The sequence below is a fragment of the Pleurodeles waltl genome, chromosome 4_2 (genome assembly GCF_031143425.1).
Source record: "Pleurodeles waltl isolate 20211129_DDA chromosome 4_2, aPleWal1.hap1.20221129, whole genome shotgun sequence".
NCBI lineage: Eukaryota > Metazoa > Chordata > Amphibia > Caudata > Salamandridae > Pleurodeles > Pleurodeles waltl.
In genome coordinates, this window is record NC_090443.1 from 68,980,994 (window position 1) to 69,053,082 (window position 72,089).

Here is a 72,089-nt window from a genome sequence, read left to right on the forward strand (position 1 = left end):
TGTCCAGTATCAAAGTAATGCTAGACATCAGACACACACCTGTGCATTTTGGTGCAAGAGTGCATGCGTAGCGCACGGCAGTCTGAAGTGTGCCAGTGCAGGGGACAGAACAGCAGTGCCATATCTTACTAAATAGTGCGTTGCCTGCTCTCATACTTTCACACAATGCAGCGCCTCAACTTTGGTTGCTGTGCTACTTTGCGTGAGTTTTTTTTTTTTTATAAGTATGCCCCACAATATTATGGTTTATATAACGTTTCATGAGGAACGCACCGTCTCCCCATCTTGCTGCATTTGATGTCACCAGCATGTAAAAGCATCGAGGTAGAAAATACACTTTCAATAGAGAATAAACTTTTTACACCACACAAAGGTCATGAATACACTAGAAACAGGTGTGAGTTCAGGGAAATGATAATACAATGTTAAAATACGTTTCTGCGACGTGGCACGTTGAACGTTTAGCCTAAAGGCCTCACTTCCTTTGTGACTGCACGGTCCAATCACATTCAACTGATGCCCATTGTTCAGCGCTCAGCTGCTCTCCTGCACTATGTAGACGCCACCACATACTTTCTCACTAAGAAGTCGCTTTTACTGCAGTGATTTTACATCGGGAGCCGCCCTCACCGCGGTTACTGCAGTATTCTCTCCAAGGGGACCACCGGTAATGCAGTGATACTAAAGCAGGAGAGGCATGATAACTGGCGGGCAACAAAAACTTTAGTCACCTCTTAACTCACTGTCTTTTGAATGGTGTCGCCCTCCTTTGACTGATATTCACCCGCCAAACAAGCAACATGTCACCCATCGACTTAAATGGAAGCACCTAGCCGCGCAAAAAAGTGATATTCATTGACTGCAAAGGCGACCCTTTCATAACCGCTCTATTTCACCCTCCACGAAGGCTTAAAAAGACGGAATGTTATGGCCTTATTGCAATTGCTGCTTCATGAGTGCCACTTTCAATGCAGCGATATTATATTAGAATGAGAAGAAGAGCCGTCAATTACTGTAGTGACATCTCAATAAGAGAAGCCCCAACTCAGCAACTGACAATGAAAGTCAATGATTACTGTACTGATATCAAAACGGGAGCAGCCTCGGTGCAGAGGGTGACACTGAGCCTCGGAGTACTCAGGTAGGGTGACCACCCGCCCGTAAATTTCACGGACTGTCCGTAATTTCGCCCTGCTGTCCGTTGTCCGTGATGAAAGCTTTAACAGACGACAAAAATCCGTAATTTTAGCCTTTCACCTAAAGGGCAAAGGAGGCAGGGCGAAATTACAGGCAGAGGAGTTTCCCCAGCTGGGCTGGAAGGCAGGGGGTCTCCTGTGCTCTGAGGGAGGGAGGGGCAGACAGATAAGAATCAGACCTTATTGCCAGGGAGTCTCCTTCCCTAAAGACATGCAAATGTGCCCAACTGGTAAATCTGCAAATACAAAAGGGCTTGAAAAAACTGCATTGACTTTACTAAAAGGAGTCCCTTGAAGTTTTCTGATGGCAAAGACATTACTTTTAGAGAGGTGTTGTAATGGTGTTCCAAGGTGAGCTGTGGAGTGTGTGGTTTTAATGGAGTGTTATAATATTTTTTAGTATTAGGTATAAACTGTATATTATTCAAATCTGTATTTCAGAAGCACTTTTTTTTAATTCAACCAAAATGTATTTGCGCATTTTGTAGCAGCCTTTATTATGATGTAATTGTATTTTTCACAGTTCTTTCAGGTACTTCGGTACCTCATAGTACTAACAAACATTGGCAAAGCAATAGGTCTAATCTATGAAAGAGTTATTGGCTTTGTTAATGTGTTTTAGCCATTAGACAGTAGCTGCTGTTCAGCATGGCTTAAAGTTAGTGGCATAGTGGTGTGGAGTGAAATAGAGTAGCATAGGAGCAGTGGCATAAAGCCCAGTGGTGCAAAGTACAGTGCAGTGGGGTACAGTGCAGTTGTTTAGAGTGTGTTAGCGTAGAGAGCAGTGGTTTAGAGTGCAGTGGCATGGAGTAGCGTGGGACAGAGTAGAGTGGCATAGAGTGCAGAGTAGAGTTGCATACATTAGTGTCGCAGAGAGAGCAGTAGCGTAAAGTGGTGCAGTGGCATAGATTGTAGAGTAGACTCACGTTGCAGGGAGTGCAGTGGCGTAGTGTAGAGTGGTGCGGAGTAGAGCAAAGTGCTGTAGAGTGGAGTGATGCAGAGTAGAGTGGCATAGAGTGCAGTGGCATAGAATGCAGTAGTACATAGTACATCGGTGGAGAGTGCAACGCTGCAGAGTAGAGTGTCAGTGCAGTGATGTGGAGTAGAGTGGCACAGAGAGCAGTGGCGTAGAGTACAGTGGTACAGAGTAGAGGGCAGTGGCATACAGTGCAGTTGTTTAGAGTGCATTGGCGCAGAGTGCAGTGGCATAGAGTGGCATGGGGTAGAGTTACATAGAGTGCAGTGGAGTAGAGTGGCATACAATAGAGTAGCAGAGTGCAGTAATGCAGAGTGGTGCAGTGTCATAGAGTGCAGAGTAGACTCATGTGGCACAGAGTGCAGTGGTGTAGAGTGGTGCAGAGTGGAGTATTGTAGAGTGGTGTAGAGTAGAGTATAGTGCCTAGAGTGCAGTGGCCAGAAGACCTAATCCACCCGCAGTCACAGTTAGCTTTAGGGTGGAAAGAGCTCCTGATGGCGCCGCAGTGACCAAATCAGATGTGTGGCCTATCTGAAGAAGGAATGAAGGACGAGCGGGGAAGGTTTGCAAAATAATACTATCATTGGGGTAGCACACCATCTTCACTAGTGCCACGTGGCCTTTACAGAAAGCAGAAGAGAAGACCAGAAAGGCAAACTGGGCTTGGAGGGACCGTTCGCTCTGCTGAGATTTTCATCCTGGAAATCAGTGTAAGAATGGTAGATATTAATCACTAGGTATCAAAAGGTAACTGGTTCCCAGTTTAATCTGAGATCTAATTGTACATGAAGGCGAAAACCGTGCCATATGTTAAAGAAACACTAATTACATTTTAAAATTTCTAAATTTTGTTTGTGTAATTTACATCCCAAATATTTTGAAGATTCTATGTGTACTTGACACTTAGGGATAACCCAGATCTCTAGTTTGGCTTTTGCTCAATTTCAAAACCATATAAAGACATGGACAAAGTGGGCAATTGCCTTGCACAACCTTGCAAGGGGTCTGGCCCCTGCTCACCCTTCAAAACCACTAACAGCGGACCATTGCACCAGAAGAGTTTGCCAAGGTGGATGGGTGTTGCTTGTTCAACCACTTGACAGTGCCCCTTCTGTTTCGCTCCTGTGTGCAGAGACAACTCCCCAGGTACCCAATACCTTCAAATAGTCTTGGTGGACCCATCTTGTCTGATTTTAGGAATTGTCCCACCTTGTTCTTCTCTTCTTTATTTATCCAGTTCTTAGCAACAACCCTTTGAATTACTTGCAGTGGATCTCCCATTTGATCTCAGTTTCATCCTCCTCTTTGATTATCTTTGATTGGTAGTCCGGGCTCCCATTTCTGAGATAAATGTAGAGTTCCATTCATACACTCTAGTGCAGTGAGACTACAGACAAGTTATGGGTACATCACATCCTGACATTAGGTGTGAGACGGTCGCCCACACCATCTGCCCTGCCTCTTTAAAAAAAAATTAGGTTGAAAGTCCATGGGCGCTTGGGGTAAGCCAGATGTTTTTGTTCAATGTGTTTAAACTAGCATAAGGTTAATTATCTTAATGTGTCCCAAACTGTTTGCCAGGGGTTTTAAAATGTTCGGAAACATAATCAAAATTTTGCTGTTACTTTCTCTTCAGGAAAGATCGGGTAGATTTGGGTAGGGGTGATGGCCTTGCCGCAGTACTGAAGGGCATTAATTTACTACTGAACAAGGACGTAATGTGACACCTGAATGGAGCATACCAGGAGGCAATCACAAAAGGTCCACAGTGAATAAATAGTGCTATGTTAAAAAAGAGTAAATAAATGCACTGACAACATAGTGAGGCAGGCCTCTCTTGCGCGTGTCTGTAAAATTGACGTTTGTTCTTGAATTTTTGTCCTGAATTTTGACCCTTTGTCCTGAATTTTTAACAGTCCTGTCCAGAATTTGCCTCAATGCCAGGTGGTCACCCTAGAGTACTGTAGTGACATCAAATGACAATACGAGCCGCCGATTACTGTAGTGACATCACAATGGGGGCAGCCTCAATGCGGTGCTTTGACAGTGAGCTAAAGATTACTGTAGTGGCATCGCATGACAAGGAGAGCCGTTAATTGCTGTAGTGACATCAGAATGGGAGCAGCCTCAATGCGGTGGCGTGACAATGAGAGCCGTTGAATACTGTAGTGATATCACAATGGGAGCAGCCTTAATGAAGTGGGATGACAATGAGAGCCACTGATTACTGTAGTAACATCACATGACAATACGATCCACCAGTTTGTGTAGTGACATCACAATGGGAGCAGCCTCAGTGGAGTGGTATGATACTAAAATGCACCCATTGTTGTAGTGACATCACAACGTGAGCAGCCTCATTCTAGTGGCATGACAATAAGAGGCACCCAGTACTGTAATGACATCACAATGGGAGCTAACGATCACTGTGGTGACATCACAGTGAACGCCAATGGTTACTGTAGTGACATCACAATGGAAGCTAACGATTACTCTAGTGACATCACAATGGGAGCCAATGATTACTGTAGTGACCTCACAATGGGAGCTGCCTCAGTCCAGTGGCATGACAATGAGAGCCACCAGTTACTGTAGTGACAACACAGTGGGAGCCACTGATAACTGCAGGGAATTCACCCTGTGAACCATGCTTATGATATTCATAATATGCAGGGAGCTCCCCTTACTGCCATTTTGACATTCAGTTCCTCAGACATACTATAATGGAAAATACAAACACCACAAAATGATAAAACCAGTCACAGCGAGGAACACTCGTTTCACGAAAAGGAAGTAAACGAGGTGGGTGAGTCCACACTTTGTGTTCAAAGACTGGGTAAAAGCAGTGGCCAGCCTACTGATGGGTGGCCAGAGGCAAGGCCTGCCATGCCAGCCCGAGTATCTTTAACTGTACTCCTACCTTTGCCTCTTAAGTGCAAGACCTGTTGCAGTGGCTTTGAAAATGCCTTGACCTCGCCTGCTTAAGACATATCACATTGGACACATAGCAGGCATAGTGCCAGGGTCAGTGCTCTCTGCTCGACAGCTATAAAGAGTGTGTGACCTCGCCTGCCATCTCTACTCTACTCTCCTTAACCATGCCCACAGAGCAAAAACACTTGGTGCAGTCTGTATGAAAGGGCTTCGCCCACTCTCGGAACCATAACACTAAATAGTATAAAGCATGTCATGGCTTTACATAGACCTAGAAGGCACAGGGGCCTGTATAAGTAGAACATATTTAAGTATTTATGTCAACACTGCCATAGCTGACACAGGGTGGGTGGAGGGCAATACAATTCAACCCCTTGCACCTCCCCACTGAGCACTCAACACGCAAACATCACTACGTACGGGGTAGATTGTAGGGTCGGAAGCAGAGTTTAATTTGTGCTTGTTTCCGGTGCTGAGCACCGGCACTTATTTTTCAGGGCCGGCGCTTATTCTTCTGCCTCAAGAATTTACTGCGAGCAAAAGACACATATGGGGAAAGACGGAGGAAGACAAAAACGAAAAAGCGTAGCAAGTGGGCAGGGGATGGCTGTAAATGAATTAAAGAGACACGAGATGGCTTCAGGATTACGCTGCCTCGGTAATCCGTGCTAGCACATTTAAATGCAGCATCCGCGTGTTTAAGAGGAGAGCTCTGGGCACCGGCACGTTTTAATTTACAAATTAAGAACTGGTTGGAAGTGCCACCGCTTTCACGCCAATAACACATCAGTGATAAACGTCATTCAACAAACAACAGCCTCCACAATTGGTGCTGAAGGAAAGTTGCATTACTGTCCCTCCCCAACGCCCGCCCAGCACACACAGGTGCCACCGGGTAATTCGCTAGCTTGATTATGCCAGCAAGAATGTCAAGTGCCAAGAGGACAAGTGTTTGACAAACGCTGGTTTTGGGGCAGATCGCCCCCTTCCTGACCATAGAGAGAATGTTCCCGTCACCTATGTCGTTTTCCCACATTCACCCAGTGAAGGACTGAGAGCCCATTGTAGTGCTATGAGGCCGAGGTGGGAACCCAGAATGACTGCTGTCCTCGGAGCAGGTGCGGTGTGGCTGACGGGGGCGGCAGCATCACTAACAGCGAAGGGTAGTTTTTTTAGTTTTTTTTTTTTTTACCTGGCTTCTTCGGAGGGTGCCTGGTAGGCCGAATGCCCTTCCCTGTGTACAAGATTCCGCCGGCCTCCCTGTGGGTCTTCCACTTACATATGATAGAGAGATCGGTCAGAGGTGCAGCCACAAACTGCATCTAATTCTATCGCAGGGCCCATGGGCCACCCGGGACCGTGTAACACCTCTCCGACGACTAGCAGTTTCAGAGCTTTCCTGCTGGAATGGGAAAGTACATTCCACCCAGGGTGGGGCTCCTACTGAACAGGCACCATTTTTCTGCTGTCCCACGGACTCCTTCCTCAGACTCATGGGCTCCCCTAACCGGGGGCACAAGTGGACACTCCCCTCCAGTCCCACTCGCTGCCAGTATTTTGGATGGACACTTGCATGTCTGGTAAGGGAGCGGTGTTAGCAGAAAATAAAAATTACGGAACAGGCAGTTTTTAGGTCGAACGTAAAGCGCTTTGAACTGTTGTGAGTATTGTGGGCAAACCTCGCACACCCATCACTTTCGCTCGTTCGGGCCTTTCAAAAATCCTTAGCTATCCATTGGTAAATGCTTTACGTTTGTGCCTCCTTGGGACGGTTTTGTTACCGCCTTGCAGACTGCCCCCGTTACATGGATAATTGCACGATTACCAATAGGTTTGAATGAGAGCGAACTTCTTTCTCTGTCTCTCCTTCGCGCTCATGGTGCTTTGAATCGGCTCACTTATGTCAACTGTTTTACTTCTAACTTTCAAATTAAGTAGCAAGAAACGTCCAGTTAGGACTGTTATGAGATTTCTGCGAATATAGCCTTCTCCCCTTCCCGGGAAAGCTTTGGACTTTGTGTTTTGCTACCCCAAGAGAGTGAAGTGATAGAGGGTAGTCCAATGTAACTCATTTTTGGGTCCATTAGAACGGATGGCCTTGGATACCGGTGGTAAACTATTCAAATTGTTACAACTGTTGCTCAGCAGCCTTTGACTGCATGGGATCACCTGAACTAGGTCTCATAGTTGCAATATTAAAAAAGCATTGGCAAAGCCAATAGGTTTCGCCTTTGTTCTTTCTTTCTAACTGGATTCTAAAATAATCGAGAAAACTTATAATAATATTTGTTTTCAATTTGATAAACCGTTAATGGTTTATCAAATGTTAAACAAACATTATTATAACATTTTTCTAAAACCTGTAATCCAGTTAAATAGAAAGAAGAAACAAAGGCAAAACCTATTTGCATGACGGCATGTGGCGTAGAAGACGGCAGTGAACGAAGAAGACAGGAAGGAAGAAGACGACAAAGAAGATAGAAGACGACATGCGATAAAGAAGACGGCAGTGAGGAAAGAAGACAGCAGTGACGAAAGAAGACGGCAGTGACGAAAGAAGACGGCAGCAAATAAAGAGGAAGGGCAGCGAATTAATAAGACACAGAAGATGGTGTACAGTGAAGAAGAAGGAAGACAGCAGTGAAAAAAGAAGACAGAAGATGGCATGTGGTAAAGAAGAAAGAAGACAGCAGAAAAGAAAGAAGATGGCAGCAAAGAAAGACAGCATGCAGAAAGAAAAGAGAAGTACCTTCTGCGTCATAGCTAGAGAGGAAGGACACTGGTCAACATCCAATAGGAAGTGACTGGAAGGAGTACTTGGTCCAGAGGCAACCCGACGGCAAGAACGGTGAAGAAGACAACAGGAAGTGAAGCAGGATGATGTGCAGGGCAATCAGAAGCACGTAAATCAGTGACACTGAACTAAGCTGAACGTAAGTAAGGGGCTGGTGCTAAGCCCTTTTAAAGTTTTTTTTATTTTTATTAACAATAGATTTCGCAAGCATAACACAAGTGCAGGTGAAATGTAAAAAGAAGTGGGTACAGGGGTTTGCAAATGCCAGTATTTTTTAAATAAAACACACACACACACACACTGAAAATGTATATGAAGACACAGATGCAATTAAAGAGAGTAAAGCTCCTTTATTCTATTGCGTTTGTTTCAGTCAATGTCTCTCGTAGTGCACAGCCAGGTGCTGTTGCAGTTCATCCATTGTGTGATGGTCATTGTAATTCCAGCTTGAAATGTGATATCCCTCAATTTTAGTCCTACTCTGCATACAGACAGGGTCACTAGAATGATAGGATTGTGTGGCTGCAGCATATTTAGCTTAGTTATGAATTTGCCACATATTAAATCATCTTCCACACAATTTGCATATTTTAACAAAAAAAAATTGATAGGTGACTTTTCAGTTTCTTATTGCTGTATCTGCTATTAATAAGGTTAAACTTTGCCCGGTGTTAACATGTGTACAACTGACAAAATAATGAAGTAATACTAAGATAAAAGTACCAACCTACACCGCATAACTTTCCTTTTCTTTGCACATAATTTAGTTACGTCTGCCACATAATTTGGTCCTCCCTCGTCGCATAATTCCAGTAGCCCTGCATTTAGAGCAATTATGAAAAGTACAGAATCCTATAGATTTATTGAAGGAAGCATTAGTCCTTTAGTCAACAAATTCCAACTGGCATAGTATTTGCTTGACATTTTTGGCTCTTTGGAAACCTATTTGTGGAGTTGGTGCCAATGTCTTAATAATAGGTGGATTATTAGTTACTAATTGCCAGTGAATTGTTCTGATGTGGTAGTGGCCTTATGTGGTATGGAAAAGACAAAACTCGAAACTACCTTATGCAAAAAAATGTCGAACCTTGTCCCTGTCGCTGTTATATAAGGATCTAGAAATGACGGTGTTTATAAAATTGGCTTCTTGGGCTTCCACCCAAGAATTACTTCCCGATGTGCCGTATTGTGAACGGGATCTCTACTAGGCACAGATTTCATGGGATAATCTACTCTTCTTCCAATTAAGAACTAGGTAGCTACTTCACTCAGGGACACGGATTTCTCCCATTAGGAACCACCCTGGGACAATTACTGTAGGGTAGGAGCAGCAGAAACCGAACGGGGGAAACCAGCACCAGGGCAGGAATTACAAATCCTCTGGAGCAGATTCAAACATACGTGCACAGAAGTAGGTTAAGGGAGATCAATTTTGCTTGGCTACTTTCACAGACATCCTAAATGAAGCACACAAAGAATATGGAAGACTGGAAAATCGCCTGAACACGAACAAATTAACAGAGTGGGATTTCAGTTGTGACGGTAGGACAGCAATAAAGCAACGAATGAAAATGTGTCCATTACTATCAACCATTTCTACTTACTCTGGGAATATTGAATTTCTTTTTTTTATCTTCTGTGTGGTATTACTGAGACTACTAGTCCGACTTGAAGTGCTAAGCCATATCCCCTTTGAACAGGTACACAAGCAACACCAGACCAGATCCAACCAGAACAGATCTTCTCTCATCGCTACCCACTTTTTTCCTGTGCGTGCATCGGAGATCTGCAAGTTATAAGTGCGACACTCATGAGGATCAGAGATAAAGCGTCACTGGTGGATATTCTCCTACAAAAACGACCTTTTTTGGAGTTCTCTATTACTCATGTGTTACACTAGACAGCCCCAACATCCGGTATCTGTTTTTTTCTATTATTACATTTTAGTTTGATCACCAGCATCTACCCTTTTCCCTTATATTAGTTCTTCAATTAAGCACACTATCTGCCTAGTGGGCCCAATTACCAGCTCGGGTTCTGGCACTGTTTTTTCTCTCTCATTCTCACCTCTAAAATCGGTCTCGATATCTTCACCATAATTTGTAGCAGAAAAACCCAAGAATGGAAACATGGTTCATGGTGACATGAAGTAAGGTGGCAATCATACGAACGTAGTCCAGGCCAAAATCCCTAAAGGATCATGAGAAGGAAATCATTTATACATTAAGATTACTCGAAAGATGGCCAACACCATGTCAGAAAACACCAGTTTGGGCCAACCATGTGCTTGCATCAGCAGTTCAGAACTGATCCTGAACGTCGGGCCTTCAGTGAAATAGTCTCAGGATTACACTCTACCCAAGGACTTGCCATTTTGTTCAATACAGCTGCCTTAAGTGTCTGCAACATATTTGCATGGAAGTGACACAGATTCTTTGCTATGTGTTTTAATTAAGCCTCAAATTAATACGTTTTCTACAGTGCCCACGTCAATTTGCTTAAGAATGTAAAGTTGTATATCATACAGGTGCTCAGCTATGTTGCTTTCAGCGTACAATGCAAAAAACTGTATCTACACCAACGATGGCCAGAAAGAACTTCATAAGAGACATTAAAAAAACATACCCTGGCTGTACAGTCACGTGGGGCCTGTTCACTTACTACACAATGTGTAAAGCTTCTCTCTTTGAACATGGGTACTATTTTTAAGTAAAAGACAAGTTAATTCCAGCTCAATAAAATCATCAGTGCAAATAAGCTCCCTTTATTTTTAATACGACTACTCTGTGCACATTTAATCACCATAACAACATTTTCTCAGAAGAGAGTTTATCAGTAGGAAGAAGGCTGCCAGTGTCCCAGAGAGGCCTTCCACTGCTGAGGGCCAAGAGACCATCAGGCAGCATGAGACATGAGGGCCGATGGCAGGTGGCTCCGTCAGGTCTGGGAGTTTGGGCTAAGGTGACATCCGGTACGATGGTATGAGCCGGGCCACATCAGAGTTTGATGGTCCTTCAAGAGGGATGGTAGGTGCCACAGCCACATCTAATCCTTCAGGATCTCACTGGTCTGGGTCTCAGCAGCCTCTTTGAGCGTTTCTCTGCGCTGGAAATAGCGGTATGCACGCACACTGCACAAGTACCCGCCGTACAGTGTAAGTAGCATCATTGAGCCGGAGAAGGCCTTGTACCCAAGGTCTGCCAGGCGCTTCGTAGACGGCATCGCTGCTCCCTGAAAACCAAAAGACATCTAGATAATAAGCACAGCACTGAACCTTCCCACTGAATGTTCCTTAATCCCTTCTGCACACACCTCTCGTCTTGTAACCCCACCCAAGTCACAGTATAACAGGCATCCTCCTAATAAATTGATTCACAACATCCATCTTCGCCCCAACTGTGTATCCACGAAGCAGGCCGAGTACAATACATTTACTTGTTAAACCCTTCTCTGACTGGATAGTGATATGAAGGGTCACTGAAGGGTGAGAGTGTGGTTGCAGATGGTTATCCCACCCTCAAGATCACTGCAGTTCCCACTTTCACTCCAAACACGCCATCATTCCCCTCCGGCATTTAAATGCACATACTTAGAGTAGCTATGGTGATAACTCATGCAGTCATCACCATGGTGACCTTCCTTTCCATTACTGATTAGTACGAGATTACCAGGCCACATTTCCAATATTAAGGGTGTTCCCTCATTACTAATTGTAATTTTTCTTCTTTTCCTTACCCTCCACTCAAATTCTTTTCCAATCCTCTCTACTTATGAGGCTTCACAAATCAAACAAATACATGTTTGACGATAGGACATGGTTCACCCAAAGGGTAGCACAATAATATGGTCACTTTTGTACACCTTGTTGAAGAATGCAGGGTGTACCTATATTGTATCAGTATCCAAGCCGAAACAAAGTCTACAATGCCCACAAATTTATTTTCCGCAATTTTGAGGAGTGTTCCACCACTTCACTGGCCTGAGATCAGTGACACACAATCAGCTGTAGTTATTACCGAGAGTCCTGAGATACCCATGGAACTTCCTTCAATGGAAAGGTGGGCTATTGTCCATTTTTATAACTCATGAGGGAACACTTTTGTGGCCAACATCTATTCCATTTTGCCAGAGAGGAGGCTGCTGTTTAGTCCCAAATACTTGGAGAATTCATCTACTACGACGGCTGCTACCTCAATACTCTTTCTCTCACTGCCTCGTGCTACATTATTTGTAAGAATGGGTATTGTTGTTTCTCTTTAACTGGTTCCTTATTGCTTGGAAATCAAATGTTCCAACATGGCAACCACTTCTGCAAGCAGACCAACCCTCACATTCTTCTTTTAATTTTCACTACTGCTTGGTGGCTTACATCAAATCGCTGGAAAGCATTCTAATAGTGTGATCTTGACATTACAATATAGACACTCCGAGCAGCAGCCCTTTAATAGGTACAGAGAGAACCTTTAGGAAGTTCATTAAAATTACATGTCTTTCATGGATTCCATCACTCTATGCTGGTTGTTCTCTAGGAGAATTATCCTCTTTTTTCTCTTTGGAGGTAACCATCTCTACTTGTAAACACTCACAATGAATTGTGCAAATATCATTGTTGATCCGCCTAGAGTCTCTTGATTGTTGCAACCTCAACTGCTAGTCTCACAAACTTGTTAGCCACCTCAGATTTACTGCATTCTTTCAATGTTACTAGCCTTAGCTGCAATGACAGCTACCCAGCAGGATTGTCCGCTTCTGGCCTTCTGCACTAATACCCCTGCAGCTGGAGCATTCATCTTACAATGCAGGATGAGTCCCAGGCCCTCAGGATAAGCAGTATGAATGGCGTGTAATGGAGAATAACACCGATATTCATAAACATACAAATGGACATGCTGACTCCTAAAAATAATTCAATATATTTCATTCTCGATTAGTAAGTACTGCTGCTCTGCAGGTGTGGGAACTTGATTGACACATGCAATGTCCCTACCCAAGTTCCTGAATCAATGCTAACCGAACTAGTATTCACCAAAGGCTTCACTGTCTGCGGGCAAAATATGTCATGATAGAGTCACCGAAGAGAGCATCACGGATTGCCTGAAATGCTCTTTAGTATATCTCAGCTCACGCCCACTCAGACTTGTCTTGTGGATATCCTTAAAGGCGATTGCAAGAGTGATAAGCTTGAGCATTCATTTCCTCACATTAGCAGGTCAGGTTTAGGAACCTTCTCACTTTAGAGACATTCTGAGGTACTAACACCACATTCATATTATTCACTTTCTGCGAGCCTCCCAGAACCAAGTATTTGTGAATTTGTGTCTGGAGAATTCTAGTCAGGGCTTTAAGAATTCACTTGTCTCAGTGGAACACAAGTCCATTTTCCTGGAGCCTTCTTAACACTACGTCAGACATGGTTATATATCAAAATGTCCTCACTGAACTGGCCTCATGGATTGCATTTTGATAACGTCTGTGCCAGAACATAACCCACACCCTTTGGTCTCAGAATCATAGAGAACATAATGATCTGCCTTCAATCCAGCGTAGTTTCAGCTGATTTGTCAATTGTTCTTCTATGCAGTTTTCTGAACTTCTGCACTATACCTACCCTTTCCACACCCAGCTGCTAAGACTTCTTGCTTTTCAATGCTACACACAGATTGGGGCTCTGAACTTTTCAATGGAACCGAACATTCTAACTTTCTTTAATTTTTTTTCTTTAAGTACATGAGAAGAGGAATAATCAAACAATGGTTCAACAAGGGCATTAGGTACCTCTTTCTTAATATGCAATTTATCCTCCTTGCTTTGATGCCACTTTAATGCCTAAAAGTAATAGAAATGTTACTAGAGCTGCAGGTCAAGTAACTTGAAACATCCACCAGACCTAACTGAAATGTACTTGACCCGTAAACTGGTCTAAAATTGCGTGATCCTAGGCAAATATTTTATTTTACAGAGCAGCCTTTTTCTTCATTCTCGCATGAGTGCACCTTCAAATATGGGAGTTAAGCATTTCCGCTGTACAAACAAAATACTCCTCTGTTTGAATAAGTAGACTAAACTTTTGCTCCACGTATAATAAGAATCTAGCCCACATATAGGGTACACATGATCCTTGACCTGCCTCTTAGTTTACTGAGAGCATTGCCATCAGGACAGGGGAAGGAGTGTTTCTTAGTTCATGTTTAAACACTCAATTTTGATAAATATATTACTAAATCATGATGTGGTAGCACACTGTCATTTACAGACAGTATATTTCCCATTGAAATGGCTAAAAACATTCATACTAATTTGCAGATTTACAGATAAAACTAAATAGTGTATTAACAATCATCTGTGAAAATTAGGTTTCAGGAAACATATTTATCATTTGCACATCACCTAGATAAGTGTTTTGGTTTGCTTTCACCCTATCAAAATCTTTTTTTTTTTCCAATCACACAGAGGAAAAAAAGCTACTGAAGTATATTTTGACATTTTTGTACAGTTGACTTAATAGCTATTTAAATGTGTATTTGGAAAAATCTGACACCCTACAGCCTTTAATTTCACACTCTTTGTACAGCAGGTCGGACAGTTCTCTTTACAAAATCCTAGAACTCTGCCGCTAGAGAAGTAAACTGTCCTCTGACCTCTATATCTGAACACAGAGCAAATGTGAAAGGATAAAAAACAAGATTTAAATGCATCTTTAGTGCTCCTTCACTTTCTCAGTGAATAGAACTCCTGTTCTTTATCAACTCGCCAGAATGTGCGAGTAGGTCCAAAATACAGCTCAACCTCATAAAATCTGAATCCACCATAGCGAGTAGATTTCTCGAGGCCTGCCTATGAAGAATGCCCATTCATTATTATAGATTGCCCTTGAGTTAACATGGGGACACAAACTGATAAGTGTAACATACTGGAACACAGCAGTGTGTTTATGTCCATTACAAACATTTCCACCATCATTCCTCTATGTGCACAAGACCACATTACTGTAGACTACAGGGATGCCAATTTTAAGCAGCTCAGTTGCTCCACTGATGTGATGCTGAAAGATGCTGACTCGGTGACTGAGTTCACACAGTTCTAGTCCTAAATGATCACCTTGCACCTGAGAACAGACCAGTATTATGTAAATTCCTTCTCTACTACAGAAACCAAAAAATGACACCTCCTGGTTCCCTGTCACTTGCATGTGGGATGGCAGCATGAAGAAAGTCTATACATATATATTACTTCTGCCTCCTGCTCCACATGGCTGCTCTGGAGATTTTAGCTTAGTAAGTCATCTTGTAGCATGGTGAACTTTTTCATAATTTCACCAGGCAGGCCCTGGTGTGAGACAACAGCCTACGTCAGTAATAACTCCATCCCTGTGTAAGCATATTCAAGTCCTAGCGCTCCTGCTCTTACAATCTCTGCACCACGTCAAGTGGCTCTTTTTTGACAGGTTTCAGCAAAAGCATTTTCAATGCTGATTGTCTTTGCATGCTTGAGTTCCTGACACCACCACATCCAACAAAGGAACCTCTGCTTAGGATTGGACCTTGCCTCAAAACCCCACCATACAAGAAAAAGACAATAGGTGGCACAACTTTCTCTGTTTAAGCAGCCAAACTATGGAATTCATTACACCAAATATAAGATCCTTGAATAACTATCTTATCTTCAGAAGACTACTCAAGAATTTGCTCTTTCCTTCATACTCAAACAAGTACAGCATATTCCTGTGCATGTAAACATTTTTATTTGATTAAATGTATACATCTAGATATGTGTAATCTTTCTACAAATATGTATGACTATGGTTTTTGAAATATGTAGAAACTCTTTAGGTTTGATCAAAGCAAATGTATATATTACTTACGGTTAAATATATATTTATATTAGTTCTGCCTAACATGTTTATATGTCATTGCATAGCTTTTTTGTTATACAAGTTGGTTGATTAGATGCTTATGGGTCTCTGTTTTATGAACTCATATTTCCATATACTAATCCTTTTGGGTTCCGGAGTAACGTAACACTTGCCGAAAAGTGCTCTGACGTATCATCAGGGGTAGTAAGCACTACATAAGTAAAATTACAATTACATCTTGAGCATGGATTTCTGAAACATTCCAAGATCTTGTGTGTGGGACAGTCTGACTTGGCAGACTGGAAACCCTAGATGAGCCTCACCCCACCTTTACGTTCCAATAGGGTGCAGGTGATATCTGGTTCCCTGAAACATTTATGGAACTCATGAGTAGACCCTCCCTTGTCCCTGCTTGGTTCTGTGTAGAAAAAATGTTTCATAGTTGGCGCTTATCTCAGGCCCAAATTATGTATGCAAATCACCACTGATAAGTCATTGTTGGCACCAAATTCACCATCCTTACTGTCTCCCGGGTCTCCATAAAACAACTAATAGCCACACCATCCACAAATTCCATCTTGGTGCCAAGGAAAAAAGTTGAGTGAGATTGGAGGCAGGTAATGGTATATTTGGTGCATGCAGACATATCTGAGATACCAGAACTCTTTTCTCCACAATATTTCCTAAATAGCTATACCCACCCATATCCAGCCCAGGCATATCTGGGATCCTCTTAGACAGTACCTGGTGAAGAAAGATTCTGACGTTTTGCACATTCAATCAAGGGGGAAAGGAGGGAAATTTAAGAATACTTTTGATGCTGCGGAGGTGGGAATGAACTATAGACAATGCAGGTATGTGACATGTTAATGAGAATCCCATGATAAATGTTGATGTCCCTGGAAATAAGCTGATTGTAACAAATATTTTGCTTTACTGAAATGTTTTAAAAAATAGTGTTTACAAAATCAGCACAGTACTGTGATGCTACAAAATGAGAACCTGATTTTTCCCACCTAACAATGAAATCAGCAGACAACTTCGCAAATACCCCCTCACAGAAAATTGGGACTTCCTACTTGAGCAATTGAAAGGGCCTATGTATGCTCGTTCGGCAAGCCAGCCTCACCTCTTAACCAACAGACATAACATTAGAACCCAGACATTAATTCCATTAATTTGAGTGTTAGACATGCCACCTTCACTAAGAGCTCTACTTCTTATATTGCTATGCTTCCTTCTCACTCTCAAGTTACTCGAGTCCCTGCTCGGTTCATCAAAGGTTGCTGCACATGTGCTTCCTTCCAAACCTCCCCTCACCCATCCACCTGTTGCCTTACTTAGCAGTTCAAATAGTTTACTTGATTTTGACCATGAACACATTACTAAACCTGCTGGGTCCAAGAAATGACCGACTTATGCATAAGAGTTTGTATAGACAGAGAACAAATTATGTAGCGTTATTTATTAATAGTAGTTTCCCTTGGACTTTGCTCTTTTTATATTAACATAATTATCCACAACTGTACAACTAATGGGAACTGTAATATGATATTAAATGTTCTGTAATGTTCAAAACATATATAAGCAAATTTCACTAAAAAAATAAAATAAAAAAAAACAACAATCTTCACTGCTAATTACCCAGCCTGCTCGCAGGTAATAACAGGTATGTTAATTAAAGGGCGTTCTTCAGTCACCACTGTCACAATATCCACAATTTTATCATCCGACATAATTTGTACATTTTGTGTCTAGCTAAGACATGGTTCACGAGTAACTGGATCGATCCTAAAAGACTTTGGGACTGATTACGACCTTGGTGGAGGGGATTACTCCATCCCAAATGTAACGGATATCCCCCCGCTGTATTACAAGTTACATTATATCTTATGGAACTTGCAATACGGCAGACGGGATATCAGTCACATTTGGGACGGAGTAATCCCCTCCGCCAAGGTCGTAATCAGGCCCCTTGTGTTCAGGAACAACTTAGGCGTTTTTTCTAATCACATTCATAAACGGGGTTTTAACTGTAGCACACTAAAATGAATCCCAATTGGCAATCCAGGTCCGGTTCCATGACTGCTTGTATATTTTTTCTGACTTCACACCCAACCCAAATCCCACTGTGAATTCAACTGGCAGTAAATAACCTACTTGCTGAACATCTGTTGCAAACTGCCAATAACACAACTGACATGGCTAGATTATCTAAATGTCCATTTCTCAAGTACTCTCTTATCTACTACACTGAGTTGTTTCCTATCAATAAGCTGTAAAACCTACTCACCTACCAACAAGGTCACTCTGGATATTGTCTGGATTAATTTTCCACACTATGTCACAGAAATCCCAATTGCTCTGCCCTATACTGACCACTTCGCTATTTACTTGACATGGCTGTATAAATGGGAGATGACCCAATTATGCAATTCCAGTAAAGTTCATAACTAGCGAAAATGAAAGGCAGTTTCTGTTGGAAGCTTACCCACCTTTAGCCAATTGTACAAGGGTCCCAGGACTGTCGACACTCAAATACATTTTCTGTCTATACCAACCCCTTCAATACTATTGATGATAAAGTAGTCTTAATAAAGCCCAATTATACCTGAAAATTTGGTTAAAAAACAGGGTACAAATCGGAGCTTAAAGAGATGAAAACATGGTTGGTGGAGGGATTATTTTCCCTCTGCTTGTTACAATGTCAACAATTCATGGCTACTATTAATACATTAACAACATGCCAGCGGCTATGTTCTCTATAATTAGTTAAGACAAATCCCCAGTTTGTAAAGCAGACACGATGTCAGATGATAGATGCAAAACATTTGCCGGCTCATTTATGCTAAAAATGCTGTCACTATACATCAGTGGGAAGGGGCCACGGTTATCTCAGTTTTCATTGTGTGTCTTCTCTTCCTACAACTCAAGTGCATCATTTCTCCTCGTTAGCCGGTAATTGCTGCCAGTAGGCCATCAGAGAATATTTTATCAGCAGGCTTGCCTACAAGCAGGTTCCTTATGCAGCGCACCAGAGTCAAAAAGATGATCATGCATCACTGGCCTATGGCAAAATATCGACCCTGGCATCAAGTCTCAAAAAAACCACACAGGACTGAGGCATATTGACCAACTATTGGTCTATCTCTCAGCAGCCCTATCCCTCTAAATTACTGAAGAAGAGAGTTTATCTTCAACTACACAATAATGTTGAAAATCATTTTAAAGTACACCCAATGTAGCCAGGATTTCATCCTAGCTGCAGTACTGAGACTGTGTTCGTGGCTACACTGGTTGTATTAAGGATGGCCCTCGATAACAGACATAGTTGTGAAGTTCAACAACATGCGCCACCATGTCCTGAAGCCCAAAGACTGGAAGACATCGGCATTCATGGTGTGCCATTTACTTGTTTTACTTATTTTGTGTCCAACCGAACACAACATGTTTTACAGGCAAGTTACTCACTGTCTAATTTATCCACTAACCTGTCGTTTAGTCCAAGGATCAGTTTTATCCCTGGTACTTTTCAATCTCTATGTGACCCTGCTGGTGCACCTGATTCAGTCCCTTGAGTTTTTTGTTTTTGATGTACAGTGGTGATGCATGTTTTTTGCTAAATGACTAAAAATATAAAGTCTTGCCATATACATATTCATACTTGTATCATGCTGTAGAAAACTGGATGACTATCAACGAATTCCACCGTAACAAATCGTGTTTCTCTTTTGTCTACAATCTTGTTTCTATTTGGTCTACAATCCCCTTAGATAGCACATAGTTCTGGTCTTTCTCCCTTGGTGAATGACCGAGCTTCATAACAAGAATGAAAAACCTGGAAGTTAAGTTAGATTCACGCCTGGTCATGGCTACACAAATCAATGAGATTGTCTTCTCTTTGCTTTTTTCAACTGTATATACTGATGAGGATTTTAATCTGTTCTTTCCCTCACAATGTTTTCATTATCTGTGCATTCATACCAGGCAGAATCGATTAGTGTAATGCGTCATATTTAAATCTTCCAGAAGCTTCTGACCTTCATCTCCAACTCACCCAAAATGTGATTTAAAGCCAATCTGCTTCGATCACAAAACCATTCATAATCCCAGACATACTCTAGTATGTAACTGTATATGAAGAGGGGACAGAACACGACTTGTGTTCCTTGGGTAACCGAGAAGCATTATCCCACTTCCTCCTGCTGTGTCACCTTATGCTATAACTCCATAAGCAATATCTACGCCCACTCTTCATAAAATGTATCAATCAGTGCAACGAGGCTGAGGCTCTTTGTATGAGATCTGACGAAATAAATATTGTTCTGGTTGCTTCATCTTACATCGATGCAGCTTAGAAACTAAGAGCAGAAAAACAATGCAACTAGATAGACAATGCTCACAAAGCTGTTGCTGGGCCAACTGCTTGTTTGATGCTTATTAAATCTCTCCAGCCGAGGCTTGGCACCCACTAAATGTTACAAGAAACTTTGGAACTGTGCTTCTTTTTTGGTTGTCAGAATAATGACCCTTGGTACACCTTTTAACAAATACCTTAGCTTGGGTTTAGCATAAAGTAATTTGCACTTAAGCACTTTTTAAAAGTTTACTTAAATACACAAAGAAACAGTCCAACTGGGGGCTGAAGCATTCTTGGCATCTATGCCTTTAAAGATATAAGCCTGTCGCCTCAAATGTGTCGTACGGCCCTTTTTAAATGCATCACCACTGTATGTGGGGCGTACCAATAAGTAGACTTTGATTTTTGAAAGCACCTCTTCCTCTTGTTGTTCTTCCAATGTAAAGGTGGGTGGACACCTTGCATTTTGGTAGCTAAAGAGGTTTTCTTAATGACTGTTGATAGTACTCTATTGTTTTTAATGTGAAGTGACTAAGAATTATCTGTGAACTTTTATTAAAACTATTGTGTTTTAAATCGCATTATGTAATAATGTTATGGCCGGTTTGGCTGAAAATAATAAAGTTCAAAGTATACGGGCTGCTGTCCTTGCCACATTCTGCACTTCGTGCATCAGAGCCGTTTGTCAATCCAGAAGTTTAAACATGCAAAACTGGGAGCTAGTGGCCACTGTTGTACCCTGGAATCGCCTTCCTTTGGCCTTCCTACTTGTTAAAATTCAGGAAAGCTTTTCAGTAATGGTGGTGGACTATTGGTTTAAAAAGGCTGTATAAATAACCAACACAATATACTTATACGGACCTGATGGTGTGCTTAGGTTACTTGGAGCCCTTCACATCACCAGTAGCATATACAAACTTGGCTTGTGAGATAATGAAACAAACAGCACTAGGGTTCCCACTTAAGTTGGAATGATCCCATGTTTCCAGTCCTGGGCATTTCTGGAAAATTCATAGTTATAGGCACTTATGGTTCAACTGACTGAATTAAAGCAAATTAAGATGACAACTCCTAGAAGGGATTAAGTTCCGTAATGAAGACCCAGGTGTAGTACATGGCAGTCTAATTATAAGAAGTGCTTCTCAAGGCACAGATACACACACCAATCATTGGCAAAGCCAATAGGTCTCCCTTTTCAAAGCCATTAGTTGACCTTTTGGCTTTGCCAAAGATTAATGTTGATGCTAAATTGCATATCAAAAACAATTAATTATCAACAAAGCTAGTAGATCTTGCCTTTGGGAGCTACTATGGACTTTCAATTATATTTGGTAATGGTGTACAGCATTGCAATGCTGTGCAGCGTGGCTAAAGACAAAAGAAAACACGAGAAGCATCACTCATGCACCTACAAAACAATGCGGACACATTTTTCTCTTTTTAATTTAACAATCTGAGGTATTTTTTTAATGTTTCAATTGAGTGGTGAGCAGAGGGAAGCAGAGAAGAACACAGATGAGAGATAGCAACACAAGCATGGGTTGGTGGAGAGAATAAACATGGGCGAAAGAAAGCGAAACTTTAGGAGCGGGGGCAGAGAAGCACACAGGTAACAGAGAGGAACACAGTGCAGGGAGAGAAGCACACAAGGGATATAGCTGGGACACACATACTCTTATGAGTGCTTACGCTAAAAAGAAAAAAGCTTCACTAAAAGTCAGCAGTAGACTGTATAGAAAACAGCCAGTAAGGGAGATGGTTATGAAGCTATATTCCAGGGGCGGGCCAAACACAAGATTGAAAAGCTGCGAAATGGAAACCCACCAAATAAGATAGCAAGCAAATGAGTGACCATTAATCGAAACAATGGTAAGCAGTAAGTGAGCTACAAGTTCAGATAAGCTCTCACCAAGACAATAAAAAAATGTTTTGCAACCAGACAGCTTTCCTGCCTGGTAAGCTCGACCTAAAAGCTTGGGAACAATCATGTATACAAGCACATGCATCTCCACACCTGTACGTGTACATCATGACAATGTGGTGGTAATTGTGTGCTCTTAATATGGCCACCTAAGCGTGAAGCTGTATATGTGTGCACGCATCACCATGCATGCATCATGAAATTGCAGCACCCCTTTTTCTGTTTATTTTTAATTCAGCGTTCTAAGAAGACAGATGCCCGTCTTAGAATGGTAAATTAGAAAAAATGAAAAGGCACATAGTAGAAAAAGGAGTACCCGGAAGAAAATTGCAGGTACCAAACCATACAGAAAAGACAATAAGCAGAATGGGGAGCAACTCAATGCCACTGAGCAGCTGAGAGCAACTGGGGAGCTGAGAGGTGTTGTGGGGAGACAAAAAGAGCGGAGCAAGACAGGGTTGGATGGTGGAGCGTGGGGGGCAAGAAAGCACAGGCAGTGCTGAAACATGAAAAAGTCGTTCCTTGATGTCAGCCATGAAAGGAAACCATAGACGATTAAGTATTTATGCTCCAGAGGAGTGAAAGACACAAGAGGAAGGAAAGCCACTGAATAAGAAACAAGCAAATTAAAGTGATTTTGTACCCTGTATTTATTATGGTCCTTCGTGTGATATGGAAGGTTGGTAATGCCGAGTTCTGTAGTCATGGCAACCCTCTTGCACAGCTAGTGTGAACAGCAGTTACCTCTAGCTGTTGTACGGGGATGCCACGACGTGAAGTGTTGCTGCGAAAATGAAGAGATTTCCGATATTTACCGCGTGAGAATCCATGCCATTACAACATTATTTTGACGAAGAGCGACAGATAAACATAAGTTGCAACTCTTCACGTGTGGAGAAGAACCCGCTGCTATTCACCTTTACGATAAATGTAGTGATGCTGTGTATGATATTACCCAATATATGTGTTGGAGTTTTATGAACTCACCCTAAAACCTTTCGGAGAGCGAAGCTCAAGTTGTGTGTGTCCGAGTTGTCGAAGGGGAAGAGATCAACTACGCGATAAGCCTTGCTAAAGGGAATCTGTCTTAAAGGGGAAGTTGTTCAAGCCTTGTTTAAAGGAAAGGCCAAGAGATCAACTACATGATAAGCCTTGTTAAAGGGAAGCTGTCTTAAAGGGGAAGTTATTCAAGCCTTGTTTACAGGAAAGACCATTTGTTTCTTAAAGGTGAGGTGGTTCAACAAAGTAACACTCAACAGAGATGTTGATTTCTTTCAGCTGTGTGATTTCTTCTGTGGTGGTTTTTGTGTGTGCATGATGGTCACAAGCAGTAATAACTTAATAAACAAGTGGATGGCTATATATATATATATATATTTTTTTTTTAATGCTAGAATTAGATATTTAATTACTGACACAAAGTAAAGAAAGGAATATATTTTTTTTTTTTACATTTTGTATTGTGTGTTAGTGATATTATAACATGGATATCACCACAATAGCACCACCTCCTTGTTTTCTTTCGCAATCTGGAGTTCCACCTATTGAATGGGGTGAATGGGTGGAAATGTTTGACAATTATTTGGAGGCAATCGATGGTCAAGCATTTAGGCCAAGTAGGAAACGAGCCATCCTTTTGAGTACCCTAGGAAAGGAGGGCCAGCACATTTTTAATATCTTCCCATGGACTTGGATAATGATGGACAACCGTTGGAGAATGTATATTTGGAAGCATGCAAGAGACTGGAAATAAGGATTGCTAAAGAGACTAATGTGGTGATGAGAAGGAACAAATTTTACACTCAACCCCAGAGAGTCGGTGAATCTATAGATGACTCAGTAATGAGACTTCGCATATTAGCCCTTAAATGCAGATTTGGAGCAATGACAGAAAAGATGATAAGAGACCAGCTTATAGTTCAGTGCAGAAGTAGAAAAACACAAGAACACTTGTGGGGTGCAAAGAATCCTTCTCTCAAGGACGCCATTGAAACTGCGAAAATAGCTGAAGAGTCTGAATATTGCATGAAGGAAATGGAACGAAGAGATGATAAGGGATGTATTAAAGGGGCGGATGGAATGTCAACAGTGGACAAAGTTGATGAAGACGTAGCTATTGCAAACAAAGGGAACTTCAGAGGAAGATCTTTCCAGGATAATAGAAACTATGACAATAAAATCAGTAGTAGAATATGTGGAAAGCGTGGCAGTACATATCATACTTCCAAGTCAAAGACATTTTATGCCATAGAAAAGGAATGTAGACATTGTGGTCGTAAAGGCCATTTTGCCAAAATGAGTAAAGAGATAGGTAAAAACAAGGTTGCTGCTGTTGCAGATGAATATTGTGCAACAGTGATAGGGTCTTATGTGTTAATGAACATAGCAAAGGTCAGGTTCATGTTATAACGGGCAATGACAGTGAAAGTAAAAAGATAAAGAGACCTAGTGCGACATTCACTATCAAGGGCAGGACCTAAGAGTTAATGGTGGATTCAGGGTCACTGTACACCATCATTCCTTAGGATTTGTTTAAGAAGGAGTGGCCCAATGTAAGATTATTACCCAGAGATATCAGCCCGGGAAGTTATCAGGGAGAACAAATAAGTATTCTAGGATATATGGATACGGTTATTCAATTCAAAAATAGATGTGTGAATGGCAAAGTTTATGTGGCAGAGTCAGGACCGCTAATTTTGGGGTGGGTTCACCAGTATGATTTGCACATAAAAAATGATCCTCATGCTGTAGAACAAGTTATGGTTGTGGAGGAGCTATCAAATGATGACATTTTAAAAGGGGCTCAGCAAGTGTTTAAAGAAGAACTTGGACAACTGAAAGGGTATGTACACAAAATAAAGTTAAAACAGGGAGCGGTACCTGTTTAACATAAGGTTAGAAAGGTTCCCATTAAGATAAGAGGTAAAGGTAAGGAAATGTTAGATGGAGTTGTTGATCAATGGCATTATTGAACCAGTAGAAATGTCAGCATGGATATCTCCGGTTATCACAGAGAAAGCATATGGCAAGTTGCATTTCTGTGTGGATTTAAAGAGTTTAAATCAGAATGTAATTGCAGACACTTTCCCATTACCAAATATCAATGAATTAATTATTTTGCTGAAGAGGGGACGGGGCAGTATTTTTCCAAATTAGACTTGCGACATGCATATCACCAGACTGGGCTTGATGTTTCTTCTAAACCATTAACAGTACTTGTTACCATGGAAGGCACTTTTCAGTTCAAGAGAATGCCATTTGGTTTGTCATCTGCGGCCAGTGTCTTCCAAAGAACAGTGAATGGAGTATCCAAAGGCGTAGAGAATGTTATTGGTTTTTAAGATTACATTTTGGTCTTTGGAGACAGTATGTAGCCACAACAGGCCTTTAAAGGAGGCACTGAGCAGGTTAGCTGAGTTTGGTTTGACTTTACGCAAAGAAAAGTGTTCTTTCCTTTTAACAGAAGTGGAGTATTTACGGCATATCTTGTCGTTTCGAAGGGGTAAGACCTAAAAGGGATTTGCTTGAAGCAATCAAATCAGCGCCAATACCTCAAAGTAGGGATCAATTAAGATCTGTCTTAGGCTTAATTTAATATTATTTGAAGTTTGTAGAGAATTTTGCAAGTAAAACTGAAAACCTTAAAGTACTTATGAGGAAGGGGGTGGCATATGTGTGGGGTGAAGGTCAACAAAAGTGTTTTACTAACATTAAGAAAGAAATATGTGAGGCTGGGATATTGGCACCTTTTGATGTAAACAAAGAAGTAATTGTTATGGTGGATGCCAGTGATGTGGGTATTGGGGCTGTTTTATCTCAGAAGTTGGATTCTTCAGAAAGAACTGTTGCATTTGCCTCACGCTCCTTAACTGCCACAGAACAACATTACTCTGTAATTGAAAAGGAAACACTGGCAGCTGTTTGGAGCATAGAGTATTATAGAACATATGTGTGGGGAAACAAGATTACTCTTCGTACTGATCATAAACCTTTGCTTAAGATTTTGTCTCCCGGTGGTGCAGGCAAGGGATCAGCAAGGTTTATGAGGTTAGCATCAATACTGCAAGACTACAATTTCATAATTGAATACATCCCAGGGTGGAAGAACACACAAGCAGATTGTTTGTCTCACCTGCCTTTGAAATGGGAAAAAGTAGATGAGAAAGATGTACACAAGGGTGAAAGAGAAGGAGTGGTGGCCAGTGTTCAGGATGTGATATGTTAGAGTTGCGGTGTCATCAATAAATCAGAATGGTCTCGAGCCATGGAAGAAGATGTTTTGAAGGAAGTACAAGTGTTGATAGAAAAGCGGCCAAGGAGGGAAAGTACCCTGTCAGGTGCTCTCTGTTCTTTCAACAAGGTGTTAGAGGAAATGTCCATAGTAGCTGGGTGGATCATAATGCGTGGTGAAAGGTTTGTTCCACCCATTGCTCTATGAAAGAGATTGTTTAGCATTGCTCATGAGGGGCACCTCGGTCAGTCTCTGACTAAAAAAAGATTGCGGATCGGGTTTTGGTGGCCAGGTATGGATGAAGAGGCTGTAATGTGGATTGAACGGTGTGTAGAATGCAAAGAGTGTGAGAAGAGGTTGAAAGTGGGACCACAGAATGTTGCAAGCAGTATTTGTGATCCACGTGAAGCATGGCATACAGTTTGCCTGGATTTCATTGGTCCCATGGCAGGGATCAGACATCACAAACGTTTTGGTTTGGTACTAGTTGGCGTCCATTCTAGGTGGTTGACAGTAAAATTAATGCCAGAAATTACTACAAAAATGACCATATGAGTTTTAGATAATGTTTTTAGAGAAGAAGGGTGTCCTGTGGTGCTCGTAACTGACAACGGCACTCAGTTAGCATCTCAATAAATGAGAAGCTTTTTGAATAAGTGTGGCATTTGGCACTCTTTTACAGCACTTTATAATCCACAAACCAATGGCACTGTAGAGAGGGCTAATCGTATGGTAAAAGCGACTCTACTATTGGCTTTGGCGAATGATGTGGATGTTGAAGAAACCATTTCTGATTTAGTGTGGGCCTACCGTACTACAGAAAATACTACCACAAAGAAAGTGCCATTTTACGTGATGAGAGGAAGGAAACCTGTTTCCAAGTTGACAATGTCAAGGGTAAGAGATCTGATTGTGGGGATTGAGCATTATGTTAAACCTGAGAATGTAAACAATAACAAAGGGAAAATCAGTCCTGGAGATTGGGTCAAAATAAAGGCAGGGCGCTTTAGAAGTGGTTTGAGTAAATTTTGGGGACTCTTTCAAGTTAAAGAAGTGCATAATTGGCATGTAGTTTTAACCAATGGTCAGAGATGGAATTTGCGCAGGATAGCGAAATTTGGTTCATTCAACACAGAACAAGAGAAGAAAGATTGTAAAGATGCTTAAAAAGATATGTGCAGTGGTTATATTTTAGTTCATGATCAAGAATTGTTGGATAGATCTATCCTGGGTAATGAGAGGGGAAATAATGTATTAGAAGAAGATGACTCTGGAGGTAGCATTACAAGAGATGACTTTGGGAGCCATGCGAGTCAAAGACCTTCAAGGGAGAGGAAGTTACTGAGGTGTTTAAATGACTACGCCATGTAGTTATACTATTTTGGTAGGTGCTTTATTCATGTACTGACGTTATGTCTGTTTTTGATCTGTAGGAATAGCTATTTATTTTGTGCAGAATCCATAACCTTGAACATTATTTTGAACCTAACTGATGTTCCTTTAGCAGTATGTTCATGTTGCCTTTTTAATACAAATGTATAGTGGGTTTTTTTTTTTATTGTTTTTGTTTTCAGTATGAAGGAAAGGGGATATGTTGTACCCTGTATTTTTTGGTGGCCTTCATGTGATATCGAAGGTTGGTAATGCTGAGTTCTGTAGTCATGGCAATCCCCTTGCGCGTCTATTGGAAACGGCAGTTGCCACCAGCTGTTGTACGGGGATGTCACAACGCGAAGTGTTGCAACGAAAATAAAGGGATTACCAATATTTACCACAGGAGAATACATGCCATTACAACAAGTGACATTAAAGCGAACCAATGCTAAGCAATGTGCTGATAGAAAACCCACTCTTATTGGTGTTGTACAGAAAGGTCATTTAACAGTAGACAGCTAAAACCTGTATCTAAGACTTAAACTAAATATATATTGATGCGAGGGATAGCCCAATCATTACAAACTTTCCTCTTCACCAGTCTTGAGTTTCAAAGGCAAGTGCCAGTGCATTTAAGATTCTGCCAAGCATAGCCATTTAAGTGCTAAGAACAGCATGGTCTTGTCCTCAGCACAGCCAGCTCAAATGGTACTACGGATGAGGCCATCTCGTCTTTAGCACTCGAGGGGATAAACTGAATGCAGGGTTTACAAATTCTATAGAGCATACAGCACCCCTCCCATCAAGTTACCAGATGATTCCATGTTATCCAGGGTGTACAGTGCCTTTCTTGGAAGCCCTGCCAAGAACCAAGCATTGCTGGTTAGTGTTAGTTTCCAGTCACTGCACTAAAATTCTATATCATGCATAAAGAAGCTAACTACCGATACGCGCAACTGCTGCTTTCAGAGAGATCGCCGGTACTCAGCAACTGTCAAACTTGCTGTGCTGCCCACGACTGTCACAGTGTGAGCTCTAGCTCTTGTTTCCTCATTTAGAATATCTGATCTTCAATATTAGGCTTACATTTCTACTGTTCGGGCTGGCAGCATACTCTGGGCTGTGAAGTTTTGGACATTAGTTTCCCCCTGCAACTTCCCAGACTGGAAGAAAACACTTTGCTCTGTCCCAGGGCGAACAAATCCGAGCATAGCAGCGCTCTGAGATATAGCGGAGTACAGCACTTGGCAGAGGGTGTTGCATCTTTAGAAAGCTGTCTGAAATCGGCATTCAATAATCTTTGCTCAAACAGGGGTCTTTTCTGATATTTATCTCTTTACAGGACATTATTGCTTTGTTTTACTCACAAGAAAGTGTCACTTGAAATGTCACACATTTGGCAGTAGAATGTCACTCATATACAGAAACCATAGAAGGCTACAAGTAAGCAATCTGAATACTTGGTGCCTCAAGCATTTGTAATTTGAAGAGCTGGGTTGTGTTAGCCGATATAAGCCACGCACTGCAAAATAGTACTTTGTAAAAGAATGCCTCGGAGTGAGACGTCATCACTCATTGAGACCAGGGTTGGCACCTGGCCAATTTTTTACTGGCATGGCCATCCTGGCCGGTAAATAAAACTTAAGAAAATCACATAGAGACGGTATTTTTTTCATTATCAGTACATACTTTGAAAAGTGCGGAGAAGAAAGCACTTCAAAATGCGCCCACTGCTTTCTAAAGGAGCCTTGGCTTATAATTAATGTAAACAAAATTAGAAAAGTCATGTTAAAATTGTATTGCACTCGACCTTTGTAGAATTTTAAAAACACGAACAAACGCCAGGTATCTTCCTCTGGAAAAGGTGGCATGCCTGCTGGTACTGACACAGAACAAGCAACAGCTTTATTCTGCCCCACCCCTACGCTTGTAGTCCTCCTAAATACAACTCACAAAACAGATTGGGTTTTCTGATTACTTAGTTCTCCGATTCTTATTTTCCATCAAGACTTGGGCATTATACGAAAACGAATAGGCATTACCTAGAGTGCACACAACACCAACCAAACACAGCATCATGGCACTGTACAGCCTCCATGCCCCACAATTTCGACGCCTCGTCAGGTATAGTAAGCGTTATACAAATACAATGCAGAAAGACCAAATTACATAAAATATCCGCATGTGTACTACTTACACCTTTAGTTCCTGAAGTCAGCTTAATGTCTCCGTCGTTGATCTTCTAGCGAAAGTCATTTGCCCATAACATTACGACTTCCGGGTCGCATAACAACCAATCCCACAGCTGAACACATTCTAGGCTCTCCCGGAAGTGCTCTTCCATGCGGTGATTTAGGATTGGAGCATTGTGGCTCATCGGCCAATGCTAGTGCGCTAAGCAGAAATACGAAGTGCTGATTGGCTGTGGATGCCTACTCTATCAAGCAGTTTTCCAAACAGTCGGCGGATACTGCCCAGTTCTCAGCTTGTTTGGGTTCGGGAACGTCCGCTTCAAGGTGTTAGTCAGGACTCAATATAACCTGTAGTGGGCTGGATAGACAAAAGGAGGCTGCTAACGACTGCTTTGTTGGTTGGAAGGCAAGAAGGAGCAGTGGGAGGAGGGAGCCGAGAAGAAAGGGAAGGCGGGATAGTGTGGAATGGGGCGAAGGTTGGTTTCGGCTGCCCGCCGAGTGGGGCTATTTCACTGCTATTCACGTCTCTAGTGCTTTGGTCGGTGACAGCTATTTGGGGCGTGGCTCGGGAGGATACGAGATGTCAGTTTTCAGACGCTCATGTGGAATGTATAGGATTTATTAAAAATGGTTGGTTTTGCGCTATCCCACTAGTTAACTTCTCCGTGGTGTGTCAAACGATTATAGCGTGGCTGGCTAGGTTTGTCCCTATGGCACCCACACACAGGTCGCATTCCTCATAGCACCATAATCCCCGAGCAGTTTTAATATTTTCTAAGTACGCCTGTATTGGTAAAAAGCACGTATTATTCTTCCTTCTTGGTACAGCAATGTGGGTAATGAAAGTGCATTTTTCTTTTCGTGAAACACAATAAGTACATAACCTTAGTTACTTGCCAATAGACGTAGACCATAAAATGAGGTAAGTGATGATCTCATTTCAGTGATATTTTGGCAATTGACAAAAACTAGCTTTTGGTCTTTTATTTTTTTATTACCAGGAGACAAACTGAGTTTAAGTGAACGAAAATTTTGTAAAAAGCGTACGTCATGGAACAGAATGAGGAATTGAGTGCAGAACGTATGATGATAGGCGATTTTGAGTTGTAGTAGAGGCGTTTAGCAAAAGTTAGATCGGAAGCGAAAATACAAGCAGCCAGCTACATTATTGAGATCATTTAAAAAAACAAAAAAAACATAACGTGCCCACAGAACTCCAGTGCTTTGTGGATACTGTAAGTTAGTACCTCATAACTAGCTGGATCCCAAGGACGCAGGCTTCTGTCAAACTGATTGCCTTAGCCTGTATTTGGGGTATACATTAGAGAAGGAAGAGGCGATTCCACTTCGGGGAGATGATGCTGCTAGTACGGTACCTTTGTCTGTCTGATGCCATTACCGATGATGCCTGAGTGATTTAGACGAGCAGCCAAAAAACTGGTCTATGTGCATTAGTTTTTACCACAATCACCCCTTGCTCTGCACACGAGATGGATGCCCAATGTTGACTTATGTAGTGCTGGAAAATCTCTGAACAGGGCGACCTCCGAGTCGCCACTGTGCAGTTGCTGGGAGAAGTGATGATACCCACTGTAATAGGAGCTGTGATATCGGACGATAGACGCTGAAATACATGCCCTAGTCAGCATCACTGCTGAATTTCCAGAATAACTTCCACAGCATAAATGCGAAAAAGAAAACTTTATTGCTGGAGATACGGCGACGTCCGGCTTCCCTTCACCAGCCAGTAGAGCCGCAGTCTGGAAACAGAACACCGCGCCCACCGACACTCTGAATTCCACATTCGGCAGTACAAACCATTACAACACATCTTTCCCCTTTAAACAACAAAAGAAAAGAAAAAAATACCCCAGAAACAAAAAAACTAACAAAAAAAAACATTAAATAATGAGAGTTGAACAATAGAACTTTAACACTAACAAACCCTAACACACTGACATGTAAACCAGGATTACCTTACGATCAGTGGCTAAAACAACAGTATGTAAAACAGTATTGCCTTACATAGTCTTTCAAATAAACATGGGTTCTGTGATTTCTTTGAGTTCTTCGCAATAGTGCAGACTCTCCGTCTTCTCTCTCTCTTACACAACCACCATTCCCTTCAGCACCACTACTATCAGCATTTTTATGAGTCAACGACTCATCATCCATCAACATATAACTAATGCAGCCATACTCATCATTACTACTCTGAACATTTGCAGAACTATCCTTTTCTCCCATCTATACAGAATTTGCATCACCATATTTAGCCACCTTCCTCAAGTTCCACCTCTCACCGTTATCCAGAATTACAAAAAAAACGATGCACCTCTCTCACTTTGAACGGACCCCGAAACTTCTTCCACATACCCACTTGGCCTTTACTTTTACCCAATCACCTTTACAGATCCTGTTTGCACCACTCATACAAGACCAACCACTTTTGCTTTCGTCATACTTTCTCTCAACGTCCCAATTCTTATCACCAGCCTTTCCATCAACCAGACAATTATCCAACATTGTTCTCATCCATGCTGGAAATTTTTTTGTCCCAGCCCTTCTTCCTCTTATCATTTCAAAAGGGACTTCACCCGTCACACTGTTCCTTGTTGTGCGATATGCTGCAACCATGTCCGATACCATTTTCAATACTATTACCACTAACCAATGCCATTTGAATGGCCCCCTTCACCAAACGATTAGCCCTCTCTACAATGCCATTGGCCTGGGGAATTGTACAAACTTGTGCGAGAGTGCTTGATTCCTGCCCTTACCAGGAAATCCTTCATTTCTGTTGAGACCAACTGAGTACCATTATCTGTGATAATCTTGTAAGGATAGCCCTCTTCTCTAAAAATCGCTTCCAAAACTTTAATTGTAGATCTTGTGGTAATCTTCATAAATTTCACCACCAACCATTTGGAATGAACATCTACCAAAACCATGGCAAACCTCAATGGACCACTCGCATGCGTCAACGGTCCTATAAAATCAACACACACACTATGCCACACCTTACCTGGATTTTCTATAATACCACCAAAGGATTGACTGGCAACCTTCAACCTTTTCTCACTGTTCTTGCAAATGATGCACTTTTCCACCGACACTTCCACGTCACCATGCCTGGCCACCAAAATGTTTCTCTCAACCTTTTGTAGTTAATGTCTGACCCAAATGTCCCGCCATATGTCAACCTGAACAAGTCAAAACGCAAACACGAAGGAGGAATACATTTGTCACCTCTGATCAACACCTCATCTTCACACAAAGTCAACTCATCCAATACCTTCAAATACGGCTGCGTAGATATACTCACACAACTCTCCCTCTTGGCACCGCACTTCACCAAACCGATCACCTCTCCCAACACAACATCATCTCTCAAACTTGACAACCACTTATTATTAGAAATGGCTCCTCGCATACTCTCATAAACATCTTCAACACTTGCTAAAACAACATCCACTCTCTCACTCTCCGAATCCGATACAATCAAATCCTGAACCGGCAAACAAGACAAACAATCAGCTTGTACATTACACCAACCTGAAATGTGTTCCACCACACATACATGTATTCTTGCAACCTTGAGGCCAATCTAGCAAGCCTAGCAGAACCTTTTCCCGCATCACCAGGTGCTAACACCTTAACTAATGATTTATGATCTGTACGTAGGACAATTGTTGTTCCCCAAATAAAGGTGTGAAAGTACTCTAACACCCAAGCTGCTGCCAAGGCCTCCCTCTCAATAACAGAATAATTCCTTTCAGCACTGGGAGAGAGCGTTCTACGGTTCACATCAAATGGTACTAGCACACCAGCATTATACAATTCTTCTTTGATAGCATTGAAACACCGATCTTGTTCATCATCCCAAACAAAACTCATGTTTTTCTTTAGTAATTTCCTCAAACTGTCAGTTTTATCTGCAAACTTCATAATAAATTTCGAATAGTGCTCTATAAGGCCCATAAATGACCTCAACTGATCTTTGTCATTTGGTGGAGGAGCATCTCTGATGGCTCTTAGTAAATCTTTTTTTGGTCTCACACCCTCCTTAGAGAGTGTATGCCCCAAATATTCAAGCTCTTCCACCAAAAACATACATTCTCTTTCCTGAGAGTTAGCCCTGCAGTCTTAAGTTTATTTATTGTATTTATTGTATCAAGTTTATCAAACACACATTTCAATGGAACATTATGACTATGTGTCGTTTCTCCAAAAACAAGAATATCATCTTGAAAGAATATAACATTTTCCACCCCTCTAAAAACAAATGACATCATCCTCTGGAATACACTTGCAGCTGAGGACAATCCAAAAGGCATACTGTTAAATTGGAAAGTCCCCTCCAATGTTATAAAGGCTGTAAGTTTTTTTGAATCCTGATGCAACTTAATTTGATGATATGCGCTCTTAAGGTCAAGTTTGCTGAAAAAACACCCCCCTTTCAACAACAACATTTCGTTGATATTCGGTAGAGGAAAGGTGTCCGCCACAATGTTGTGATTCACACTGCGTATGTCTACACAAAATCTCAGACTTCCATCTGTTTTTTTGGTAATGACAACCAGAGAAATCCATTCAGAGCTCTCTACAGGCTCAATAATGCCCTTGGAAATCATGTCATCAATCAGGTGCTTTACCTCACCTCTAACTGTTATGGGGATTTTTCTTAAAGCATGCTGCACAGGGACTGCATTCTCTTTTAGCACAATTTTATGTACATAACCTTTCAATGTTCCAAGGTTTTCAGAAAAAACGTCACCCGCCCCTTCAATAATATCATCAATGGACATATCCTCCACCACTATAACTTGAGATGGGGTTCTCTGGTTGATCACAATGTGAAGATCATATTGGTGTTGCCACCCCAGAATGGGTGGCCCAGACTCAGCTACATACACTTTGCCTTCAACCGATCTGTCTTGAAAAGTTATCTTCGCCAACTTGTAGCCAATAATGTAAATTTGCTCCCCTTGGTAACCACCAGGACTTCTGTCCTTCAACAGTAAGGTAACACCAGGCCACTCTCGACTCATCATACTTTTAGGCATAATGGTATACAAAGATCCTGAGTCCACCATAAGTTGGACCATTCTACCATTAACAATGAACTTTGCTTAGGGTTGAGAATATCTTCCCACGTTGGTGTTTTGTATGCACAATATTCTGTCTTCTTCAGACTCCTTATGAATATCCAGGTTTAACTGTTCTTGCACCATTGCTACTTTGCTTGAAGAAGCTCTACATACTTTTTCAGAATGACCTTTGCATCCACACTTCCTGCATTCCTTTCCCCAAGCATTACAACCTTTGAAGTCTACCCTGTGCGTAGTGCTGCCACTTCTGAAACACAGCTTAGAGTTAAACTTGTGGTTGCGCACTGATTTGTCACGATTACTAGGGTATCCTCCCTCAAGTGACTTTTTTTCTTTTTTGACAAACGTGACATCGTTGTTACACACTTCTTTCTTCCCCATCTCTTTCATATAGTACTCTGATTGCTCGACTACCGTCGCAATCTCAATTGCATCTCTTAGAGAAGGATTATTCGTTGCCCATAGGCGTTCCTGTATTTTGTTGCTTTTGCACTGAACTATAAGTTGATCCCTTATCATCTCGTCAGTCATGCTCCAAAACTGACATTTGGTGGAAAGTGGTCTCAGCCGCGAGACAAAGTCATCAATAGACTCATACATTTTCTGAGGTTGAGTATAAAATTTATACCTACACATAACAACACTAGTGTCCTTTGAAAACCTTTTTTGCAGTCTGGCTTTAGCTTCTAGAAACACATCTTCGATGTGTGTTCCATCCTCATTAAGAAACTCAGGTAAGTAATTAAACACGTGTTGGCCTTCCTTGCCTAATACACTCATTAAAATTGATCTCTTTCTTGTAGGTCTAAACCCTTGACCATCCAAAGCTTCCAAATAATTTTCGAAGATGTCACTCCACTCCTCCCATTAAATGTCAGATGAACCCGCATCTTGTAAGAACATTGGTGGCGCAATAATAGCTGAATTGTTCATTCTGAGACCAGTGCTTATGTAACAATTTAAAAAAAAAAAAACTAGTTATCCTTATTTATAAAGATGGTAATCTTCATACAAAGGTGTTTTTTCCCATTACAATTGTTTTAAAATGCTTTATCCACAATAGTCCTCTTTCTATGATGCTGTGTTAAAGAGTACACAGAAAATGTAGTCCTTTTTCAGTTTTGTTTCTCCCTTGTAGAACCACACCCAGCGCGCCGGATAAACCGACAGGAAAATGCCAGGCTGACAAGGTAAGTGAAATCAAATCCAAAAATATAGCCGATTCATAGTACGCGCAAAGAAAAGCAAAATAGCGCGCGTTCTGAAACTATGTGAGCGCGTGATAGAGCGCATGTCACCATGAACGCAATGATTACCATGACCATGCGTGTAATGAAGACGCTCGAGGCACTCCGTAGGAAAAAAAAACAACAGCGCGTCTTGAGGAATGCCCACAGACACAAAAAAATACTTCTTACTTACCACGGAGAGCAACTTTGGCTTCAACAGACCACCAGTCCGTCCCGTCGAAGTACAAGAAGACGCTGGTTGAATCCTTAGAGTTTGCACGCGTTGATCAGTGGCACGAGCCGTTCCCCAAAGCTGGTTCCTCGTCGCCAAATTTGTGTTGTACTTCCAGAATAACTTCCACAGCATAAATGTGAAAAAGAAAACTTTATTGCTGGAGATACAGCTACGTGCGGCATCCCTTTACCAGCCAGTTGAGCCGCTGTCTGCAAAAAGAACACCGCGCCCACCGACACTCTGAATTCCACATTTGGCAGTACAAACCATTACAATAATCACCTTCAGTGTCAGGCTGCTCAGTGACCCATCTTCCCTTCCTTGAGTGCAGCCACATTGCCTCACACTCATCTTCTCCTCATCTGCCTGGACTTTTGAAACCACAGACCCATTAGGGTATCAGCTTGCTCCTGGGCAGTGTGGTATTATTTTTGGCAACTTCTCTTCATTGTATTGGACTATGCATTTAAAATCTGCCTCAATGTAAATATTCTCCCCTTGACATCCCATGTCTAAGTTTCTTAGGCTTATTTAACTACTAAGAAGTTAAGCACTTGTCTTCAAGTGTCTGTCTATACTGTTATACTGCCTTTATAGGAGTTTTCGAGGGTTTCTGAATGCAGTCCATCATTTGATTTCTGCTGAACCAAGCCACTGCTTCTGGCACAGCGTTTACAAACTTCCAAAATGGAGCAGAAAATCCATGCCTGTAATTAACACATCTCCTTCAATGATAAAATGACTGATAAAGAGTGTAAGCATTTGGCCTAATGAACAGTATCCTCAACCATTACAAGCCTATCCCAGTCACAGTCATTGCAGTCAGCAGTTAGTTGTCAAAAGCAAATTACTTCCAAGGCTGGGGGGTTAGCAGAAAATCCCACAAACAGTGTGGTTTTAATTGAGGATTTTCAGAGTTTACACTGTTATAAGCACTGTCACCAAATGGTGTGTGACCAATGTGAGGCAGTCTTGGAAAATGGTACCTTTCAGAAAGAGGAAAATGTATCAGACCTTGCATCAATTTCCCCAGGTAAATCAGTGTTTCCCATAGCGATTTTAACTTATAGATAGTTGTTAGGCATTTTCGACCAATACAATCTTTGGTCTGTGGGTTGACTTTGAAAATTTAGAAAACCGACCCAAAAAAGCTATCTTCTGTTAGTAGGAACCACCCCTTTCCTTCTTTTCAGCGTGAGTACTTGATCAGTTTCTTCACAATCAAAAGCACTTGAAGATGTAATTAAGGCTATGTCTGATAAGTCTGAGCTTTCATTGCCGCTGCTCCTTTTCAAAAGTAAATATAGCTGTCAACCTCTCCTTGGTACTCTCCAACTCAGCCATAGTTGAGCATTGTGCCTGGAAAGAAGTGCCAGAAACGTGGTGGCATCCATAGTCAAATAAGTGATTCCAGATGTACTCTGCTTCAAACTATCGATCAGTCAAACAGCTTAGGAACAACAAACATGCTAGGCTCAGAGCAAGAGCAAGATCCTGTGCCTGAGCTTGACTTCTTGGACAATCCTGTTCATATGGTCTTTGACATTCACAACTGGAACTGTTATGCTACTTCTTAACTATATACTAAGTGAACTACTAGGAGTAAAAGCCTCTCAATAGAAACTAACGATCTCTAGAAGTCAGAGACTTGACTGTGACTGTGCATATGAAATGGGAGAGTTTTTTTTAATTAGCAGAGGAACTGGCTCTGCAAGCCTCTGAAACTGAAGATCTCAATACGAAATCTAGATCACAATCCTTGAACTTACTAAGTAAATAGTGTCCTTATTAATAGAACTTGAAGATCTTGAAAATCGGCTGTGCCACATCAACTCAAGAATTGCAGAAGTTTATGTATTACAAGAGGCCAGAGGAAAAACAGTGAAATCAGATTCTTGATTGAAGGTCTGATGCACAATAATTTCTATGTGCCCTGCAGGGAAATGTTAAAATTAGTCAGGTACCAGTTGCTCCTCTGCAGCCCAACACTGCTCTGAGGGCCATCCTCATAACTTTGTAACACTCGATTTAAAGGAAATATTTTACCTAAACCAGTTGGAGCAAAAGTGATTGGGACTGGTTACAAATTTGAGTATACCCAAATGGGAAGCATCTAATCATCACGTGAACTAAAACAAACCCTTTGTCAGTTTCAGCAGCTGAAGGTACAGGCCAGCGTAGTCCAGCAGTCAATATTGAAGGTCCTACATTCTGACAGATTTCAGTTTTTACAGTTGTGGAGGCAGTGAGCAAATACTTAAGGGCGCTTATAAACAAGACGAATGTATGAATAGCTAAAGACTTCTGGGATTGATTGGTTCCCAAAATGTGAGATATAAGGCTAATACTTTGAGGAAAACCCCTCTTTCTTTCTTTTTTCTAGGGTGTTCTTTTTTCCTAATTTTCAATTTTCCTAGACGGGGGTAGAGAGATTTTACCACCAATGGCACAGTCTCAGGTCGCCGCTCAACGTTAACGCAGGAGGATCATGTTTTGGCTGACTTCTAAAGGGTGATAAACAAAAGTCTCTGACAGCTTGAATGAAACCTTCTAATCCTTCCATAATATTTTTCCAAGAAATCCATTGGCAGAAAGGAAAGAAACAATTGTGGACAGATTAAGTAACATTACTCTTCTTCAGCATCTCCTAGAGGAGTAGTAATTCCCTATAGCATCCATTGTAATAAATACATAGGCAGATCAAGAAGGCCACTGGGCAGTTATTATATATCAAATCATTGAACTTTTCTATCTGTCTACTCATTGTGGCAAATTTAGTGATGATCTATTCCCCTGTATGATTTAGCGTAGCCTCTTACAGTCTTGTCAAAAATATTACTGCAGGAGATTTGAACATGCTGTTTCTTTGAATCCCAAAAGCATTCAAGGTAAACAACATCTGGCATGTGCCCCTTGAGCAATAAAGAGCTGGGGGCGAGCGATCCTTGGAGGCAGAGTAATCTGGTAACAAAGTATTTCACTTGCATTTTGGGACAGTTCAAGACTGCATCCAGGCCGGATTATTTTTGGTTTCAGATAACCCCTACCACCTCTTAGTAAGCTAGATCATCTATCAGCTTGTTTTTCTGATCACGCAACAGTTATAAAATTCTAAAATACTCTCAATTTGTTACTATTAAACATCCACTCAAACTCTCCTTCCTATCTAGCTAACCTCCTCTAGCTGTCGGGTGTCATGAGAAATCTCCGGAGTAAAAACAGCCTTCTGCTGGAAACCACTATCTATAGAACCTCCCTTACACTGCATCATTACTTTGGAACTCCTTCTTCTTTGGAGCTTTCTTCCTGCTGAAATCTGGACCAAACCTATCCTTCAGACGTTCCATCGCCACATAAAAGCACATCTCTTCAACTGGTCTTTGTCTCAGTGACCCAACTGTTTTTGGCTGCTTTTGTATGATATCTAATGTCTCTTCCCATAACTGCAGCCTCTTCTGACTTCTTACCTTCTCTTGCGTCCTGCTGTCCTGTCTGTTCCCTCTCATTCTTCTGTTACCTTGTTCCACCACCCAGGTTCTCATTTCTTGTTTGATGTATAACCTGAGATCTTTCCCTTTTATCTCCCCACAAATCTTCTCCATGTCCATTTGTTCTCCACCCATTGTTACTTGTTTTTTTTTTTAATGTATGACTAATGTGTCATTGTTGAGGTTGATAATTAAAGCTTTATTATACTTCTAAGTAGATAAATCCATCTTGGAGACTGAATACATCTTTGCTTAACTCAGTTGTGTTTCTCATTTGCTTCCAATTATCAGTCTTTCTGTATTGTCGAGAAAACCTAGGCGTCACAGATGTGGCATTTATTTGAAAGCTTTTAGAGCAAGCATTGGAGATCAGTTTTTATTGTTACTCATCCCCTAGAAAAAATACAATACCTGCATTGACAGCATGTATAGATGAATTACCAAGTAAGAAACTGGATTCTTAAATAATGAAAAATGTGATTGATTTCAATGGCATTTGTTTTAAGCTTTTAGAGCAAGCATTGGAGGTCAGTTTTTATTGTTACTCATCCCCTAGAAAAAATACAAAACCTGCATTGAGAGTATGTATAGGTGAATTACCAAATAAGAAACTGGATTCTTAAATAACAAAAAATGTGATTGATTTCAGTGCAGCCTATTCAGTACAACTTAATTGGACATAAACGTAATGAGAAAAGAAAAAACAAAAACTCACCCTTTCTGCAACATGCTCTTAGAGAATGACAAGTTAAAAAAAGATAAGATTGTTGTCATGTCCAACATTTTTCATCCAGAGAGGGAGAAATTACAAGGGAATTAAATAAGATAAATCAGATTTTTTTTAATGTGATTATTATGGCATCTATTTAGTTTCTCCTCACTCTGCTGAAAGTATAAGAAAATGTGAACGCCCTGTCAAAAGTCAAACTCTCTAGTTTGGGAAAGGAAGCTCATGAATGGTTATTCTCTTTCAGTGCAAAAGTGAAGTGGCTGATGTAATGGTTAGTCTTGCTAATGCAGAAGCCTCTTGAGAAGATGACATTCTTATGCATTGTTATTATACTTTTCCAGTAGTATTAACTCTGATTCCCAATTGTTTTATATTAAATAGTGGGATAGCCCTCCCTCCTTTAAAAATTGAACACTTACTATTTTTTTAAAAACCCTTCTTAATCTCCTTCACATCCAGATACATGTTATCCCGTTACATTACTATTTACTGAGTATAAATCATATAATCAACTGTTCTTTTTCTTTCCAGACTGGAGTTATACAAGAGTTACGTTTATTGTTTAATTCCACCAATGCCATTGATTATTTTTTAAACATCATTTAAGAAATCTGCTGCCTGAATTATTTATGCTAAAAGGACATTAAACCGTGAGAGCTTGTGATTCCTATTTTCTGTTCTTTCAGTTTTTAGTTTTCTCTGTATCTCACAAGGTTGATAACCTCTTTATATCAAAGTTCTAATGCAACTTTCATTAGTAAAGGTATTTAAATCAACAGAATATCATTGTAAAATGGCTCCCGTCATAGATGTGCGACATCACCAATTTTATTTGATTTATTTAAAAAGTTCCAGATAGCACTAATTTGTAACTGAGCATTATATATCAATTGACCTTTGTCACTCATTTAGAATTATATGCAGCTGTTATTGTGCTTTATGTAAAAGCTGAGACAAACAATTCAAGCAGAGTATGGGCTCCCTAGTAATGTATAACGTTAGTTGGAGTTCCTGTACACAGTCCTGCGTACTGTGATTTGGGTATTGTTTAGCCAAGTGACTATATTACATGCCCTGGGATGTCATGTTGGGATATGTACTGGTTACTAAATTATTGATACTGATATGCTGACAGCAATTTATCTAATACTGATGCCCTATGACGACATTTGGTAATTCATGCACCTTTTCATATACTGATTGGCGTTCTCGCACTAAGGTGGGAATTCATACACCTTTTTATAAGCTGATGCATTTCATGCCCTGAGTACTCCCTGATGTTATGAGGCATATCATGTTGATTCTTGCCCCTACTGGGATACCAAATACTGTCCATAAACTGCATAGATACGCACAGTAGTTATGATGTGTAAGGAAATGCCTCCTTGGTATGGTTACCCCCTGACCTTTTGCCTTTGCTGATGCTAAGTTATGATTTGAAAGTGTGCTGGGACCCTGCTAACCAGGCCCCAGCACCAGTGTTCTTTACCTAAACTGCACCTTTGTCTCCACAATTGGCACAACCCTGGCACCCAGGTAAGCCCCTTGTAACTGGTACCCCTGGTACCAAGGGCCCTGATGCCAGGGAAGGTCCCTAAGGGCTGCAGCATGTCTTATGCCACCCTAGGGACCCCTCACTCAGCACATACACACTGCTTGCCAGTTTGTGTGTGCTGGTGGGGAGAAAATGACTAAGTCGACATGGCACTCCCCTCAGAGTGCCATGCCAACCTCACACTGCCTGTGGCATAGGTAAGTCACCCCTCTAGCAGACCTTACAGCCTTAAGGCAGGGTGCAGTATACCACAGGTGAGGGCATATGTGCATAAGCACTATGCCTCTACAGTGTCTAAACAAAACCTTAGGCATTGTAAGTGCAGGGTAGCCATAAGAGTATATGGTCTGGGAGTCTGTCAAACACGAACTCCACAGCACCATGATGGCTACACTGAAAACTGGGAAGTTTGGTATCAAACTTCTCAGCACAATAAATGCACACTGATGCCAGTGTGCACTTTATTGTAAAATACACCCAGAGGGCATTTTAGAGATGCCCCCTGGAAACATACCCGACTTCTGGTGTGGGCTGACTAGTTTCTGCCAGCCTGCCACACACCAGACTTGTTGCTGGCCACATGGGAAGAGTGCCTTTGTCACTCTGTGGCCAGGAACAAAGCCTGTACCGGGGGGGAAGTGCTTCTCACCTCCCCCTGCAAGAACTGTAACACCTGGCGGTGAGCCTCAAAGGATCACCCCCTTTGTTACAATGCCACAGGGCATCCCAGCTAGTGGAGATGCCCGCCCCTCCGGCCACTGCACCCACTTTTGGCGGCAAGGCTGGAGGAGATAATGAGAAAAACAAGGAGGAGTCACCCCCCCCCGTCAGGACAGCCCCTAAGGTGTCCTGAGCTGAGGTGACTCTTACTTTTAGAAATTCTCCATCTTGTAGAAGGAGGATTCCCCCAATAGGATTAGGGATGTGCCCCCACCCCACAGGGAGGAGGCACAAAGAGGGTGTAGCCACCCTCAAGGACAGTAGCCATTGGCTACTGCCCTCCCAGACCTAAACACACTCCTAAATTCAGTATTTAGGGGCTCCCAGAACCGAGGAAGATAGATTCCTGCAACCTAAAGAAGAAGAAGGATTGCTGACCTGAAGCCCTGCAGTGAAGACGGAGACGACAACTGATTTGGCCCCAGCCCCACCGGCCTTTCTCCCTACTTTGAAGAAAACAGCAATAGCGACGCATCCAACAGGGTCCAGTGACCTCTGAAGCCTCAGAGGACTACCCTGCATCAAAAGGACCAAGAAGCTCCAGAGAACAGCGGCCCTGTTCAAGAAACTGCAACTTTCTGCAACAAAGAAACAACTTTTAAAGACCACACGTTTCCCGCCGGAAGCGTGAGACTTTCCACTCTGCACCTGACGCCCCCGGCTCGATCTGTGGAAAACCAACACTACAGGGAGGAGTCCCTGGCGACTGCAAGCCTGTGAGTAGCCAGAGTTGGCCCCCCGAGCCCCCACAGCAACGCTTGCAGAGGAACTCCAGAGGCTCCCCCTGACCGAGACTGCCTGGAACAAGGAACTCGACGCCTGGAACCAGCACTGCACCCGCAGCCCCCAGGACCTGAAGGAACCGAACTCCAGTGCAGGAGCGACCCCCAGGCGACCCTCTGCCTAGCCCAGGTGGTGGCTACCCCGAGGATCCCCCACTGTGCCTGCCTGCATCGTTGAAGAGACCCCCTGGTCTCCCCATTGATTCCTATCAGAAACCCGACACCTGTTTGCACTCTGTACCCGGCCGCCCCTGTGCCGCTGAGGGTGTACTTTCTGTGCCTGATTGTGTCCCCCCCGGTGCCCTACAAAACCCCTCTGGTCTGCCCTCCGAGGACGCGGGTACTTACCTGCTGGCAGATTGGAACCGGGGCACCCCTATTTCCATTGAAGCCTATGTATTTTGGGCACCACTTGACCTCTGCACCTGACCGGCCCTGAGCTACTGGTGTGGTTACTTTGGGGTTGCCTTTAACCCCCAATGGTGGGCTACCTCGGACCCAACTTTGAACCCTGTAAGTGTTTTACTTACCTGTGAACTTAACAATTACTTACCTCCCCCAGGAACTGTTGATTTTTGCACTGTGTCCACTTTTAAAATAGCTTATTGCCATTTTTGTCAAAACTGTACATGCTATTGTGATTATTCAAAGTTCCTAGAATACTTGAGTGAAATACCTTTCATTTAAAGTATTACTTGTAAATCTTGAACCTGTGGTTCTTAAAATAAACTAAGAAAATATATATTTCTATATAAAAACCTATTGGCCTGGAGTAAGTCTTTGAGTGTGTGTTCCTCATTTATTGTCTGTGTGTGTACAACAAATGCTTAACACTACCCTCTGATAAGCCTACTGCTCGACCACACTACCACAAAATAGAGCATTAGAATTATCTCTTTTTGCCACTATCTTACCTCTAAGGGGAACCCTTGGACTCAGTGCACACTATTTCTTACTTTGAAATAGTATATACAGAGCCAACTTCCTACATGATGTTTTTGGTGTCACAGTATATTCATAATATTAGAGGGATATTTGTAAACATTTCTGTGTGGAGTCTCTTTTGTGGTGTATTTATTGTGTCACTGGTGTGGGCGTGTTATGCAAACTATTTACACATATCCCCTGGGGATAAGCCTGACTGCTCTGTGCCAAGCTACCAGGGGGTGAGCACAGAGTATCTTTAATGTGTAACTTACTGACCCTGACTAGAGTGGTGGGTTGGGGCTGGCAGAGGTGCATACCCTAGCCAACCAAAAAACCCATTTCTAACAGCAATAAATTGAAACCCTACATGTGTGTCCTGGGGGATAAGCCTGTACAAGTGGTTACTTCCTATAAGTATTTATGGATAAGATTTTTTGAGAAATTTAATTGGGTATTGCATTGTGAAATGGGGGATGCCAAGGCTTTATTTACGATTTGGGGGCTATTCAAACTTAAGAAAACCTTTGGTGGTCTCTCAATCTCCCCAATGCTTACCGCATATAGGGCAATAGTGTCCCCTCAGCGTTTATATGGGGCTGACGTTTTATGCCTGAGCTTTGAGTCAGTGTGGGATCAGTGAGGAGGCAAATGTCTAAAGTAATTGCTTGGGCTATCCAGTGGAGTAATGACCCCTGCTGTTAGAATATAATCTAATTTGCAATAATGGAACTTCCTGGCATGGGAAGCAATGTTATGTTTTTTGAGGAAATTTGGCAGTGTCGATCTAAAAGTTTCAACCTTTTGTGCTATTGAAATGATAAACAGAAAACTGCATTGGGCATGGAAGGTTTAAAGGTACACTGATGAAGATTACGAGAAAATTAAGTTTTGGGAATTACAATGTGGGCCCCTCACCCTTCTGGAAAAAAGACTTAAAAGAAATTTGTTTCAGTGAATCAAGGCTGATGGATTTACTGTACTTGGCAACAAAGAGGTTGCATAGATATATGTTGTAACCCTCACAAATCAAACCTATCCTTATTTGTCTTCCTTACCTAACCCTCTCCTTCGTCTTTTGGTGTTGAAATGTCAGGTTGCTTGTATGGTTTTGAATTGAAATCATAGTACATTCCAAGGGCTGTTATACATGAAGGGTAACTGTATAAGTGATTTATAATATAATTTAAATGTACATTTGTTTTTTGATTGGTTAAATTTTGTAGATGTTCGTTTAATTTTAAAACCCTTTTTTAATTAAGTGTAATATTCAGCATTGAAGGAAGACAATCTCACTCTTGTTAAATATGGAATTATTTGACTTAGCATGTTCTATGGGAAAGTTTTTAAAGACTTTTGTTATATACTGGGTGGTTGGTTTCACCGACTAAGGTCTAAATAAACTGTGATTTATTACTACTATTACTGCTGTTTAGTTTTCACTGCTACATGCTACTATGAGAGGCGCTTTTATATTTGTTTCCACATATTAAATTCATGGCCCTCCTATATTCTGGTCACCCTTTCCGGTCTTCAGTTTACTTACAACACTCATTTCTGTTTCCTTGTTTTCTGTTCTTTGTTGGTCATTTAACAGCTAAAGAGAATGTTTATTTAGATGGAAACCTACTAGCTGACCTGAGAATGCATTCTGCCCATTGCTTACTATTGTCTTTGCCCTTTATTATTCGCATTTGATTGCTTTCTAGCCACTGGCTTTCTTTAATCAGCCCATCTTATGTTTATCCATCCTATGGAGCATAGCCTCTTTATCATCTCTCTTATCGTCTCCTTCTAAGTTATTTTACTATTCTTCCATAAGGTCTCGTTTTTCAGGATGTACTATTTTCTTTTTTGTGAAGCACACTGTTGTAGGGCAATTCAAAAACTTTAAAAAAATAAAAAAGACAAACTCCTTTTTGGGAATATAAAGACAGTTCATTACTGTTGCGACAGGGAGATAGACCCTCCTCACACAGGCTGACAGCCGGTCTCAATTTGCTGCTTTACAGGCATCTTCTTTTATACTGAGTCAAACAGTACTTTATTACAGAATGTCAAACAATGAACTACTTCATAATTCTACATTAGTTGTGGAAAAACATTCATGTCACCTGTGACCCTAAACTTTAACTTAAAAAACTACACATTCTTTATTGCAGAACAGTAAATAATAATTGATTTGTCAGTTACAGATTGAAAACAGAACAACACTAGAACACCTGTGATTCCGTAACCCCAAACTCTGACCTAATCCCCTACACATTCTTCATTGTAGCTTTCACAATGCCTTGGCAAATTAACCATTCTTCGTTCTTGAATGCATGCATATTTGCAGTAAACACCATTTTAATAACGTGTGCTTTATCACTGGGAACCTAAGATTTAAGTATTTCGCAGTTAAGTATTAAGTGATATATATTTACTAAAAAATAAAAAAAAAGTTATAAGGACGTTATAACTAGAAAATAGAATTAAAAAAACCCATAGACATTCACTTAAAAAAACCAAAGTTCACAAGAACGTTATAGTTACGCTCACATTTCAAACGTAAGAAATTCACCAGTTAGTTATCTCAAGTAACTCTAACTCATGTCCTAAGGTAACTATAACTCGCACCCCCCATGCATTGTTTTTTCATCAAAAATTTTACTGTAAAATAATAGATTGATATTATCATTGATACTATCAAAGATGTCCTGCGTGCCCTAATTTGTGGGGTAATTAGCAGTGCATGCGACGTAATAGTTACCTTAGGGCCTGACTTATAGTTACTTGAGATAACTTTAACTATAACTGGAGAATTTCTGTGGTTTCGTACTTTGAAAATGTGAGCCCAAATATAGCGTCCCTGTAACCTTTGTTTTTTTAAGTGAAATTTTGTTTTTTAAATTCTATTTTCTAACTATAATGTTCTTGTAACCTTTGTTTTTTTCCAGTAAATTTCTATGTTTTTTTTTTAACGTAAATTAACTCTCACTACTATACGTTAATCTAACCACTGCCGCAAACGAACTCTGCAACCAAACCCTATAACCACCCAGCCGTGCGCAGCGGGTGCTGGCCACAGGGACTGGCCTGTAGCCAACCTCTATACCAACATAACCCTGCACCCCCGCTCCCATGCCTATCTATGCCTCAGGTCCCCATCCCCCAAGGCCTGGCCCAAATGTTTCATTTTTTTGGGGTGGGGGCTGCGTGTGGCCCCCCTCACAAAGGCCGATCTTGGCCCTGGAGACCCAGTCCCCCAGAGCCCGGCCTAAACTTTTTTTTTTTTGAAGAGGGGGACCGCACAACCCCCCTCTCCCCAGGCCAATCTCAGCCAGAGTGCTCATCCCTCACGGCCCAGCCTAATTATTATTTTTTTCGGGAGGGAGGCTGCGTGGCCCCCTTCCCCAAGGCCGATCTCGGCCCCAGGGACCGCATCCCCCTGGGCTCGGCCTAAATATATTTTGGGGGAGGGGAGCCGTGTGGACCCCTCCTCAGGACAGATATTGGATCCCATCCCCTGGGGCCCAGACATGTGACCTGGGTGCCTCCCAGGGCACGCAGTCACAATGTTGGAGACCATGGGGGGAGCCTGATGGACCCCACAGTCCCAGCTGGCTCCCCTCCTCCTGTGGGACCCAGCATTGCTGTCATAAAGAGCAGTTGTTTCCTCTGTCTTTTTTGCAGGCAGTGACACAAAGGAAACCTTTGCCTGCAGTGAGAGAGAGCTGTTTGACAGCTCTCACTCTCTGTAAGCAGAATGGTTGCTGTGACTTGGCAGCAGCTGTCAAAGCTGTAGCTAAGCTGCAGCAAAAAGCTATGTCTTGGGGGGGCACCCTGGGACATAGCACGAGCTGGCTCAGGGGGGTGGTGGTCCCCAGGGCCATCAGTGGCTCCATGAGTGGGGGTCACGTGGCCCGCTCCAACAAAAAGAACCCCGGGAAGGTGGTGGTCGCAGGGCTGCGAGGGTCCAAAATAGACCCCCTTTTCTTTTTTTTAATTTGCCATGGGTAGGTGATCCCTGGGACTGTGGGGGGTGCAAGCCCCCCCTGCATAACATGTAAGAAATGCCCCAGGGAGAAGGGGGGGCCTTGGGGCTACCGGGGGTGGGGGCCCTGGGGCTACCGGGGGTGGGGGCCCCCAGGGCTGCCGGGGGAGGGTGCTGCGCAGCCCCCCCCATGTAAAATTTAAGAAATGCCCCAGGGAGGTGGTGGTCTCAATGAATCATGTTTGAGACAAAACTGTTTCCTCATGATGTTCCCATAGAGGGTATTGAAGGTGCTTCAGAAGCTAAAATGAGAGCATATTTTCTGTAAATTCACACTATCTTTCTCAGCCATATGAGAAGAAGTCTGACATTCTCAGTTAAACATGTACTTTCAGCAGGAGTAGCCTGTTCTTTGATTCCTGTGTGTTCTACTGCAGCCTCAGCTGATTTCCTTGTGTTCTGCCGCAGCCTCACAGAGTGTTCTAAAGAACAACTAGAGTGCTAACAGTCTTACTTATGACAAAAGTGGGGCACACCTCAAGCCATCTAGATTGAATCAAACTGGTAAAACTTAAAACATTTAATGTAGAAAGGAACAAAATGAGTGAGTTAATTGTGTCACATAAATTATCACATAAATTATGGTTAGCGGTGTAGAAAGGAAAATTAAGGCAAGGTTCTCAAATATCTTCCTCTTCTATTTCATTAAAACTATGTGACATGCAAACTGAAACATGCACTTTCAACACCACCAGCAGGTCCCAGTTTACTCCCTGGTGATCAGAAGATTTACTACAGTGTTTTAATGAGCAATTAGAGGGCTAACAGTCTGAATTTAAGCCAAAATTAGTGCACATCTGAACGCCATCTTGATTGAGTCAAACTATAGGCATCTATAAAAAAACTGAAAGTATTTTCTACTGAGAATACCACAGTAAATGAGGAAATTAGGGAGCTTCATAACAAATAAGTCTCCCAAGATGGCCACCAGAGAAAGAAGAGCCCAAATGTGGCACAAATATCACAGAAATGTAGCTCAACTATAGCCCAGTGACAGAAGAGTACAAAACATTTCATTTTTTTTGGTTTTTTTGCAGTTTTATATAGCCTGACTCAACCTGAAGGTATTGGAGTGTTTTATATATGCATCAGTTACATTAAACAAGGACACATTCATTCTGTTTTTAGGCATGGGGAGGTTAAGTGACTTGCCCAGAATCACAAGATATCGAACTGATGCTGAAACTCAAACCTGGTTTCCCAGTTGCAAATTCTGCAGCTCTGGCTGTAACGCCACATCCTCTCCCTTAAGTGTGACATATATTCTAGTGATCAACTGGATAAAAACATAAAGATAGCAAATAATTTAAAAGTTCTTTGCTGCTATTTGAGAACTTCTAAAGGAAATGCTTTAGTTATTAGAGTTTTGATAATATCAAGATGATGTCAGGCGTGCCACACTTTGGTAATAAATATAGAATGTTTGCAACCTAGCTGTTCATTAGTATACTGTGGAGCAGTATATGTCAGGGGCAGGACTTGGATAATTGAGGGCGGGGGCGAGGGTGCTGAGGGAACAAGTTGACCACACTGGGCAAGCGGGAGGGTCAGTGTCAGCACAGAGGACTATGGAGGACAGGGGAAAGGGGAGGAGGGGCAACAAACCAACCATGCAGGACAAGCAAGAGGGGCTGTGGCAAGATAACAGACCATTGAGGGAAGAAGGAAGAGGCAGTTGAGGGAAGAAGGAAGAGGCAGTTGTGGTACAATCATATATGCCAACAGACCTGATTTAGGCAGGAGACTCCTAATGTTTTTAAGCCTAAAAGGGTTTTATTTTATCTGTTGTCTGCCTAAAATTTCCTCTTTTTCAATGGAAGTCAGTGGGGAAAATCAATTCCCCAGGTTTTTTGTTTTCAAAATCGCCCTCTTACCAAATTCAAAATTTTGGCAAGTATGGTACATTGGATCACTGAGAGCAGGAGGAATGGAGTAGGAGCATGGATGCAGATAACAGAGGGCAGGAGGGAGATAGGCAGGTGCACCTAACTGACTTTACAGGGCAGGCGTTGGATTGCAGCAGCACAATACACCACGCAGGGCAAGCGGGACCGTAGGGCAGCACAACTGACCATGGAAAGCAGTAGGGAGGGGACAGGGGCTTGCACATGGACAACAGAGAGCAGAGGGGAAAAAAGCATGGGCAGCAAGCAGATCGTACCGGACAAACAGGGACAGTTGCAGCATAACGGACCATGTAGAGCAGGAAGGAGGGGGCAAGGGTATGACAACGAACCAGAACAGGCAGGAGGGAGGGGATAGGGACCTGCACATGGAAAACAGGGGCAGGGGGCAAGGAGGCGGGTTAGGAGCAGCAAGCTGACTATGGAGGGCAGGCGGGATGTGCACTGGAAGCGCAACACACTATGGAGGGCACAGTTAGACTAGAATACTATACACACAGACAATTGAGGGGAGTCAGGGGCAGCAACTTGATCACACTGGGCAAGTGGGAGAGGCTGTGGCAGCATAAGACCATACATGGCAAGCGGGAGGGATAATGGCAGTACAACAGCCATGGTGGGCATGAGGGAGGGGGCAGGGGCATGCACAAAGGACAGTGGAGGATAGACGAGAGGGAAGGGGCTTCACAACAGACCACGCAAGGCAGGAGGAGCAGTTTCAGCAGAACTGAGCATGGAGGGCAGAAGGACGTGGCAGCAAAATGGACCATGGAGTACAAGAGGGAGTGGATAAGGGCATGGAACTCGGGCAGGAAGGGACAGGCGGCCAACATCCGACCATGCTAGGCAGGTGGGAGCGGCAGCGGTAGCTCAACAGAACACTCAGTAGATAGGATGGGCATTGGCAGGTCCTTGGAACATGGTGGGCAAAAAAGAGGGAGGAGGGGCATGCACACAGACATTGAAGGGCAGGGGAGGAGGGTAGGAGGGTATGGATAGCACTCTAAGCACAGAGGCTAAGCGGGACGACAATGATGGGGCATAGAATTGGTTAATGGAAGGCAGAAGGAGTGGAAAGGGACATCAAGCTAAATGGAGGGCAGTGGCAGCACATCAGACCATGCAGGATAGGAGAGAAGAGGCTGGTGCATGAACTCAGACAACAGAGGGTAAGGAGGAGGTGGAAGGAACAACAAGCTAACTGTTCAGGGCAGGTGCCAAGGGCGGGCAGAACATCAGCCACACGGGGAGCACGGGCATGGAATTGCACAATGGGTGGCAAGGAAGATGGGGGGGCGGCAGCAGCAGCAAGCTTGGGTGGGGCCAGCATGATGCCAGGCCATGCCCTGCGTCCAAACCACCTCCCCTCCTCCCACCATGCATTGAAATGGGCATCTTACTTAATGTTTTAAAAACCCTAGAAATTCACTGAAGAAACCAAAGGTTACAGGGACATAATCAGTAGGACATAGAATTTAAAAAAAACTTGGAAATTCACTGAAAAAACTAAAGTAACAGGGACATTGTAGTTAGGTTCATATTTTACACATACAAAACTATAGAATTTCAGCTTTTATAGCTAGCTATTTCAAGTAACTATAACTTGCGGCCTCGCCATGCACTGATAATTACAACAGATATTACATCACTCATGACATCTTCTATGACATCATTGATAATATCACTGTAACATTTGCAGTAAAATTACTGATGAGACAACTGTGCATGGCGAGGCCATGAGTTATAGTTACCTCAGGGCACGAGTTATAGTTACTTGAAATAACTCTATAATAGATGAATTTCTGTGGTTTTCTATGTGTAAAATCTGAACCTAAGTATAACGTCCCTGTAACTTTTGTTTTTTAGTGAATCCAAACACTGTAGTCCTCTGTGGGCATGGTAGCGCACTTTATTGTCTTGGTGCGGTCTCTTGGGGCAGGACCACACCACTTTCACATTCACCAAACTATGCCACTACAGTGACAAAAGATAATAATCGCACTCACGTTTCTGATGCCCTTCAGTCTTTAATTGCAGATCACAAAGGCAGCAGTAAAACCCTACGCGTTTTGGTCCTCCTTGGACCTTGATCGCGGGTGCAAACAAGTCCTTCTTTACTTTTATGACCAAGGTTGTCCATGCAGTTGTTACTTAGTGAAATGCATTCTGGTCCTGATAGTGCAAAGTTCACCATTACATCCCTCCAATGGGCAATGCTTTTCAAATTTCATTTGCACCACCAGGACCGGCATGCATTGCAATGCAGTGTCGAAACATGCATGTTTTACTGCTGCCTTTATGATCTGTAATTAAAGACTGAAGGGCATCGGAAACGTGGGTGCGACTTTTCTGTCACTGCAGTGGCAGAGTTTGGTGTATATATATATATATATATATATATATATATATATATATATATATATACACACACATACATACACACATCCTCACGGAGACCACCTCCAAACTCGTGATGCTGCGGCACAAAAATACAGTGATCCGCGGTGTTCATTGTCCATTAAATCGGTCTCCACAGGTGGTTATGCTGTATATTTATTAAAGGTGCTCACAACTAAACATAATAAGGGGGGATGCGTTTCTGCATTACGCCTTCAACTGGGCCTCAGAACAACTCCTGATAGTAACCCATATAACACATAGTTATTCCCTCATAGCCGAGGCCCAAACATTAGAACGCGCCACATCACCAAGGATTAGATTCACCAATTTCGTCCTCCATTTTAACTTCAGAGGAGGTTAAACCATAATTGCACAAACAATAGCACTTTTCAACCTCAAAGGGGACAATACTTCTAATTATTAATATCCTTGCATTCTAAAAGGCTAATATAGAAACCTTACATAAAGTTAGTGCATCATGGACAACATTGATTTTTCCAAATCTTATAAAGTGTAGGATGCTCAAACAAATCCCAAATGCTTGTAGATACATCATTATTATCTGTTAGATTCTAAAGTGATATTTAGAACAGAAAAACCTAATTGCTTATTTTGACATATCCCAAATTGTTCAGTGTCCGAATGAAGTGACACATTTAGTAAAAGGTTGTTTCTTGTAATGTCTTAGCCAAGATTCAAATGTCCCCAATGTTCCAACAAAATCACTTGTTATTCATCAAATAATTGTTATAAGTAGTGCATAGCCCTAAGACAAATGTGCCTTGGATACCCAATAGAGTGACACATGCCATACCTAAATCATTATTATTGTCATAACTTGATATAATTCATGGGCAAAGGTCAATATGCCTTCAATGCCCCAATAAAGTGACATGTGCTGTTCATGCAGAGTAATGTTATCATGAACATGATGTAAGGGGGGGATTAAAGGGCAATAAAATAATGTGCTGATTGCAGAAGTTAGTAGCAAGCCAGCCAGGACCACTAAACCTCCAGAGCCCCAATAAAGTGACACATGCAGTTGATTAAATACTATTATACTCTTAAAGATTATGACATACACAATCCTTAAAACATTTTATTAATGAAGCATAGGCCTAGATCAGTATGTCAAAGCCCCAATAAAGTGAAATGTGTTGTTCATAAAAGGCTATTGTTATTATGAACATCACATAACAAAGCTAAAGTGACATGCAATTCATATATAGATTCGATACATAGAAGATTATAATCAGAAGCTGGCCTTCCCATTAAACCCTTTCTGCCAGTTCTATAGACCGGATTCCTACTACTTATATATGAGCTGTTTCCAAATCGACAAGTGTTATTTCACTCAAGGCACATTGCGTTCGGGATACAAATACCCCATAAGGGCCACCTGTCCACCGACAATATTAATTCAATCCATTTACATTCCCACACAAGGGCTCATCAGCTCACATATGATTCCAGTATCAGTGCAATGTCAGAAAGTGGCCTATGCTATATTCCCTCAGTGACTTGTGCTATTATATCAATCATGGTTCAGTCCATTAATACCACAATTCAAAGGGTTCTCAAACTGAAATACATACAATTCCCTGTGGAGAGTAATCCACCAATAATTATCACTTTACTTATTCTCCATCTCTTGTCTGTGTCCGTACCCACATCTTAAATTCTTAATCTTCTACTCCTTAATCTCCCCCAATCATCACATTCCCACTGTACAACATTCCAGTGCGGATCACATTCCATTAAAATACATAGCAAAGCATTCAATGTCATTGATATTACCACAACTGTACACCTACTCCCAAAGTTCAGGGTTTTTAAGACTTCAACATCTCCAGAACCCACACCCATTCTGGGATCACATGGGTAGCGACGCAGGAGTCATAAAATGCAACTCATAAACACACTCAAGGCTATTGGGCCAAGGGGCAAAGGTGAATCCACAGTGTCAAGAGGCCCACCTGCCCCCACACACTAGTCAGTAATCACTGGGTCCCTCATCCCTATAAATAGACATATTGCTCTGCATCCATGTTATGACCCCACAGGATCTCTGTGCCCAGTGCCAAAATTAATCAAGACTCCTCTCTCCTTAATTCTTTCTCTCTATCCCCTCCCAAAGGGTGGGCTCTGATGTGTTTGATTCCAAAGTACTTGAGCTTGCCAGTGAACATTGGTGGTGCTGCTCAAAGTGACAAGCCATGGGATAGTTCTTATCTCCATTTGTTATAGCTTGTATGTGTTGCAAAATATATATCATCAGTTTGTTAGTTGTGCTGCCCACAGACAGCTTGTCACATCTACATTGTAAGACATACACCACATAGTCTGTGTTACATATAATCCTGTCGTTGATCGCAGCCTTCATATGTATGTTATGTCTTTAGATTCAACCCATATCTGCAAGCTTTACAAATCTTACATTTAATAAAACCATTAGCGTTTTGTGATAGCCAGTTGCTCCGATCAGGGTCACAGAAACTGCCAGAATATCTGCCAAGGACCTGGTCTTTTTAGAGGTTATTCGAGGACCAACCCACGTAAGACAATTAAATGTTCATCTTTGCTAAGCACATGGTAATACTTCCGCAAAATTCTCTTAATGCTGGACCGGGCCTCACTGTGTTGTAGAAATAATCTTTTCACATTTCCGTCTGTTTTGTTCGATCTCTTAACCTGTTGGTATGATAACTGATCTTTCCGTTTCCCAACTACCCTTCCTTTAGCATTTTTCAAGATGCATAAAGGATTACTTCGCTCAGCAAATCTTCTCACCATATTATGAATCTCATTTTCAAATTCCTCATCAGTACAGTGTATCCTCCTGGCCCTCAGCATTTGACTGTAGGGAATGCTCCATTTCAATACTCCAGGATCCCCGCTATTTGCGTGCAAGATAGAATTGGGAGCCATGGGTTTCCTATGTATCTTTGTTATCATGCTGCCATCCAGAACCTTCAACTTCACATCCAAAAAGTTGCAATGAGACCTACTGTATTCATTGTGAATTTGATGTTCAAATCATTGCAATTCAATATGTCATTAAACTCAGACAAGTCCCTTTCATTCCCCTCCCACAAGATGAATAAATCATCTACAAAGCGTGTCCATAGGGCCAATTTCCCCTTGTACTGCTCACTTGCTTTAGTCAAGGCCACCTCCTTCTCCCACCAACCCATGAACAAGTTTACATAGGTGGGGCAAGGGGGTGCCCATCGCCGTATTCTGTAATTGCAAATAATACTTGTTGTTAAAGACAAAAACATTATAAGTGAGACAATAACCCATCATGCTGATCATCATCTGAGTGTGTTCAAGATATTCTATGGGCCTGTCCCTGACAAAGTATTCACATGCCCGAATACCATCCTCATGCTTAATTGATGTTTATAGGGACACCGCGTCCAATGTCATCAAAATGTAGTCATCTCTCCATGGGATTCCATCCAGTTTCTTTAATAAATCGTTTGAGTCCTTCAGGTAAGATGTCAAACTAACAACCTGTTGAAGAAATAAATCCTGAAACCTCGAGCTATTTTCTAAGTGTCCCAATGGAACTTACTAATGGCCTCCGAGGTGGCGCTCTCACACCTTTATGTATCTTTGGGAGGAAATAAATTGTAGCCATTCTGGCATGTTCCTCCCGTAGGTACTGATATTCTTCCCAGTCCAGTACCATACTCTCAACTTAAAGTGGTATTCCTCCTCTATGTGCTTCATAGGGTTTTGTGGGAGACATTTATAGTGGGCCACATTGTTTAATTGCCTTTTGGCTTCCATGAGGTTTGTGTCCCAATCCATTAACAACACATTACCCCCTTTATCGGATGGTTTAATTATAAACGAGGGGTTCCTTCTCAGAACAGAAATATCCTTCCAATCCTTTTGTGAAAATGTACTTTTATTTATGCAGTTATGCCATTTCTTATGCAAATCATTCAGATTTTTTTATTACCAACTCATGAAACAGATCGACCCCATTACCGCCTCTATTTTTCTTCCCTGATCAGGGTTTGAGCTGCTCTCATGCGTTGACTATAGAGGCCTCAATGATGTTACAGTTACGAACCGTTATCCCTTGTCTCTTTTTTTCTTGCCTGTTGGACCAAATTAAGGAAGCCAAAGTATTTACCAAAATAGATTTGAAAGGGAGTTATCATTTGGTACGGATAAGGGAGGGAGATGAATGGAAAATAGTTTTTCACACCAAATTTGATGTATACGAATATTTGGTTACACGTTTGGGCTGTGTAATGCTCCTCCTGCTTTTCAGTTTTTCATAAATTAGGCCTTACATGATTTTTTGGATGTCTGTGCAGTAGCTTACCTTGATGAGATCTTAATTTACTCGCCTTCCGTGACAGAGCACAAATAACATGTTGGAGCCATTTTGCAGTGTCTACTAGAAAACAGACTCTTTGTTAAACTTCACAAATGTGAGTTTCACATGACTGAGGTGTCTTTTTGGGATATGTTCTCTTGCCACAATGAGTTAGTTTGGACCTACATAAAGTCTCAGCAATTGTACAATGGAAGTCTCCCACTTCTGTAAAAGCGTACAAAGTTTTCTACGCTTTGCCAATTTTTATGGGCTGTTCATTGATAATTTCTCCTCATTAGTAGCCCCTATAACACAGTTGTTGAAGAAAGAAGTTACATTTCTTTGAACAGAGGATCCTGATCGTGCCTTTCAATAGCTAAAATAGTCTTTCATTACAGCTCCAATCTTGCAACATCCTGATACCAGTCAGCCATTTATTGTAGAGGCTAATGCTTCTAGTGTAGCTGTTGGAGGAAGGGGGTGTTGTCACAATAGAACCAAGAGACAGGTCAACTCTACCCAGTGGCCTACTTTTCACATAAACTATTACCAGCTGAAGTAAACTATTTTATAGGAGACAGAGAACTATTGGCTATTAAGAAGGCCTTTGAGGAATGGCAGCATTATCTGATGGGTGCTTTGCATACAGTTATTGTCATCACAGACCATATACATTTCAGGTTCTTGGAGACTGACAAAGCCTTGTCATTGAGACAATTAAGATGGACTCACTTCTTCTCTGCTTATGATTTTGTCATTCGGTTTAATCCAGGGAAGCAAAATGGCAAAGCAGATGCATTATCACACTTGGGGCATGATGTAATTGAAGAAGCTTCTGAGAGTCCACTAAGCATTCCTCCGGGTTGTATCCTGGGTTCCACATCCTCAGAAAACACCTTCTTACCTCAGATAGCTGCAGCACATCAAACTAAGGAAGCTCAAGAAATGCTACAAATACAAGAAAACAATGTAGTTAAGGACATGTATTATATACAGGACGCATTGTTTGTTCTAACTCATGCTTTACAGCCACAAGCTTTTCATTGGTATCATACGTCTTTACTTGTGAGGCATCCTGGAGAAAAGAAGACCTTGATTTGTTTTCTGTGCCACCTTTGATGGCCTATGTTGGTCTCTGATATAAAACAATTCGTACAAAGTTGTGCTGCGTGTCCTCAAAGCAAAAAGCCTACGTCAGGCACCTGCTGGTTTGTTAGATCCACTGCCTACTCCACTGTATCCCTGGCATAGTGTATCTATGGACTTTATAACTGAATTACCTAAGACTGAGCAAGGTTTTACCACTGTAATGGTCACAGTTGATTTATATTCCAAAATGGCTCATTTTATGCCTTTACCTGATTTACCCATCTCAAAGGCTTTAGCAGATACCTTCCTATAGTCCATTGTCCATTTGCATGGTTTTCCATGTATCATGATATCAGATCGTAGTCCTCAGTTTATATCTAAGTTTTGGAAGGCATTGTGTTGGGTGGTGCAGATAGAAATACACTTATCCACTGGTTACCATCCCCAAACTGATGGTCAAACAGAGAGAGTGAACCAGCTTTTGGAAAAATACATCAGGTGGCAGGTGTTATCAGATGCTACAGAATGGGACAAATGTCTTTGGGCTGCAGAATTTTCATACAGTAATGCTCAACATACCTCCATGAAAGTTGCTTCATTTCATTGTAACTATGGACTTCATCCTTGTTTCTTGTTACAAAAGTCTTCTTCGTCAGCAGTGGTCCCAGCAGTACAAGATTATGTAGATCAGATCAAAGACATTCAACGTATGGCACAAGTTAACTTGGATCAAGTCAAATTGCCATATAAACGTAATGCAGATACTCATCGGAAGACAACCCCCAACTATCAAATAGAGAATCAGGTCTGGTTATCAACTCAACTCCTTCATTTAAAAGGTCCATGAAAATTCCAACCCAGATTTATAGGTCCTTATCCAATAATTCAGAGAATCAACAATGTGGCTAAGAAGTTGGACTTGCCCCCTTGCGTGCAAGTTCATCCTGTGTTTCATGTCTCCTTATTAAAACCAATGGCGTCCGGCATGCAGCTCCCTAATAGACCTCCAGCTATAATGGTGAATAATCAAATAGATTTGGAAGTCAAAGGTATCATAGACTCCAAACATGTATACCACAGATGATATTACCTGATCCATTGGGAGGGCTATGGACCTGAGGATCACACCTGGGAGCCTACATCTTATGTTCTTGCTTCTTGTCTGGTGTGTCTTTTTCATCAATGGTACGCTGATAAACCCAAACCTGTGAGGGGTACTGTGGGAGGGGTGTCAGGCCCTTGGTCTCCTCAGTGCCTCTGAGGCGCGTCCCCTTTAAAGAAACAGAGCACGCAGGCTATAAATTGTGTGCAGCACCTCAGAACACTGCTCGTCGTCTGTACTTGCTGCTGGTGTTTCCGATAAGACATGCTGTTGCATCTCTTTTCCTGGCATCTTAGGACTACTTTTCGACTTCCTGCTCTTCTGTTGTCTTTGCAGGATTTTACCGGCAGCTCAGCTGGGCCCCGCAGAGCTTCCCCGCTCCGGATATTTGTTCTTTGTTGGAAAACTTTCTAGTAGCGTTAACTTGTTTGAACCTTTAATCTTCATCTTCGAGCCTAAAACCTACTCTTGACATTCTTTGGATTCTGCAGTATTGCTCATCTTCACAAGTGTTTATTGGATGAGTTTGTTTAATGAACATTACTCATAGCCCTTCTAAACAAACAGAGACATATTATTTGGACCTCTGTTTCCCTGCATACGTATGTGAACTCTATGTGAACATGAGATGTGGTTGTGACCTTGTTATATTTTCTTGTCATTCGAGCTTTGTAGCTGAGAGACCTTCCTTTGGTATTATACAAGGATATGAAGTAATACCTCTGATGAAGTATAATGCAATGGTTTAAGTAGTGATTTTCTATCGCAGTTTATTGTTATGGTCAGAACTATCTGTTCTCTTAATCTGTATATTTTGACAAATCATTTGTTTCTAGGAGTTAACTCTTCGTACGATGTGCCCTGTGTAATACAATAGGTATTCATATTTTCATTGTTATATATGTGTATGCAGTGAATTGCATTAGAAGTGATACTTGCCTTTTGAGTTTAATTTGTGGATTCATGAATCAGATCCTACAAGGCGACCTTAGCACAAGGATAGGGAGGAGGGGTGTTAAGGTCAATCAATGTTATCTGTGAGTCTAGTTCTGGCTAACTATATCAATGAATACGAAAGTATTAATGGTGATTTCTTATTTTATCTCTGCAGATAAATCCACCACAACAGAGGTTACTCGAGATAGCCTAGTGATCTACATAATACATCCCTTCAACTTCATCCCGGGGAATCTAGCTGACTCCAATATCTTTATGGAGTGGGTTTGTTTTTGTGAGAGGCAGGGTTCTATCGTCATATCCATTTCACCCCTATGAAGACGTAGGAGGCTGACACCTGTAACCTTTGGTTTTTTAAGTGAATTTCTATTTGTTTTTTAAATTCTATTTTTACCTATAACGTCCCTGTAACCTTTGGCTCTTTCAGAGGAATATATACGCACACACACATATATATGTATATATATCCAACCTAGTGGCAGTCGCCACTAGGTAGTTATAGTTAGGATCATGTTCCATAGAAAAGGTTTTTTTTGACTTGCCTATATCTTTGGCACCGTTTGACGAACCGTCACAGAATTTTCCCAAAAAAGTGTCACAGTGATTCTTGTTAAGCACAGAAAGTTCTGGGGTGATCCGTCATGCAGGGACAGAGAAAAAGGTGGGGGGTGAAAAAAGTTGCATTTCCCATTTTAAATGCCATAGGAGCTTTAAACATGTCTACAGCCCAAACTGCTGGACGGAATTACACCAAATATAGCCGAAAGCTAGCTTTCGATACTCAGATCACGCTTTCACTTATTTGGTGTAAATTAATTGAGTATTTTTTTAGATATTAAAGGAAAAATACATTTGTATAGCTCTGGCCACAAAGACTTTGCGAATACTTCGCAAATAAATTGTGAATTTTGTGAACTTTTCATGAATACTCGTGCGAAAAGAAGCTTTGCAATTTGCTGACCGCAACCTGACTAGAAAGTTGGGGCCGCCATTTTATTTCACTGGAGATGGTCCCCAAGGGTGAAAATCCAAATTGAAAGTGGCATAAGGAGTCAGGGTGAAGGTACCCTGACCCCAAGGGTGTGATATAGGTGTGTTTTAGGGGCAAAGTACGGGTATAAAATAATTTTGCATCACCATGCGCTATATTCGTGAAAATTCGCGAATTTTTGCAAATATGGAAAATTTTGAAAGAAAGAACACAGACTTATTTGTACAAGAATTCATTCACTCATACGTGCACTCAGAGACTCATGTGCCTACTCACACATCCACTCAGACAGGCTGTATGACAGAGCCATGCGTGGCAGAACTACGCATGGTTTAACAAAACTTTTGGAACCCCGACTGCATCTTAACCATGCATGCCCTTACCATGCATACTTTTACCATGAATTTCGTTGTAAAAGCCTGCTTATCAAAGGTGTATTTGGTAACGCCATGCATGGTTGTGTGATACAATCCCCCAACTCCCTCGCCCTGCCCGAAGCCCTACCCTGTCCTAAAAACTACCATGAACCCCCACCCTAAAAGCTACCATGCCCGAGCTAAACCCTGAAACCTACTCTGTCCTAAAACCTATCCCACCCTGTTCTAAAAACTACCTCGACCGCCTGCCCCGCCCTAAAACCTATCCCACCCTGTCCTAAAAATTACCTGACCCCCACCCCAGCCCTGAACCCTAAAACCTACCCACCCTGTCCTAAAAACTACCCTTACCACCTGCCCTAAACCCTAAAACTACGCTGCCCTGTCCTAAAGCCTACCCTGACCTGTCCTAAAAAACTACCCCGTCCTAAAAACGAAAACCTATCCCGCCTTGTCCTTAAAACTACACTGGCCCTTACCCTAAAACCTACCCTGTCCTAAAAACTACCCCACCCTGCCCTAAAAACTATCCTTAACTCCGCCCCACCCAAAACCTACCCCACCCTGTCCTAAAAACTATCCTGCCCTATCCTAAAAACTACCCCGACACCCCCACCCAGAACCCTGAAAACTCCCCCCACCTTGTCCTAAAAACTACCGACCCCTTGCCCCACCCCCTAAAACCTATCCTGACCTGTCCTAAAAACTACCCGACCCCCTGCCTTAAACCTTGAAACCTACCCTGTCCTAAAAACTCCCCCACCCTGTTCTAAAAACAACCTAACCACCCGAACCCTAAAACCTACCCCGCTCTGTCCTAAAAACTGCCCCAACCCACTCCCCACCCAAAAACCTACCCTGTCCTAAAAACTCCCTACCCTGTCCCAAAAACTACCTTGACCTCCTGCACCTGCCCTAAAACCTACCCCTCCCTGACCTAAAAATTACCCGGCCCCCACCCTGAACCCTAAAACCTACCTGGCTCTGTCCCCAAAACTACCCTGACCCCCACCCTAAACCCTATCCCACCCTGTCCTTAAAACTACCCCGCCCCCACTCTTACTTCAAACCTACCCTGTCCTAAAAACTACCCTGGCCCCCGTCCTAAAGCCTAAAACCTACCCTGCCCTGTCCCAAAAACTACCCTGACCCTCCCACCCTAAAACCTACCCTACCTTGTCTTAAAAATGGTCCCACCCTATCCTAAAAACTACCCCGCCCCCACCCCCACCATGAACCATAAAACCTACCACACCCTGTCCTAAAAACTACCTGACCCCCTGTCCTGAACTCTAAAACCTACCCGGTCCTAAAAACGACCCCAATCCCATGCCTTGCCCTAAACCGTAAAAGCTACTGTGCCCTGTTCTAAAATCTACCCTACCCTAAAAAGTACACCGACCCCCACCCAAATCCTGAAACCTACCCTGTCTGAAAAACTACCCCACCCTGTCCTAAAAACTACCTGACTCCCACCCCTGGCCTAAACCCTTAATCCTACCGTGCCCTGTCCTAAAAACTACCCTTCCCAGCCCTAAATTCTAAAAGCTACCTTGCCCTGTCCTAAAACCTACCCGGCTCTATCCTAAAAACTACCCAGACCCCTCGCCCCAGCCCTAAAACCTACCCTGTCCTAAAAGCTCCCCATCCTGTCCTAAAAACTACCCCAACCCCTACCCTAAAACCTACCCTCCCTGTCCTAAAAACTACCCCAACCCCCGCTTTAAACCCTAAAACCCACTTTGTCCTAAAAACTGACCCACACTGTCCTAAAAACTGCCCCGACCCCCACCCTTACCCTAAAACCTACTCCGTCCTAAAAACTATCCCACCCTGTTCTAAAAACTACATCAACCCCCGCCCTATACCCTAAAACCTACCCTGTCCTGACTCAAAAACAACCCTTACACCCCACCCTATGCCCTAAAACCTACCCCACCCTGTTCTAAGAGCTATCCAGCCCTGTCTGAAAAACTGTCCCGACCCTATGCTCTCAACCCTAAAACCTACCCCACCCTGTTCTAAAAACTACTCCGCCCTGAACCCTAAAACCACCTCCACCATGTTTTAAAAACTTCCTGACCCCCCTGCCCTGAATTCTAAAACCAACCCCACCCTAAACCCTAAAAGCTACAGTGCCCAGTCCTGAAACCTGCCCTGTCTTAAAAACTATCCCGAACTCCCACCCTAAAACCTACCCCACCCTGTCCTAAAAACTACCCGACCCCAGCCCTAAACCCTAAATCCTATCCTGCTCTGTCCTAAAAACGACCCCACCACGCCCTAAACCCGAAAAGCTACCTTGCCCTGTCCTAAAACCTACCCCAACCTGTTCTAAAAACTACCCCAACACCCACCCTAAACCCTAAAACCTACCCTTCCCTAAAAGCTTCCCCATTATGTCTTAAAAACTACCCTGATCCCCTCACCCTACCCTAAATCCTTCCCCCACCCTATCCTCAAAACTGCCCTGACCCCCTCCCCCACCCTTACCCTAAAACGTCCTCTGTCCTAAAAGTGACCCCACCCTGTCCTAAAAACTACCCCGACCCCCACCCTAAAATCTATTCTGCCCTGTTACAAAAACTACCCTGTCACCCCACCCTAAACTCTAAAACCTACCCCACCCTGCACTAAAAACTATCCCGCCCTAAAAACTACCCTGACCACCTGCCCCCACCCTGAACCCTAAAACCTACCCCTCCCTGTCCTAAAAACTAGCCCCACCCGCCTTGAACTCTCAAACCTATCCCACCCTGTCCTTAAAAATACCCCCACCTGTTCTTCCTTTGTGCCTAAACCACATAAATGCATGGTGCCTGAACCACGCATTTGCGTGGTTCAGGCACATGCGTAGTTTGGGGCAAGCATGGTAACGCTTGCATACTTACGGTCTGCATGGCTCCAGCCTCGTTGTAAAGGCAGTTTCGCACTCAGACACTCATGCACCCACCCACTCACACTCACACACGCACTTTCAGACCCACTCAAACACTCAGGCACCCATTCACAGATCCACTGACAGAGACAGGTCCTGTGGCCAACCTGCGCTGCCCACGGACAAAGGACTGCATGGCGCGCGTTGGGTGATTATAAGGGCTTGGTTCGCGCCTTAAGGTAACTATAACTTGCGCCTTCACCATGCACAGCTAATTACTCCACATATTATATCATTGATAAGATCTTGTATGGTATCTTTGATATTATCACTGCAACATTTACAATAAAATTATTGATATGAAAACTGTGCATTGCAAGGGCACGAGTTATAGTTACCTTAGGGTGCAAGTTATAGTTACTTAAAAAAACTCTAACTATAACTGCTGAATTTCTATGATTTTGTGCGAGTAAATTCAGAACCTAACTATAACGTCCCTGTAACCTTTGGTTTTTCCAGTGAATATGAACGAATATATATATATATATATATATATATATATATATATATATATATATATATATATATATATATGGTTGTTTTTAGGTCTTAGGGTGAGTAAGGGTTTTTGGGTGGCAAGGGTGTTTTTAGGGGACAGCTCCCACAAACCAAACAGCTCTCCCTTGCAGAAAGCGGAGTTTTCACCTGTCTTCCCTGCACACAAATATACGTGTGGGGAAAGACAGATGAAAACCTTGCTCCCACAAGCAGGCAGCTGCTATTTAAAGCAGCTACCTGCTTATGGGAGCAATGCCGGCTACCGCAGGACATGGGAGGCGGCTAGGACCGCGGGGGCCTTGAGGCTCCCCCCATGGTCCTGTCTCTCTGCCTCTCTCTCCCTTTCATCCCATAATGGGATGGAAGAAAGAGCTAGTTATTACAGTGGTCTCTCCATGCAATGACTTCACAGCACAAGGAGTCACCTGTGGCTCAATGGTTAAGGTCATAGACCCTCACGCTAAAACGTGAGGGTTCTAGTCCAGGTGTGTGTCTGTGGTCCTTTCCCTACTTTAATTTGTTTTCAACTTCAAAAGTTTAAGGTTCATAATGAAAGGTGATCTCACTCTTTTTAATTGACAAATACATTTTTCTTTTCAATTTGTCCATAAGTATCTCATTCAAAGTATATCATCCATCAAAGCCTAAAAAAACTCTCTATTTCTCTTTCCCTCTCACTCTCCTCTCTCAATTTCTCTTTTTCAATCTTTCATCTACTCACGCACCAATTCACAGACCAGCTCACTCATGCACCCACTCACAGACCCACTCAAATCCTTGTGCACCCACCTACAGCCCCACTCAGACCCTGACACACCCACTCACAAACCCACTCAGACACACATACACACCCACTCACAGACCCACTGAAACCCTCACGCACCCACTAACAGACCTACACAGAAACTGACACCCCCAATAATACACTGATGCACCCACTCTCGCACCCAGACAGACACACTCACAGCCAGTCCTACCCCGGATGCACCCTCTCACACCTATTCTCACACCCAGAGAGACAGGCTGTGGCCAACTCCTGCTCCGCACGGCCAAAGGGCAGTGCACAACCTGGGGTTGGGTGGTTAGGGGGGGTTGGCCACAGGGTCTAGCCGCAGTCTAGACCAAAGGCTGTGCCCGGGAGTGGTTGAATTAACGTATAGTAATGGGAATTATTTTACGTTAATAAAAACATAGAAATTCACTGAAAAAAAAATAAGGTCACAGTGACGTTATAGTTACAAAATAGAATTTAAAAAAAACATAGAAATTCACTTAAAAACTAAAGGTTACAGGGATGTTAAAGTTAGGCTCACATTTAAATGTACCAAACCATAGAAATTCACTTGTTATAGTTAGTTATCTAAAGTAACTATAACTCATTCCCTAAGGTAACTATACAACCTTCTCCCACCCATGCTTCTGTCCTGCCTACCAGCACCTATACTGCTTTCTCCTCTCCCGTATGCTTCTGAGCCCTAACCTGCATCGCTCTCTCAGGGGTGTGTGCTTCTACCAACCTCCCTGGCCGTGATTTCTTGTTGAAAGTTCATTGAAAGAAAAGAGCTTTTGTGCTACTCTTTTTTTTTTTTTAACTATTGCTCCTTTTCAGCTAAGTATATAAAAAAAACAAATAGACACAGTGCTGTAGCTGTCATTTTGTAAGTGTGCATGCATTGTTAGCATTAGCAAAGTTAATAAGGCCTTGAACCAAGACCTGTTGACTATGCAAATGTTTGTTTTTAATTCTGTCCTCCGGGCTAACCTAACTCGTCACTTAAGCCTCTGGACTAAAACAGCCACATTATCAGCCATATCCACGTATAGGCAATCTAGATAGGCTGAGTGACCATTATCTTCTGATTAATTCTATGTTTATCCCAGAATTATGTTTCTTTCCTGGCACCACATAGAACAAGCACGAGTTATAGGAGCATATCAATTCCTTGCTCTGAATTGACAACCTAAAATAATGCTCCCTTGTGAGACATCTCACTTTACTGGAACACCTACAACAAAATGGGTCACTCCTTAACAGAGTGGCTTACTGAGGCAAACATGTTGTCACTAGCCCCTACACAGTGGGAGATCATTTGAGCATGCCCCCTCACAATTTATGTTTTATTTAACCTTTTAATTTATCAGTGATTTGTAGACAACTTCACAACAAGTTTAACTTACCATTAAGCACAATAGTGGTGTCTGTTTGAGGCCTAGTGGTACGGATGCAAACTGATTCTCCATTTACCAGGAATGGCTTGCAGTGCTAACAGGGGGTGGGGTGTCAAATTAATAAAAAAAAATAACAAAACTTACCTTCATCGTCACCGCTGCGCTGCTCCTCTAATTCAGGGAGGCTGCAGGCATAGGCTCCCAGCCTGCCCGGCGGACAATCCTAACACTGCTCAGAGCAAACTGGGAGCATGTGCATGCTCTCTCCAGCCCGGTAACTGTGTTTCTGGGCTGGAGAGAGCCTACTGCGCATGTGTGTTTGGCCAGCCAGAGACGGCTGGCCAAACACGCATGAGCTCTGCGGCCCTGCCCCTTTTACTAAAAACCGATAATAAACGTAGTTTATTATTGTTTTTTAGTAAAACGTTTGCAGCAATTGCTGCTGGCGGGGAAGAGGGGGGTGACGCTCATCCGCCCTAGCATTGAAGCCGCGCCTGACATTTGCCCAAACTGTCTGATCTTGGCCAACTCACACAATATCTCTGGGCCTAAACCACCATTTCAGCAAAATCGGCACACTTAAAAACATGAGCTGTAGACGATTTAATGCAATTTCGCAAACAAAAAGTGTATATAAATTTGTATTATTTTCTGTACACCTTCTGTCAGGCTATAAACATAGAACCTGGACTACTTTTGGGGTGGGGGGAGTTACTTGACTGGGAGCCCAAGGGTTTGGAAGCAACATTTCTAAAGGCTGCTTTAAAAACTGCTTGGGGCTTGAAGAATCAGCCTACTCAGCATGTATGCTCTGTTAGACAAAAGACCAAACTTCAGAAAATAGTTTGAGGCAAGTGTTCACACAAAATGCTAAGAAATAATGGAAATAGAGCTAGTGTGGTTAATGGAAATATAGAGCTAGTGGGTTTACTCAAAGAAAATGATGTTGAGTCAGTGAAATGCATGAGAAACTCCACTTTAGGAGTTAACGTTTTTTTTAGTCAGATTCCTCAATTTGGAACCAGATCCCATCAGTTGGAGGAAAATTCCTCAATTTGGAACCAGATCCCACCATTTGGAGGCAGATTCCTCAGTTTGGAAGATAGTCCTTTAGTTTCGTGGCAGATACAGATGCTCCAAAGCGGATTGCACAAATATGGGCTTAGCTATCAATAGTGCTACAGGTGCACTGGCACCGGGGCCCAGGAACCTAAGTGGCGGACTGCACCTCAGATATGACTGTATTTAACTACTTAACAGGGTGAATACAGGGCACATTTTCCTTGCATGTTTTAGGGCCCTGAAGCTTTTGCTACGCTACTTCAACTGGATGAGAGATATATTTGCTTCCAGAATCATTCTTTGATACATGGATCAATATCAAACTGAGTGGATACACAAGCAGAGATAGCAAGTTTGGTGGGTGATACACGATAATGATGTCAAGAAAATGCACACTTGACGTTTTGTAGGGGTGTGTTGGTTGTTGCAAGACCTGTTGTTATCTTATAGTAGGCTTAGAGCTCGCCTATTGCTCATCATTAGTTGGCTTCATTGTCATGCCACATGTGCTGGCTTCTTATTTGTTAACTTGACTAGGCTTTTGTTCCTCTTCTGGTGCTTGTCCTTCCCCTGGATCGTGGCCGCAATACTTAAAGCATTACTATTTATTTAAGCACTCTACAAAAGTGTGCGTGTGTATTTTCCACTTTTCTCCCTCATGTACCCACACCACCAAGAGTTCTTTCTTGCTTTCCCTCAGTTCACATTCTTGCATTCCTCCCTGCCCATATTCCCTTGCCATTTTTACTTCGCCACCACCCCCTTGTCCTTTTGCTTTCTTAGCCCTTCCTGCACGCCCTCCATTGTCATCTTTCACTTCCAGCCCCTCCCGCCTGCCTCTGTTGTGAGCTTGTTTCCACAGCCCCTCCTGTCAGCCCCCAATTGTCAGCTTGTAACCCCAGTATCTCCTGCCTACATTCTGTTGTCCGCTTGCTCCCATCCCCTCCCGCTCTGTCATCTTGCTTCTGAACCCCTCCTAGACACCCTCCACTGTCCATTTGCCTCTTCAGTGCCTCCCCCACCCTCTCTTGTCTGTGTGCTTCCTTATAGTCTCTTGCATGTCCTCTCTCCTAGCCATGTCCTTCTCTACCATCCCATGTTGCCTTGCCCTTCAACTCACGGTCCCATTTGTTTTGCTCTTTTTTTTATTGAAAAAAACACATTAGCGCTGGTGCTTTTTAAAAATGTGTTTAGCCACGCTTCACATGACTGACAGTCACTACCACAAGAGGGGAACCCACCCATCCCCATTAACATAAAAAAAAGCCCTGGATATAGTTGTGAGCTTTTGCAGTTGGCCACAATAAAATTCAAAATACGTCGCCTGCCTCTCTTCCAGAAAAACATGGAAGAGCGAGAATACTAAAATAAGGAATGAGAATCACCATGTCACAAACATGCACAAAGAGTGAGTCGCTGAATGTGCAGTGTTGAAATATCCGTAAATATATATATTTTTTAAATGCGCAATGTCTAATCTAATGCTGTTTTTTTTCTAGAACTGTGTGAAATAAAAATAACTATCAGTTTCACTTCTGTTATATATTTGTATCCCTGTGTTACCTTGTTAAGAATAATTATGTTTTTCCTGAGAGTTGAATGTCTTTTTATTCACCTGTTGTTTCCGTGCACGTTGTGCCGGCCTTTCATGCTAATTTTATGGTATTACCATAACTTGTTTCCTCTTTTGGTATACTTAAATATCTTAGTAGATGTTCAACCCTCGGGGTATCAAAACCCTGTTGTTTAGTGAGGGGTGCATAGAAGTTTAAAGTTGTCAGTCTACACTTCACTGTGGAAGGTTTTGCTAGTTTTACAATTATTGGTGTTTTTTATAATTGAAATTTGCCTTGATTTTGATACTCATTCGCTTTTTCAGAATCGCTTTTTGTAGATGTTTTATAAGCTAGGCTGTGTGTGGCTAACTTGTAGATGCAGAAAGTGAGCCGAGCAGTGAGGAGGTACATGTCTGAGTAATTTATACAGTTGGCATCTCCATTTGAGAATAAGTCTGTTCAACGTCAATGGTTCTACATATTGGAGCATCAGCACTGTCTTTGGTAACAAGAATAATGCTCTCTCCTTGTGCTAACCAAGAGCCACAACACCCAGGAGCCTTTAAGCAAATGGAAGCTTATTAACATCCTGGAACGCTCTCATACACAGCCACCCTTAAAGGAGTCTGCTACCTAGCTCCTGTCCTAGTGACTGAGGTTACAGCAAGAGACGCTTTTGTACTGTAAAGACAGTTGCCGCCTAAATACCCCTCGTGAATAGCATACCCTGACCTTTTGTACAAGAGTAAAACATTTTCAAGCTGACGTGTTAAGAATTTTCAACTATTTTGCTTCTCTTTCTTTACTGAGAATTTCAGAGTAGTCAGTCAAAACATATAAAACTTCTAACTGCATATCCCCTGAGTCCACAGTTTCCTTCAATCATAAATGTCAGGTCCCTCTATATATATTGTCAAGACTGTAGTCCTTCCTCTTTCTTTGTGAATCACCACATAAAGTCCAGTAACCGAAATCCAACATGAAACTACAGTGGAACCAACATAGCCACTCCAAAAGAGGAATGGCACCTGGCAGACGAAAAATAACTCATTTCAGAGCAACAACAGATTAGCCACCAGCACTCTGATGTGCAGCTTCACATCAATTTAACGTCCTTACCTGGAATAAAAACATCAAAGTAATACAGATCTCGTAAAGATAGATCCATCAATTACTGGCGGGAAAAATTGAATAAAATAACCTCAAACAATGCATCAAAGAAAACAAATGATTGCATGAAATAACATTCAGTATAATAAGCATGTCCAAGGAACAATTACCATTTTAATGATATTTCAGTATCTCATGGTGGGATGATTCTTGTCTCTTTGTCCTTAATAGAATTGAAAGTTCTTAACACGTCAGCCTGAAAATGTTTTATTCTATGTCAGGACAGGAGGCTTCATATTAGGCTCTTTTAAAGTTGACCCACCACCGTAGACATCACATCTACAATAGACTAGCAATAAAAGACTTTAAAGGTGGAATCAGAAGACCAATCCACAACAACCATAATGTCTTCAAGGTGAAACCATACAGACAAAGCTTTAGAGGCCCATAGCACCTCTGAAAGAATGAGCTCCAAAAATTGAGACGTTTACCCCAGCTTTGGTCAACAAACAATTAACCCTTCGTGCTAAGGTTGCCGAAACGACTTGACGGAAAGGTTTCTGTAAAGAAATAAGCAATTGACCTGTGTAATCTCTCTGCATGTCACGAGTAAGGTACTCATACGCCTTAATACATTTAACCACACATAATTTCTAATGATGAGGAAAAGCAAGATAACTAATAAATCGTGATGGCGTCTTTGTTTGTCTTGAAATAGTAAAAGATATACCCAGAGGGAGTAAATAGTGTACTTACTAAATCCAGTGCTCGTACATCTGAGACACACCTGCTGGAAATTAGGCACAAAAGGAGCGTCAGCTTAGCAGACAGTTGTTTATGAGAAAGATCCTCGATAGCTGGCCAAGATCTAAGAAAATTTAAAACTGCATTAACGTCACATAACGTAGAATATTTCGGTTGAGGTTGGCAAACCATCCAAATACCTTTGAGTACCTTACA

The 72,089-nt window shown here is 42.2% G+C and overlaps 1 protein-coding gene across 2 annotated transcripts; it reads right to left on the reverse strand.

Annotated features, from left to right (window-relative positions):
* Positions 1 to 10,643: 10,643 nt before the first annotated feature.
* Positions 10,644 to 29,967, reverse strand: COX14 (cytochrome c oxidase assembly factor COX14). 2 transcript variants are annotated; one of them, XM_069230683.1, is made up of 2 exons: positions 29,836 to 29,967; positions 10,644 to 11,131 (listed from the first exon to the last, which is right to left on the reverse strand). In XM_069230683.1, exon 2 carries the CDS (start codon positions 11,120 to 11,122, stop codon positions 10,946 to 10,948), a length of 177 nt encoding a protein of 58 aa, XP_069086784.1. In that variant the 5' UTR covers positions 11,123 to 11,131; positions 29,836 to 29,967; the 3' UTR covers positions 10,644 to 10,945. The 2 variants fall into 2 exon arrangements, with proteins under 2 accessions (XP_069086784.1, XP_069086785.1); XM_069230684.1 differs by lacking the exon at positions 29,836 to 29,967 and adding an exon at positions 23,021 to 23,125.
* Between the last annotated feature and the right edge of the window lie 42,122 nt (positions 29,968 to 72,089).

Coding starts and splice junctions, on each gene's coding strand:
- COX14 (XM_069230683.1), bottom strand. CDS start 11,122: ATGCCGTCTACGAAGCGCCTGGCAGACCTTGGGTACAAGGCCTTCTCC.